Here is a 61,273-nt window from a genome sequence, read left to right as displayed (position 1 = left end):
AGGCCAAACATTTATTTTCACAAGCTACTAACTTGATTTCAAGGTTTTCAGGTGATTCATCAATAAGGATAACGCAAAGCGATGTCTCGGTGTTGCAAATGTACCTGAGTTATGACTTCACCTAAGGCATGGACGACGATGAGATAAACAGCCTCGGCCTCCTTGCATGGTGGAAACAACAAAGCACGAAGCATCCAACTTTGGCGGCAATGGCACGAGACATTCTTGGTATCTTAGTCTCCTCCGTTGCCTCCAAACAAGCTTTCAGCGCATCCGGGAGGGTTTTAGACAATAGAAGAACAAGTCTAAAACCCGAAACACTTGAAATGTACGTGTGTTTCAAAGATTGGTTGGATGCTGAAAATCGCTCACAAGACCGTTCTTACGACGACAACGACAACGATGAAGGAACCTCCGCTTTCGACCGTTCGGGTTCGGCTAGTTCCCAATCTATGCAACTAGCCGATGACCTTGAAGGCGAAGACGAAGACGAACAAGAAGAAGAAGAAGAATAGACAATTTTTGTATATTGTACGATTTTTATCATTATCAATATTATCATTTTATGATTTTTTATCATTATCCAATTTTTGTTTAATATCCTTGTACGATTTTTATCATTATTATCATTATACAATTTTTTCAAATAATAATAATATGAAGTATGCATTATTCACATCCAAAGTCCAATTTGCCTTTTTTCCCGTTAAGTTATAATTTGTTAATTAATATAACAAAAAAAATTATAATAATTAATAATAAAAAAATAAATATAATAAATTATAAACATTAAACTATAAAGTAATAGTGTAAACTAAATATAAATATGAATATTAAATAAAATAAATAATAAAACATAAATATTAAACTTAATTTATTTTAGAAAAATAATAATTTAAACTATAAAAAGTATAAAGTATAAACATTTAAAAAAAAAAAAAAACAAAGAAGGCTAGCCCGGCACGAGCCCGCTCGGCACGTGGGCTGTGCCGTGGGCTGGCCTGCGATTTTGGGTGGCACGACACGCTCCTTCAGGCCCGTGGCACGGGACGGCCCGGCACGCCGGAGACCATGGCCCGCCAGGCATGGCCCGACACGACATGTAGCCCACCTTTAGTCATTACTAGTGGGAAATTGAGTAGAGAAGAGTAATTTTTGAGCCACCCCCGGTGGTCCTAACTTGATTACACTAGGATCACTATAGAGCGAAGTTCGACCCCCTTATTCATTTTCAGATCAGACATCCATTTAGCCTCCTTCTCACGCAGCATGCTAGGGCTACGAGTTTGTTTCCATGGCGAGGCACGAAGCCATGGACCATATTGATACACAACCTCCTCCTCGTCTTTTGTACGTTTTTTTTTGTTGGCATTCTCAATCAGTGTGATCGAGCATCCCACAAAAAAAACAGAAATTCGCTAGTCGTTCATATTGGATATCAATCCATCGAGAAGAAGTTTGTCCAGTAGCAAGTCGCATCCCTCTTTGTAGCGGATTTAAGTTCTTTTTTAATAGTACAACCTTTAGGTTATTTTGTAATAATATAACCTTTGGGGGTTATCAATTTTAAACCAGACAAAAAACCTTTAACCCTTTAAACTAGTACTCAGGACACGTGTTGTTAGGTAATTGTTCTAAATATTAATTTGATTTTTATTTAAATGATTAACTTTAGATTAAAAAAAAAAAAAAGCCAACCACCTCTCAACCCCCGATAACCACCATAGCAGCCCGCCCATCCCCAGCGAACATATCCTACCCAACCCCCTGCGGCGGCCGACCAGCCTTTTACGGCCAGTAACCAGCCCTTCCCTTCCTCTGACACGAGAGCCTCACCGCGACGCGAAAACAATATGATGCAGAGTTCGTTGGGGACGATTTTCCGACGCATGGGAAGTGGAGGGGGCGCTTTTCGGGCAAAGAAAGGGGAGGGAGGTGGTTATCGGGGTCTGGGAAAGGGAAGGGGTGAGTTTCGTGGTGTTTCGGTGGGTTTTGTGGTGGCTGCGTGGATTAGGGTGGTTTTTGCGGTGGTTGGGAAGGAAAAGGGGTTAGGGTTTGGACTGGCTAGATGACGCGACGGGGGAAAGGGGAGGTCGGGGTTATTGGAAAGTGCATCGGCCGGCGGTGGGGAAGGTGGTCGCCGGCGTACCGTTGCCACCGAGTGGAGAGGAGGTGGCTGGGTGGTTGGAAATTTTTTTTTTTAAGAAAATTCTTTAGTATTAAAAATAAACAATTAATTAATTAAATTGGCAAAACCAATAAAACAATGTCGCGTGTCACGGTAACCTGTAAAAACAGGTTACTAACCGGTAATGTCTTGTTTAAAATTGACATCCCTCAAAGGTTATATTATTATAAAATAATCCAAAGGTGTATTATTAAAAAAGAATGGGCCAAGGGTTGTATTATATTTGGCAATTTTTCCTTAAGTTTTTATTGGATATGATTGGTTAAAATTGATAAACTTATCATAAAAATTACCCGTGGTACCTAAGGGTCCTACTGTCCTAGGATAGGAGTTATTGGTCTTGTTTGGTAAAGAGCTTTTTGGAAAGCTTTTAGTTTATTGAGAACTATTAGAGGTTTGACCATGTTAAAAAGCTAATTTGGGTGTTTGGTAAATAGCTTATTAGAAGAGCTTTTTGCAATTAGCTTATTGAAAAATTAGTTTTTTAAGTATTAAATACACTTAAACAACTAATAATAAATAGTTATTTACCAAACACTTTACATAATCAGCTATTTACAACTAGCTAGTCAAATAAACTAATATAACTAGCTAGTCAAACCATTTAACACAATCAGCTAAAAGCTAATTAACAAACAGGGCTATGCTGACGCAAGGTAATCAATCATATGAACTTATGTAGTATTGTACCAATAGCTTTTAAACAATTTAATTTAATTCAATCTCTAGTCTAATACCATTGAGATTCTCAGTCAACGTTTGATTTTATTGAGCATGGGTATATCAATGTGACTTTTAATCTCATTCTTATATATGCTTTTACAAAATCAAAAGACTTTAATCAAAGACGTCATTAATCATGATAGAGTTCAATGTTTTTTTTTTTCTTTTTTTTTTGGTTGGTTGTAAGGAAAAGGGGCCCTACCGGACCGAAACCTCTCATAGGTCCTCTTGGCCCGTGTTAATGGACTAGGCACTTTGAGAGGGGAGAAGGGTAAGGAATCCCTATCCCAAAGTGCATCTAGTGGGGTTTGAGCCCACAACCTTAAAGTTGTGAGATGCAAACCTTACCATTTAGATAAAAGAAGCCCTTGACCATGTACAAAGCTTTTACTACCTTTAGCCATGTTTGAAGAACCTTGCAGAAACTGTATGGAGTAATAGAATAATTTATTTTTTTTAAAAAGGAAAAATTTATGTGTGGATGGCAGAGACATGAATGGAAATGTTATTGAGCTACATCCATTTAAACATCAAGAACCTTTGACCTGAATTAATGTAATCAACAAAACTATATAGTATATATGTAACTGTCCAAGCTAACAAATTGTTAAGGCAACAACATCGTCTAAATTGACCAATTGGCCAAACTTTTTGAAACAAAACGTAATTGTAAAATTGTATTTATAAACACGATGCATTAACAAGCTATGCAAACTATAAATTAAATATTCTCCCTCCTACAAAAGTGTCATTTTGTTTCTCAAAGGACCATAATTTTTTCTCCATATATTGGAAAACTTGCTTCAATATAGTAAATGGAAAAAAATGTTTTTACACCTTTAAACAAATATAGCAAATAACTTCATAGTATGAGTTGAGGAATTTCTCTACGAATGAAGGGTTAAAATATCAAAATACATTGAAACAAAAAGTGCATTTGCAAACAATGGAAATGTATCGGAGTAGGATACACCAGTCAACATGAACAACATAAAGAAGCAAATCAAAAGTATACAACACCAAGCTGTAGAATAGATGGCTTCACATTGAATGTTCTCTGCCCCTAGTAAAATTAGAAAACATGTAAAAGTCTGAAAGCTTGTTTGAAATTGTTGAAGATATATTTATATATAGGCATCTTAGGATAGATAACATGCAACCTAACTAAGGCAAAAAGGAAAAGTTCTACCACACCAAGAAGGTTAAAAACCTTTTGTTACAAGTGAATGATAATCCCACTAGAAAGTATGCAAATGAAATTGATCTACATTTTATATAAGAACTCTTGTACATCACCAAGTAGCAAAACTAGAAACCAATTACATGTCATCATATCTAATACAAAGTTTATAGCCATACAAGCAGACAATTTGCATAATTGAAAGTGTACAAAAATTGTCATGTTGGATGAGATGGCCAAACCAAAATAATAGTGTGCTATGAAATGAAATGAGATTACATGAGGTTTCATTCCACTATAAGGTAATGGATACTTGTCCATCTTGAGAAAAAAAAGGTTTTCATCCATTAATTCCATCAATTATGAATGAACAATTATAAACAATCAAACATTGATTCATTGGTGTTCAGTAACAAACACAACTCCAATATAGTATAATAGAAGCACAAATACAATAGTATAATATAAACAACCCATGTAATGGTAACAATGACTTTGGAAAAAATCAACAGTGTCAATGAAGATGGGCTCCATACTCCTTAATACCCCTGTGATGCCAAGTTGGTCATATAAATAACCATCTTCGATAAGGCTGCAAAAGCTTACTATTAATGCAACACAACTTAAATATAGCAACATAGAAAAAACAGACTCATATGACTTTATATACCTATTGCCCTATTAGTAGGCTTGTTATCGTTCCAAACCAACTTATATAACCCCCAGTTACACCCCCGTATTCACTTCAATTTTGGAAAAAATTTCCAAAATTTATCCAAAAGCGTGGATTAAAAAAAAAACGGGTTGGAGTGCTTCCCATAGAGGTTGAGGACTCCCATGACATCTTGAAAGTCCATTTAGGTGGATGGAACTGTCCTTTTTGCCTTTAAACTGTAAGTTTACCCAATTACAAAATATAACTCCTTTCATTAACTCAAGGCCACCACGAAATTTTATATGAGTGACTAGTAGTCATATATGGTTTCAAATAAAATTATATTGTCCTATCCCGAGATTTTTGGATATCGGGTCACAAAACCTCTAACCCTTAAAATTTGGACATTTTTTTTACTTTTCCAAACTTGGAAACAAAAAATGTTGGGTATTTCCTATGTACCCCATAACACCTCAAGTGACCATTTGGGTGGTTGGAATCATATACTTTGCCTAAACGATCAATTTATTCATTTACATACACACCTTCTTTAATTAATTCAAGGTCGTCGTGGGCATTTATGTGACCAACTAATGATCACATATAATTTCAAACAATATTATATGACCTTGGGATGCATCCCCTACCATCTCGAGTCCAAACCTTCGAATTGGTCTCAAATCTCAATTTGTGTATTATAGCCTACATTTTTTTTTTTTTTTTTGAAATTTTTTACTTTTTAGGACTAGGAAAGAAAAGAAGTTGTGGTGCTTCTCATGGATCCCCAAAAGACACCTCGGGAGGCCATTTTGGTTACCGAAAATGTGCACTTTGTCTTTAGCTGTTTATATACACACATCCTTTCATTGGCTCAAGGTCGTCACGGGCCTATATGCAATCAAATAATGGCCCTTTACAATCATGAGATTTTCATATCCCAAAACCTTAATATGGTCTGATTTCATGTATGCCTTCAAATTTGGCTTCTAGATAACATTATACATTTGGGGTTCCAAGAGGCAAGAGGAGGCCTAGTTGGTGTCTGAAACCTTCTCATTCATGCCTTGTCCTTCCTACATTATAATCTCTTATGATCAATGTATAAAAAGGCTCAAGGCGCGCACGAAGGCGTTTCAGAGTTCCTTGCGCCTAAGGCGCACCTCAGAACGCCTCAGTGCGCCTCATTGAAGTGAGGCATGTTTGGGGGTAAAAAACCCCCTAACAATCAGACCACTGTTAACGCAACATGTGTCCCAATAGCCTGCTGACATGTGTCACCCTTAGAGAGGCCCAAAGGGAACCAACCCTTTCCTGACACGTGTCACCAAACCCTAGAAAGGGATTGAACTCCTTCTCTATAAATAGAGGAGCCATCCTCATTTGCAGGGGACACCCGACAATCCAACAAAAAACACAACTTACATTGAATACTCATTCAATGCACCCAAAAACCGAGCAATCTTCATTGCAGAACCCTCCTGACTCAGGAGGGGTAATCACTATCCGCATTATACTCTTCAAACACGTTCTAACTTGATCGTCGGAGGCGGAACTCCCACCCTTGGGAGTCTCCGTTGTTTTGCAGGTACAGGCGGTTGGAGGTCAGTCTCGGTGTTGTAACTCTCCCGCAGGACACATCAAAAAACCCCGAAACATTTGGCGCCGTCTGTGGGGAGAGTACCACTGAGATGACTTCACAGCAGTCTGTACCACCTCTTGATAGGAGGCGGCCTACGGTTGAGTTCAAAAAACTGAGTGTCTCCTCCCTGTCTTAAATGTCTGAGCCGACTAAAACGCCGCCCTACCCAGACAGCTTCTAGAATACCTCAAATGAGGCATTCACAATCAAGCCGAGGGGGTTAGTCAGACGGCCTGCCCGTCCCTTCTGGCCCTCAGAATTCATTCGGTACAATGTGCTTCAGCAAGCCATACATGCCGTGTGGACAGCCATGCATGCAGCCGGCACCTTTTCAGGGGTCAGGCGGCATCATGCCCTAGGCAGCCTCTCAATCAGTCGGCATGTTGACGCAGCAGGCTATATACAGGCGGTCAAGTACCTCAGACGTCGTGAGGCCGACTGTCTAGTAGAGGAGGCGTCATACAAAACCCTCCTGACTCAGGAGGCGTAATATGAACTGTGTCAAGTGTTATAAGCGTCATATGACCAACTCTCAAGGGTCAGCCGGCAAGCTTGTTAACTATACTTGTAATCATATCATTATTATGATTATCATATCATTATTATGATTATCGATTAATCATTATTATGATTATTTTAAAAAAAATTATTACAAGGGTCCGGCTGCTAGTTCCCACTATGTATATAAATATACAATGGTGGAGCCCTCATGTATATTTTTATACTCATTTCATGAGTAGTGCATGGCTACCATGCATTCCTTATTTTGTTACGTCAAGTATACACAAGCTGCAATTCATGGCTACCATGCATTCCTTATTTTGTTACGTCGAGTATACACAAGCTGCAATTTTGTTCGCAAGCAGCCTGTGAGTGTATGGTTGCTCACCTTCAGCAAGTAGCTCACGCACATAGCTAGGCAGCCAACCTTCTAGCTATTCCGTCTGCTCGCAAGGCGTCTGTGTGTGCATATATTGCATCACATTCACTCCGGCTGTGTGTGTGAAGAATAGGCTACGCACAGCTAACTCCAAGCACAAATACGCAAGCCAACCTAACAGGTGTAATTGATGTTTGTATGCAAACGATGAGCTATGTGCATAGCCGAATGTTCCTTAAAATTGCCTATGCAAGCGGCAATGTGCACATAGCCCCCTCTCTTGTGCGTTTTGCAACTGCTTGTGTATGCATATGTTGCATCATGTGCAAGCTAACACGTCATGCCCATTTATAATTAAATTCCGTAGTAATACCTCATGCGGCAATTTCAACCAGGCAGCCATTCCAACTATCCAGCCCTCATCTCCTCACACGCAAACGGCAAGCAAGCAGCATGCACAAGCGTCACCTGCCCTGTTTCAAGCAGCAAGCCGGCTGTGTATAATAATTTTTGCGAGGATAGCCAAGAAAACCCAGCCGGTATCACTACCGTCTGTGTCTTCGGAAGCTAGGCAAAGAAATTTGTGAGGGTAGATAAGAGAACCCAGCCGGTACCATTACCGTTCGAGTCTTCGCAATCAAACACTAAAGAAACCCAGGCTCATTGCCTGCAAAATTGCAGCCGTACTAGCCTCCACCTCCGGCAATGGATGAATACGGCTGTGGAGTATTGAACGATTAAACCCGGTTGTGTACAAACCAAAGCCACTTGGAGTGTCGAATTGATCAATCCGGTTGTAGGTATGCTCAAGCTAAGCCGGTTGGGAGTGTTTGAGCAAAATGACTCCTAGCAAGCTAAGCGCTTGGCCAAGCACTACCCACCCATCCGGAAATGCCACGCATGTCTTGCCTTCCTGTGAATGTTGTGACGTTAGTCACAACGCAACTCTCGTCTCCAGCCATGCATCCGTTTTGCTTGTTTCAAGAACACGCAAGTGGTCTTACACTGCCTGGCCAAGCATGCTTGCGAATGTCAGCCAATCTTCATCACGCGTGAGTTGGGCACCCAAGTACCCGGCTGATGTACCAGTCAGGCGGCACTTTGCTCAACGGCAGCCATGCGACTAGACTTCTCCGGCTGTGGATGCTTGAATCATGATGCTTCAATCCAAGGCTTACACAGACCAAGCTCCTAAACCGGCTGTGAAGGACTTGGCTATGACACATCCAACCAAGCACACAGTTGGGACCCCTTTGAGCCAACTTTGTTTTTATTCAAACTAGTTATAAGTAACCCCATCCGGCCTTTAGCCGTATGGGGGTGGTTTGATCAGCCTTTGCTTTCAAACATCCAACCTCTCGCATGCCTAACCAAGCACACGGCAGTGTTGCCACTTGTGTGTACACAGTTGCAAGTTAATTTGCACCCAAGTAAAACCGGCTGTGTATGCTTTGTACAAACAGCTTACAATCGACACCCAAGCAAAACCGGCTGTGGGTTTATGCGTAAACAAGCCGGCATTTGATTGAAATTAGCAAAATCATTGGAAAGCCCAAGTCCGACTGGCCGAAGCATTTGAGAGCAGGCGGCACCAGAGACAAATGCAGCTCAGCCGTTAAAACAGCCGGCCTAGCCTAGTCCCAGCCACGAAGCAGCACAATGCATTCGGCCTGAAAATGCTCTAAACAGCCGGTCGATATCTTGGTTTAGCTGTGAAACAAATCCAAACCTTTGACAGCCGACACTTACTAAGGACCAGCAAGGTCTACGAATACAGTCGGCTACTCTCCATTGAGTGTTTTACTGTCTTCAGAGGGGCATGCCGCCTGTACCTTTACAGTCGGCTACTCTCCATTCAGTATTTTACTCTTTCTTCAAAGGGGCATGCCACCTACACCTTTATGGTCGGCTATTCCCCATGTTTAATCTAAGAGGGGCATGCCAACTGACCAACAGTCGGCTACTCTCCATTGAGTGTTTTACTGTCTTCAGAGGGGCATGCCGCCTGTACCTTTACAGTCGGCTACTCTCCATTCAGTATTTTACTCTTTCTTCAAAGGGGCATGCCACCTATACCTTTATGGTCGGCTACTCCCCATGTTTAATCTAAGAGAGGCATGCCAACTGACCAACAGTCGGCTACTCTCCATTGAGTGTTTTACTGTCTTCAGAGGGGCATGCCGCCTGTACCTTTACAGTCGGCTACTCTCCATTCAGCATTTTACTCTTTCTTCAAAGGGGCATGCCGCCTGTACCTTTATGGTCGGCTACCCTCACATAATACAGTTCACCAAGAACTATCAAGAAACATGATCAGACCAGGCGTCAAGACAGCTGATCAAAATATAAAAATTCAATTCGACCTGTCCCAACATTATAGCAGGCGTCCGACGGCATCCATCCGGATGAAATTCGTCGCAGAGAGCAGCTCCCTATTGGGTGGAACATTGTTCTATAAACTAATTACACGGCACCTATACAACTGTCCCCAAGGGCAACCACGTAGCCATTTTTGAGACAAGGATAACTCTATCACTAACCAAACCAGTGGTAGCAGTTGACATCTGAGTCAGATGACCGCCTGTATTACTTGGGATAAATGCAGGGGGTACCTCTTGAGTTAATAGCCAACATTGGCGAATAAAGGGGAACAACCGGTACCCACCGCTTGATACCTCTATTACTCAATCACTCGGCGACTAGGACCGCCTGCCTAAAGGTAATCCAGTCTTTTAAACGGGACCAATACCGACTGAAAAAAATGGCCGACTGATCGCCCAGCTTGGAAACAGACAATCAGTCGTCCAGGGGCATAGACGGACCATCCGTACCTGTAAACAATCGGCCATGCAAAACAGTCGATATAGTATACAATTCAATATCAAATATTCAGAACCCCGGCCCCCTGGCCGGGTAAATACAAACAAACGGCACGCAGGCCGTGAAAGAAGACAAAAGCTTAAGAAGGGGGCAAGTCTTCAACATTAGCAGCGTCCGCCTGGTCAGCCTTCCTTTTGCTAGACTCGGCCTCAGCCGCATCCTTCTTCAATGCCTCGCCCCCAAGTGGCACGAGCGCCACTATCGGCTGCTCATCCCCATCCAAGGCCTTCTCCAGCGCCTCGTCCTCAGCAGCCGCCACTGTTTCCCTGGAAGACCCAGGAGAGCTTGCAACAGTCGTCCTCCGGGCCTTGGGGTCCGGCTGTTGCGAGGAAGAAGCCCTTGGAGTGCCCAAAAAACAAAAAAAAAAAAAAAAAAAAAAAAAACCGACTGTATATATACGGGCTTTGCTAAGCCTCCTGTATGTATGAAGCCCGAGCAATGAGCTTACCGATTGGGTGACACTTCTGTCACACCATGGAAACCGGCTGAGTATACAAAGGTCAATACAACCTTATGAGAAGTATGGGGCTAGAAGTTCTGCATTTGTAGGGTTTGAAGCATTGCCTCCTGTGAAGCTCCGCCTTCTGTATGCATTGCTTCCTGTGAAGCCCTGCCTCTTGTGTTACCTCCTGTATGGGTTGGCCACAAGTTTTCACCAAGCTGAACCAAGGTAGTCTGAGTCTCACTCTCCAGCCGCCTGTGGTTACACGTTAAAGCGACATTGTTATACTTCAATAAAGCCGTTTGTATACATGGGTCGAAGTTAAGCTACTCAAATCAAACCTCCTGGGCACACTTCAACAAACTCCCTTGATTTCAAACTGCTCTTAGTCGGTGAGCCGTGTGGGGTATCAGCTAGCAAAGCTTCAAGGAGTCGCCTAGATACTTCCACAACTTGTTTTATTATCAAATGTATGAAGTCTCGCCGCATGTATATGGGTCGATACAACCCCTTGAAATAGCATGGCTAAAGACTTAGAATGGGGATGTATGCCTTACCGCACCAAAACAAGCAGCATGAAGATGAAATCAAGCGGCTTGAGTAGTCAAGCAGGAGGCGCCTCAGCAAAGAGTCGCCTGTGTTCTCGGAGAATCAAATCCATCTCTTGGATCCTGCTGACCCAGGAGGCATTTCATGGCCGCCTGTCACCATTTGAAGAGCCTGGTATCACGAGTTAGCAGGAGGCGCTTCAATGCCGTCAAGCATGTTGGCATTCTCCACCGGAAGGTACCATTCTAACAGACTCAGTACGAGTATTGTGTACATCCTTACTTAGTTTTCAATACCGCATTTTACTTGGTTTTTCGAAAACATTTTATATTGGTTCAAGTCTCCCTTAAAGGAAGCATACCGATCGCAAGAGGTCTAAAAAAGTATGCTGAGCAGGCTTAAGTAGAACCACCGCCTGTGCAATGTGCAGGCGGCAAAATTTAAAACAAACCGTCTGCCCTAGCAGGCGTCCGACGACGCCCATACGGGTGAATTCGTCGAAGAGAACATCTCCCTTCCGGGTAGTACATTGTTCTAGCGATCAAGCGAAGGCCAATGGCCGGATGATCCTATTGAGGCCAATGGCCGGAATGATCAAGCAAAGGCCAAAGGCCGGATGATCTTATTAAAATAAAACAATCCGTCTGCTCTAGCAGGCGTCCGACGACGCCCATACGGGTGAATTCGTCGAAGAGAACATCTCCCTTCCGGGTAGTACATTGTTCTAGCGATCAAGCGAAGGCCAATGGCAGGATGATCCTATTGAGGCCAATGGCCGGAATGATCAAGCAAAGGCCAAAGGCCGGATGATCTTATTAAAATAAAACAATCCGTCTGCCCTAGCAGGCGTCCGACGACGCCCATACGGGTGAATTCGTCGAAGAGAACATCTCCCTTCCGGGTAGTACATTGTTCTAGCGATCAAGCGAAGGCCAATGGCCGGATGATCCTATTGAGGCCAATGGCCGGAGTCATGCCATAACCAGCGTTGCTCAAAGCATCCCAAACGGTTATGCACTTGAGCGATCAAGCGAAGGCCAATGGCCGGATGATCCTATTGAGGCCAATGGCCGGAGTCATGCCATAACCAGCGTTGCTTAAAGCATCCCAAACGGTTATGCACTTGAGCGATCAAGCGAAGGCCAATGGCCGGATGATCCTATTGAGGCCAACGGCCGGAATCGTGCCATAACCAGCGTTGCTTAAAGCATCCCAAACAGTTATGCACTTGAATGATCAAACGAAGGCTAAACAGCTGGATGATCAAAAATAAAAATTTGTCTGTAAAACTCAGGCCTCCGGCGACGCCCATTCGGGTGAATTCGTCGAAGAGAACATCTCCCTTCCGGGTGGTACATTGTTCTAGCGGTCATTACTCAAACAGCTTTAACCGGCTAACGTTAAAAATAACTCCCGGTTGTTTGAAATGATCCTTGTAACCAAGATATAACCGGTTCCTCACTGCAAAACAGTACAACCGGCACATCAAATCTTGGTCATGTCATAACCAGCGTTGCTCAAAGCATCCCAAAAGGTTATGCCCTCGTATGATCAAACAAGCGGCCAATGGCCTAATTGATCAAAATAAAGGCCAACGGTCATATAATATTGCTTGCAAAACTTCCGCGTGATGGCCGACAATCCGCCTAGGATGGGGCTATCAGCATAGTGAGGCTAAAGGTAAACTAGACAAATGCCGACCAAAGAGGCTCAGGCAGTCGCGTTTTCGAAAGAAGCAATCCCACTGCTAAGTAAGATTACTCCTTCCGAGGGGCTAATGTTTGGGGGTAAAAAACCCCCTAACAATCAGACCACTGTTAACGCAACATGTGTCCCAATAGCCTGCTGACATGTGTCACCCTTAGAGAGGCCCAAAGGGAACCAACCCTTTCCTGACACGTGTCACCAAACCCTAGAAAGGGATTGAACTCCTTCTCTATAAATAGAGGAGCCATCCTCATTTGCAGGGGACACCCGACAATCCAACAAAAAACACAACTTACATTGAATACTCATTCAATGCACCCAAAAACCGAGCAATCTTCATTGCAGAACCCTCCTGACTCAGGAGGGGTAATCACTATCCGCATTATACTCTTCAAACACGTTCTAACTTGATCGTCGGAGGCGGAACTCCCACCCTTGGGAGTCTCCGTTGTTTTGCAGGTACAGGCGGTTGGAGGTCAGTCTCGGTGTTGTAACTCTCCCGCAGGACACATCAAAAAACCCCGAAACAAGGCATGTATAATAAACAATTAAAAAAATTCAGAAAAAATCTTTGTGTGCCTAAAGATGCGCCTTAGTGTGCCTCTGCAAAATTGCCTTGCCTAGACCACTAAAAGCGCATGACCCCAAATGCAGTGCGCCTTAGGTGCACTTTTTCAAACACTACTTGTGATGCCTTAAGTGTCTTATGATGCCTACCTTTAGAAAAAAATACAATAAAGGGGTTTCTTATGATGCTTTAACTTGTGATGCTATGGATTGGCCTCTGTTGACTTGCCTTCATAAGCCTGTGCTTTGGCGGTGAGGCAAGCCAAGACACTAACCTTAATCGATAAAAATAGGTATTCTTATAAGAATGAGGTGTTTTTATGATTGTCCTTTGTTCACAAGTCTCGTGACATGCCTCATGAATACAACATAGTTGTGCCTTAGGTGGGAAGCCCCATCCAACACCACAAATTAAGTATTGTGCCTTGGAATTTCTCCATACTTAGTTATAGAGAAATTGGTGGAAAGAAGAGACGAATCGAAGTGACATAAAGTTGATCTTAGGTGGAACGTGACGTGACAACAAAGCCGCTATCCACATACAATACCTGATCACATATTTAATTAAGCTATAAGCAGTGACATAGGGCTGCAAATCTGTTAAATCCCAATATATCAAATAAGACCTCACATGACTATGTTATGTCTTATACTTATGGAATAAATCAAAAAAAATTCTCATCTTATGAATAGTACCAAAAATAAAAAAGTAACTAATAAAATTAGCCCAAAAGTATGGATTATATATCCTTCCGTTTAGGACATTTTTCAGCTTTTTCACAACTGGAAAGGAAACAAGTTGGGGTGCTTCCCATGTTTTGGGGTGCTTCTCATGGAACCCAAGACACACCGAGAAGCCACTGGGGGTTGAAACAATTTACTTTGCTTTTAAGCCATCAATAGAGTCGCTTACATATACACACCTATTTTTATTGTCAAGGCCACCACAGGCAGACCTTTATGTGATCGACTTATGGTCGTATATGGTTTCAAATACCATTATATGACCCTGTGATGTATCTCCTGTAACCCTAGATCTTTTGAAGTTGGGTCCTGCAACCTGGAATTTTTTTTATTTATCCACCAGAAAATAGACTAGAAAATAGCCAGAGTGTCTCCTATGGACCCCATGATACCTTGTGGATGACTTTCTATGACATGATGCACAAACCTTAAAAATATAATCTAGCAAGTAGTCATGCTAGGGATGCAATAGTTGAGATGGAACCAAATGAAAGTAAAGGTCAAACTCCATAGTTTTAAAAGTCAACTACAACCACCGTGCTTGGTATAGGGTTCAAAATAAAGGGGGAATTTGAGATTTAGCTTAAAAAGGGTAGAAAAAATTACCTTCATTCCTAAGTTCTTGACACTTTTTATTTTTTGCGTTTGTCCAAGTTTTTAACGCTTTCACTTCACTATGGCAAACCCATTATACTACCTTATATCACTTACTTCGTAATCTATACCTTTTTATTTACTCTTTTCTTAATTCATCTATATCTCTCTTTCTTACACCCACCCACCTTTTTACTCTCCTCCCTAATTTATCTATATCTCTCTTACACCCACCAACGCACAACTTTGACTATTAATATCTTTAACTGTCTATTAGTAACTTAATAAAAAAATTGACATTATAAAATAGACTAAGCAAAAATTACATAATAACATTTGTCCTTTATATAATAGTATAAAACCAAGTCATATTTAGCATATAAATAATGCAAAAGTCAAACTGATTCACTTAAATAGGTATAGAGGGAGTACTTTATTCACCTTTTTCTAACACCCACTAAAACACGCAAAATACATGTTGATCTTCATGATCAATTTAGTTTGTCAATCAAGGGGGTAAAATAGACATTTTCATCATTAAACCGGAGACAATATGGTAATATTGCATGCTGTGACTCATCCTCTTTGCCACTTGTGCAATTGACGTGTGATTGATGGAAATGGGGGACGTTACGGCACAATTTTCCCGTCATAGCACTTGCTTCTACATGTGCCATAAATGCACCCACCCAATTTAATGATTTTTTTCTTTTTTAAATTTATGTGTGTAAGGAAATGCCAAATTGGCAACTACCCTTGTAAAGTTGTAAATATTGAACATTTATAATTTTTCACAATTAATGTATTGAGAAGTATGGACAAAAAATGTGTTGAATATTAATTTCTTTTAAATTGTTTTAACTTCGGTATAATAACGGTTAATACCAACTATTTATAATACCACTTTGTATTAATACGTAATTAAATATTTTCACATTACACTGTACGGCATTAGTCATTGTTACTGCATTTCATTACAAAAAACAATTAGACCGTAAATAAATGAAAATTTAGTTAGAATACGAAATTTGTTATCATTAATCTCAGATTACAATACTTCATAATTTGATATTGGGTAATTGAGTATAAAATGTAGTTTATACCGGGGAAGCCCAATATTGCAATTTGTAAGTATGTGAAGCCCAATATAGCAATATGGCTCAAAATTCAGTAATGGTGAGGGCTAGAATGTCCAACTAATCGAACGAGTATTATCACACTTGATTATATACTCATTCGAATACTTCACACCAACATCTACTTCAACCATCCATACATTTCAATACTCCGTAGTAAGCAAATAAGATAATACTCCATATATGCGATGAAAAACAAAAAAAAAACAGTGCAATGATGCTAAAAAAAATTGAATTTCATAGTTTCTATTCGACTTACCCAACAATCCAATTGATCATATACCAAAATCAATCGCACTCAACCGTCGTTGCGAATTCACTTGCCATAAAAGATGAACATCATAAAAAATGGATGAAAAAGTATGGATTTTTGAATTTACTCATACAAGATGAACATCATATGTGGCTCTAAACAAGACAACAAGTTGACAATTGCAATTTGACGGTATTGCCTCATTCATAACGGAAGTTAGATGAGTCATGTGCTGAGTAATTGCCCACATTTACGCAAGTTGATATGTGGACATTTACTGTTCACCATATTTACATTTATGCCATGTTGATTGGTTTGCTATATTGATCATGAAGATCAATGGGGGCCGGCTCCACTAAACACATCAACCCTCTCCCCAATTGCCTTACTTTGTGTGCAATAGTAAAAAATTAAGAACTTTTGTAAACAAATGTAGTATATAACAATTATATGTTATGCATTATGGCAATAAAAAAAAAATCAAAGATAAATATGGATAATTGCCTATTAGAAATTGAATTTTGAAATCGGATTCACAAATTAACAAATAAATAAGGACAATTAAAACAAATTTGAATTGATTTATCATCTTGTTTGAAAAGAAAAATTTTTACCTTTGAGAAAATTGAAGTCTACATTTCAAAATTCTTAAGCAATTCCTGAAAGACATACATTGAAAAAATTACAAAAAAAAAAAAAAAAAAAAAAAAAAAGGTTTTTTTTTTTTACATAGTAACCCTTTAATATTGGGTTTTCTAAGATATGCCCCCTATTTTAGAACATTTCGCATTGTAACCCTGTAGTTGCTACACTGTCTTCATGGTAACATTGTCGTTAACGGGGTTACGGTTTTATTTTACCAACGTTGAAATTGATTTGTTGGTTTTGGTGAGAATATTCATCCTCTTATTTAAGTCGTTTAGAGGGAAACCAACAGTAAAAGAGAACATTGTGCTAATAGATACATCCTTCGGCAACTAACTACTACAAACCCCAAAATCAACCAGACAACCACAATTAAAAAAAAAGAAAACCATGGCTAACAATACCAACCTTTAGAAAAAGTGCCTCTTATAGCACCTAAACATATGGATGGGAAATCTAAGTATAACAACTGTAGCTAGGGGTGTGCACCGGTCCATAACTGGACCGAGACCGGAATGAACCTATTGGCAGGACCGGAGACCGGACCGGTATTAACCTTATTTATTTGTTTATTTCAAAAGTCAAATTGATTCACTTAAATAGGTATAGAGGGAGCACTTTATTCACCTTTTTCTAACACCCACTAAACACATCAACCCTCTCTCCAATTGCCTTACTTTGTGTAAACAAATGTAGTATATAACAATTATATGTTATGCATTATGGCAATAAAGAAAAAATCAAAGATAAATATGGATAATTGCCTATTAGAAATTGAATTTTGAAATCGGATTCACAAATTAACAAATAAATAAGGACAATTAAAATAAATTTGAAATAAACAAATTTAAATTAACCGGAAAACCAGTCCTGGTTCTGGTCTGGACCGGATAATTCTAGTCCGATTTTGACCCTGTTGGACCTTTTTTATTTAAAAAAAAAAATATATATATAGATCTCACATAAGCGCAGCTACCTTATATCCCAAAGTCTCCAAACAAAAAGCAAAGTTACAATTTCGCAGTTTCAAAAATATAAAATGAAATCAAATGCAGTATTTTAACATATACCAAAATGTTAATAAAATTTCTATAGGTATTTTTTTTCCATTTTTATTTCCCTTCTACCTTAAATTAAAATTAATAATAAAAAAAAAAATCACCTCCATTTCCATTGCCCAACCACCACCTGACCACCCTCATCCTTCAGCCATCCACCAACCAGACCCACCTATAACCTCCACCACACCAATTCCTATCTTCCTACCGCATCACCACACAATACTGCGGTAGTTGCAAAAATCGAACGAGCAACAGTGCCGCCAGCCAACAACAACCAAATTAATCCGACCGACGTCTTGTTCCGAGACTTCCGGCCGACTGAAGGCAACTGGTTCCGGTGGTGGTTAAAAAACCCCCAAATTAATCGAAGCAACAACTGAAGGCAACTGGTTCCGGTGGTGGTTTCAAAGGAACAACTGAAACCCGAACTTGACCTTAAGTAAACTGATGAACTTGGTATGCCACACCCAAAGTTCCAAACTTGTAGCAGCGAAAGCCGCAAAGCAGCTCATAAAACTCAACTCTCAATTGTCCAAACTTACCCGCTCAAATCGTCACCATGATTGTCTCTCTCTTTTCCTGCAAATCCATTCATCTGATTGCTTAACCCCAGACCATTATTCTCTCTCTTCCGCTCTCACTGCTTCTGCCAACATACCCAACTCCAGATTTGGAAACCAGCTTCATGCCCATGCCATTTTCACTGGACTTAAAGCTTTTCCCCATGTTTCAAACACTCTCCTTTCACTCTATGCCAAAACTGAGGATTTGGGTTCTGTTAAAACTGTCTTTTCTGAATTGGGTACCCCTGATAGTTACTCTTGGACTACTTTGTTATCGGCATATGCTAAGTTGGGTCAGGTTGATTATGCATGCCAACTGCTTGATGAAATGCCTCTGAGAAATGTTGCGCCTTGGAATGCTGTAATTACTGGTTGTTCTGAAAATGGGTATGATGATATTGCATTCGAAATGTTTAGGAGAATGCATATGCTGGGTGTGAGGCATGACAATTACACTTTTGCTTGCGTTCTTAGCTTGTGTTATGTTATCGAATTACACGGCTTTGGGAAGCAAGTGCATTCGTTGGTTTTTAAGAGTGGGTTTTTGGGGTGGAGCTCGGTGGTAAATTCTTTGCTTACAATGTATTTTAACTCTTGGAACTCCATTGATGCTTGTAAAGTTTTTGAAAATGCAGATGAGATGGTTCGTGATGTAATTACTTATAATGCAATGATCAATGGGTTAGCAAGTCTTAAGAGAAAGGAAGAGTCTTTGATAATATTCCAAGAAATGTTAGAGGCTCGGTTAAGACCAACTAAATTAACTTTTGTGAGCCTTATGGGCTCGGGTTTGGTTCTCGACATGTGCCTCCAACTACATGCTCAGGCTGTAAAGACAGGTTACGAACCTTGCACAGCCGTCAGCAATGCTGCCATGTTCATGTATGCTGAGCATGGGCTATTAGATTCTGTTAGAAAAATATTTGATAATTTAGAAGTGAAGGATGTTGTTTCCTGGAACACGATGATAGCTGGATATGCTCATAACAATGATATGCAATTAGCAATCTTAGCTTACATGGAGATGCAAAGGATCGGGTTTGTTCCAGATGAGTATACAATCGGAGCCCTCTTAGCTAGCTCAGGTAGCTTAGAAATTGTCCAGATGATCTATGCCCTTGTGCTAAAAAATGGGCTTAGTCTAACAAGTGAAGTTATTAACGCTTTGGTGTCTGCATGCTCTAAGCAAGGTGACATTGATATGGCCTATCAAATATTCTGCAGCATGCACTTCAAGAATCTGATTACCTGGAATGCAATTATTTCGGGGTTCTTGTTAAATGGATATCCTGTGCAGGCTCTTGAACTGTTTCTTCAGCTGCAGAAATTTAAAATCAGACCAGATGTATACACTCTAACTATTGTATTGAGCATCTGTTCCAGTGTTTCAGCCTTAAGTCATGGAAAGCAGGTCCATTGCTACATTCTAAGATGTCTATTTCTAAACGAGATCTCCTTAGGAAATGGCCTCATTACCATGTATGCAAAATGTGGGCTTCTGGATTGGTCTGTCAAGGTATTTAAATGCATGAGCACAAAGAACATTGTGAGTTGGAATGCCATCATATCTGCATTAGCACAATATGGCGAAGGGAAACAAGCTGTTTGGTACTTCACATTGAAGCCACCTTTACTGCTGTTTTGTCTGCCTGTTGCCGTACTGGTCTAATTAACGATGGCATTCGCATATTTAATGCAATGATCAATGATTATGGATTGGAACCTGGAGAAGATCACTTTTCTTGCCTTGTAGACCTTTTAGGGCGAGCTGGATACATTGATGAGATGGAGAGACTAATTGAGAGAAAGGATTACAAGGCTAATCCCAATATTTGGTGGACTCTGTTTAGTGCATGTGCAGTCTATGGCAACATGAGGCTTGGAAGGATTGTTGCTGGGTTACTTCTTCAAACTGAGAAAAACAACCCAGCAGTTTATGTATTGCTGTCAAATATTCATGCAAACGCTGGACAATGGGAAGATGCAGCTCAAGTTAGGGAATTGATGAAAAATGTTAGAGTTATAAAGCAACCTGGGTGCAGTTGGATCAAGCCACAACAATGTTAAAAAATCAATTTGACAAAAAGATACTGTTTTTGAGCTAAGCATTTAGAAAGCCCAAAGTCACCCTTCATATGAAATGAAGTACATGTAATTAATTACACTATCTTCTAACTTGGTTAGTGTCACCAGTTGCAAATCATTACAAAAACAAATCATACATAGATCAACCAAAATATTATTTTACCACAACAAGCACATAAATTTAAATTCCATCCATACTAATCATAATATAAATGTGCAAAACATTTTTGAATATAACAAATGCAACTCCAAAGCAATCATCAATCAAGCATAGCATCACAGATCTAACCAACTAAGAAAATAAAAGAATCAAATTATAATCTATATAGATTCGCCCTTGATTAATCATAACCATATAAAAATGCAACAATAAATAATAAATAAACATATTTTAGAGCAATTACAGATCCATAGAATAATAATAATATAAAAAAAATCAATTCCGCAAATAATGAAGAACCCAGTTTCCCAAATTGCTAATCACAACTAAAGAAATAGAAATTGCAAGAAATTATGGTGTCTGAGATTACCACATTAACCAAAAGAACAATTGAATAGTTTGAAGAAGTTGGGAATCCAGATCCACTTAAAAATTTCAGAATTTGCAAGTATTAATTTTTTGGGTATTTGATTTAGAATCTAGATTTTGAGTTTGGTATTTTAGAAAATGTGAAAAAAGTATGAGATAGTGAAGAAAGAGCTTTATAAAGAGGAGAGGGAGAGGGAGGAAAAGAGGGGAAAACAGAGTGATAGAGAGCGTTTATTGTATGGAGTGCATATCAGCGCATAGCACTTATTGACAAACAAAGTGTATAGGAGGGTAGAAACGTAATTTACCAGGCATTAGAAAACTTGAATATTCCACTTAACTGTGCTAGTGGTACATTTAATTCTCCGAAAATGTACCACTGAAATCACATTGGTACATTTAATCAAAGTGGTACGTACGTTTTGTACTTTGAATTGTACCGCTAGAAAACCAGTGCCATCCTATACACTTTCTAAGCACATAGATGTTATGCGCTAATACTTATTCTATTGTATGAAAGGTGGAAAGAGAAGAAGAGAGTGAAGATCTTATAATACGTTGTGGGGCGCAGAATAAGCTACTGTTAAGGCTGTTTATTTAACATTTGCACCTTTCGTTCTCACTCACTCCTCACACTCACTGCCCACTTGCTGCTGCTGCTTTCAAGTGCTGTGTGTTAAGTGTCGGCGTTGGTGGATTAGCCTAAACCCAAACCCAACTTGATTAAATAAATGTCATATAACTTTATAAATAAAGAACAAATTACAATCTAAGAGAGCTAACACAATAAAATTAAGTATAAATAAACACCTAGCTTTTATTCAAAAGAAGACGAGGAAAAAAAAAAAAAAAAAACCCTAGCTAAACACACAAACATCAAAAGAAAGACCTTATAAACTGTGGCTGAGCCGATACACCCAAACAAACCCACATACGGGGTATGCCACTGACCTGTAGAGGAAACCCGGAGTGTAGGAATAAACCAGAGAAGCCTTGCAACATACCAATTACCACAGACCCAAAATTGACAGAAAGTAACCACGAGACATTCACCTGACCAGCTGAACTTATAGATTATGGACCTAAGAGTAAAAACTAGAAAAGGGGCCTAAGACAGCTTGATTTGATCAACTCAGCCTTGGGATGCATCATCTTCAACTTCTTAGACAAATCTTTTATATTCGGTTTCTTGAACTCCCAAAGCAAGTTTGGATGTAAAATCACCTGGTCCGGCGAGGGGAGACAGCTAAGTATTGAGTAAATAACTTCTGCTTCACCCTTGCTTCTCCCGCAAAAGTTCAATAGTTCGATCACCTTGAGTTGGCTGTGAAGACACTCTGAGCTTCTTTTGGTCCAGCAACCCTTGTATTGACCAGCATCATATTCTCGAGAAATCTGGTTCAAATGAGATGAGAACTGTCACTAGTTTTCTATTACCCGAAAATGTGAGAAAAAACACTTGCTACATTAAGAGTTTCACCGGAAACCCTGCCAGCAGATAAATTGTCTGGATACATCATCAACATTGAACTGTCAACAATAAAAGTTCCTAAGGTAAATATGAATATGAAGTTCCAGTTCTTTCCACAATGCCCAACACTTGTGAGTTTGAACAGCTAAACGAGGCATGGTCAACTGAATGTTTATACGAGACATACCACTTCAAGGGTGGATGTGTTCAACAGGCAGCCTTACAGTTGAACACAAATGCATGAAGCAGAACATTAGTTAACAGATCTTATATTTTGCAGTGATATGAACATGATACTACATGTAATGTATAGGTTCTGCAATTTAATGTTCCAATTCACCTCATAGAAGGAAAAAGTGATAGTGAGGGAGATTGAGAAAGAAAATGAAACAATAAACTGTGTCCAAACAAAATTGCAGCAATGAACTACCAACCAATAAGATTGAGAATTCATCATGTACGAAGTATGAACATTAAGCGTTTACCCTACTATTATCCAAGGGATGCTAATGACAATTTTAATTTGGTTTCCTTCTAGTGAATTGATAAGTTGGATAAGTGATTGTCTAAACAGTTCATTCTGAGGTCGTGGGCTCAAATCCATAATATCCATTGTCCAACTTTCAGTATTCCGTATTTCCCTTTATATATACATTGAAAAAAGAGATATTTGTATTGTGACATGTCGTGAAAGGTAACAAGGGGCAACATGGTATATAGGCATCAGAGTCAACACCAATTAAAGTAGCATAGATATGTCAGTAAAATATAAATAGTTCAATTTATACAAACTCACCGAAAATGAAAGTCTTGTAAGCAGTGGACATTTCCTTGGTAACGCAGCAAAGAAGTTACAAATGTATTCTACACTGTTTATGCCCAAGTCCAACTCCAATACTCTTAGATTTTCTAAAATAGGTAGTTCAGGTACCACTTCATCACTCTGCAAATAGAAACAACATTGAGAAAGTGAAAATTCCAAACTTCCAAAGTCAAGAACCTAAAAGTTTCTCATTTAAACGCTCCCCTTTTTTTTTTTCTATGATTTTTAGAAATTCCAAGGGACACTAAAGTTTTCATTAATTAAAGTCATACGACACCTACAATCGACAATTAAAGACAAAGAGAACATTTTTAGCAAAATCAAACAAGAGTTAACCTAGGGCGGGCTAAGATCTTTAAATACATAGATATAACAATTCGACACATTCTCGATTCAATGTCTCATAAAACTTTAAACCAGCTTCCAATTCACATTCTAGCAAACAACAAAGGCAGCAATGATACTGTAAAACTTTTATCAAAAATCAATTTTCCTTTCATAATTTGTTGCATTAAGGGTAAAGAAAAGGTGAAAACAATCATATTTACAAGGGCTGAAGTAATTACATCAAACATTCCGCAAACAGAAGGTTACCATCCTAGTCAGTTTGAAACAAAAGAAACACATCACTATTACCAAGTACACCAAAGAACGAAAGGATTTTAGGGAAGAGAAATAGAATGACTCTTAAGATGGGTTTTCTTCCTGATGTTTATAATTATATACTAGATCATGGAGAGTTAAAATCAGTGGATGGGTTTGAAGTTCTTTGCCAGTTCCCCATTCCATATTTAGCATCACTATATAGGATGTTTCATCATTAAGTTGGAAAGTTTCTATAAGTCCATCACTAAGTTATTGTTAGATTAAGTGCAGAAGGCCATGATGTAGATTCTTCAAATCAAGGGATGGAAGGTATATGAATGATTTTATTCAGGTAAGCTTCATCACTACAAATTTCAAATCCAATGACTGTGCCTTAAACAAAGAATATTGAAAAGACCAAGATGAATTTAATGGGATTTGAAAAGCAGTCTTGTGATCAGCAATCTTCAGAAAAATATTGTTTTCGAAAAGCACTGTCTCAGTCATTGGGCTCAGACTTCAAAGGCTTAAGGATACAAGGTATTTTCAAAAGCGTCGTATAGCCAAGATAATAGAGAACATTACACTCATACTCAGTATGAAGGTACTCTCAACTCATTTTGAAATAGAAAAGGAGTAAGAGACCACTTCCAATCTCATCTGCCTCCCAGTTCCACATGACAATAATATCTGTGAAAAAATTTCCAAAAATATTTACCACGGGAGACTCATTCAATGAAACCATACATCACTAAACAATCTTTATGGAGCTGGGCACATTTCATGACACCGCCGAATAAATTTACCAACCAACCAACCAAAATGCACATTGTTAAGCAAGGCAACAACTTGAGGCAATTTGATTATCTTCTGTACCCACAGTTTTGATGGTAATAACAAAAACATAAAATGAAGAAATGCTTGTGCTTTAAAGTGAAGATGCATTACCATCAACAGTTTCAACACTAAATACCCATCCCAAATCACAAAATCTTTGTTTTCAGGTGTATCTTTAATATGTTTATTTTTGGGGTTTTACGCAGGTACCAACTTCTACTTCATTCAATTCTTTGTGTTACCTTTTACCATGCACTTTACCCTCATATCCCACCCATGTTCTCTTAATTTGATCCATCTATCTATCTCTTACACTCACCAACCTTCTTACGTTATCTCTCTTTTACTATTTTTTTCTTACAGCCAGTCACTTACAGTTACTAAGGAACAACAGTCTACAACAAGTAGGCGAAACAAAAAAAAAAAAAAAAAAACACGAAGAGAGTGCAAATATGTTCATCATTCCCTCACACTACTCCTTGTACCATATAAGCCACTAACCCAAAAGTAAGCCATTACAGTAGCCCATTGAAGAAGGTACCAAAATGAAGCTCAACAAAAAGAGCAGCAACAGAAGGAATAAAAAATCAACTACAGTAAACCAAAAGTCCAAAACACACAAAATGAAAATAAGTGAACACTAACCAGGTATTTTTCAGAGCTCCTTATTTCCAGGACAAGCGACTCCACATTTTGAATGTAGCTAGAGTATTTCCCAATGTTTTGGACAAAATAGGAAGCATAAAGACCACGAAGAGAAGTGTTAACTAGCCGTGGGGCTGTCTTGAAAGTTACAGGAATGTCGCGCCCATGATAAGTAAACGACACGATATTGATGGCATGAATCTGTATCCAATTAAGACAGTCACAGCGGATAATCTTCAAGCACTTGAGTTGGGGTAAGGGGCCAGGGACTTTCAGCCTTAGAAGGGAACCAGCATGCGCCACATGTAATTCTTCAAGTGCAGAACACTTGAGCAGAACATAATATATAACCTTACTTGTAACCTCTACATATTTCAAAGAGAGTACTGTCAGAGAAGAAAGATTTGATTTAAATTTGCGGAGCAAGGGCTTGGTGATGGAGAAATATCCATGCATTTGATGGCCTTTGAGTGAAAAATCCAGCTTAAGCCTTTTAGCTCTCTTTCCAAGAGCAAATTCCACCCACTTTTCTATATATTTTTCACTGATTGCTCCACATGATTTGACAAACACTTCAAATTCTTCAATAGTTGGACCTTGGTGCAAGCTCAAGACATGATTGACCAATTTTATAAACTCAGACATTTTGACTATATGTGGCCCATTGTCATCGAGTATTTTTGTACGGCTCTGTAAATATATGCGTAAACAATCCTCATAAATAGATGACTCCTCTGAATAATGAAAATTTAAGGTACCAGCTGTGTAAGTCCACATATTTTTCCACCTTCGAGATAAAAGACTAGTCCTTACTGCTTCCTTAAGCCTTAAACGAGACACAATCAAAACCAGTATATCATTTGGCAAATCACTGAGCCTGTCTGCGGACTTGCAGCACTTCCACTGGTACTGTTATTTTCAAACACATACCACATGAGTTCATCAAATATTATCTTCATAAATTTGAAAGTATACATGTAACAGACATTAGTAAGAAGTATCATAAAAAATTGTAAATCAAACTAGAACTAACCGAGCAATACTGCATTTGGCTGTCACACCTCTTCAATACTGGTGTTAAAGGGTTGCTCATATTCTTCCACTCTGAAATCTGGTAGACACCAGAAGTAGAAAAACAATTAGGCAAAAAAATAGTCCCCCAAAAATAAAAATCAAACATTAACCTTCAACCCCAAAACTATCAACCCTTAATCATAAAAATCAAAACTTTTAACAACTCATGCTCTCCGGATAAGCTGAAACAATTTGAATTATATAAATTTCAAATCTTAATCATTAAAATTACAGCTCTTTCCCAGAAAAACAACTTCAAACTTTAATCATAAAAAACAAAACTTTAACAACTCATGCTCTCCGGATTAGCTGAAACAATTTGAATAGTATAAATTTCAAAGCTTAATCATAAAAATTACAGCTCTTTCCCAGAGAAACAACAACTTCAAACTTTCATCATAAAATTACAGCTCTTGACCAGAGCCATGGCAGGAGGGAGTGAAGGTCATCCTAACATTCAAGGCAAATTTGATTCAATTATCAAATTAGGCACGAAAAATCACAGGATTATAGAGAAAAGAGGTCCAATTTCATAGTTTCATCCTAACATTAAAGGCAAATTAAATTCAATTATCAAATAAAAAAATCGCTCATCTTAGTAATTACACGATAATCGACTTTATAATAACACTAAATTGACAGTATTGACAACTAAATCAACGACAAACCCTAAATTGTTTGTGAAATTAAGATACGATAATAACAAAAGGAACATCACCTTACCTCAGAAGCTGCTTCGATGGAGGATAGATATAACAATGGAGAAACCGTGAGAGAGACTCGTAAAGGATTTTGAATTGTGATATTTGTGATGGATAATAATTACATTAAGTGTTCTGGAAAATAAGGGAAATTATACTTTAGACTCCAATATTACTCGTATGTGTTTTTTCTTACATAACCCCTACTTTTTTTTTTTTTTTTAAAGGACAGACTTTAGCAGGAATTTTATTCCAAATAATCTCCTACCTTTTTTTTTTTTTTTTTTTTTTTTTTTAACTGAAAATCTACTACCTAAGGTAATTTTATATTTTTCAAAAAAAAAAGGTAATTTTATATACTTTTATCGTTGTATAAACTAATATTTCCTCCTTTGTAGGATTAGACATATTAAGAAAGAAAAGGTGGTTGTAAATTATTGAAGAAGCTCTTTCAAAAAAAAAAAATTGAAGAGAAGGAGAGAGAAAGTATTGAGAATTAATGTCAAAAATACAAAAATGAAAAAAAAAAAAAAGATGACAAATCATCAAAAAGTACAACCTATAAATAGAAATAGGCTTGTAATTTTAGTTACCCAAAAAGATATATAGATTTCTAATAAAAGGAATGAGGGAGTAATGTTAATTAATTTTATTATTTTAAAACTAAAATGGTAATAAGAAAATAAGAAAATAAGAAGAAGAAGAAGATTGGTAACTTTTAATCTTCTTAAGTCTTTATTCCTTTTCCTAATACATACTCTTTTTTTTTTTTTTTTAATGTTATTTTACGTATTTTAATTTGATGTTTTATTCTGATTTACTGAATGGTGTGGGATGGTAAATGTTTTAAATTTCAAGTTTGTGTTTTCAATTGTAAAGGCATAAAATTTTAGGTTGGTTTCAATTTCAGAAATTAAACATAGAGTTTGTTTGGTGTTACCTATCTCCATTGTATTCGTTTTTAATTTGAGAATATGGAGTATAAGAAGAAAAAGAAGATGGGGAGAGGGTAAGGAGAGAGAGATATATTGACTAGATCCGCCGTAATCGAAAAGAGATAGTGAGATGATTAACTAATAAGATTGAATTGAAGAGGAAAAAGGTGAAATTACTAACAGTTAGATTTTTAATGTTTTGCAAGTTTAAGGTTATCTTAGAAAGCATACTTGTACAAGTGAGTAACTATCTTGTCAACGCTTTGGCTTCAACTACTTTTGCGATTAGTTGGATGAGTCAACTCAAGTCACCTTAATTAGGTCTTCTTTTTGCCTTATTTTTGCTGAATTGAAATTATATATATAACTCCGTATTAAATTATTTTTACTTTATTGAAATTATTTTTAAATAATTTTTTAAGGGATTTTCTAAATGATACCACTAAACTTTTGGAAAATCCAAATGGTACCCTTAATTTATATTTTGTCCAACTGGTACCATTAAAGTAATAATCTAATATCTACCATAAAATCATTGTTAATTAAAAGTTAATTAGGTGTTAATTGGAGTTAGAGTTTAGTTAGATTGTTAAATCAAAGGGTATACTCCATATGAGTAGTAAATATTTATTTAACTCATCCACCCACCATTCCACCAACATAAGAGCACTCCCAACAGTGAGTGAAAAACCCCTCACGAGTGAAAGTTAAGGTGTAAAAAAAAAAAAAACCGAACACTACATCAGTGAGAAGAATTGCTCTACGGTTGAGGAGATTGAAAAACGCACAAGACTTGAGGGGAAATGAGGATGAACAGTAACAAAGTGGGACCTACAAGCAACTGACGCCAGCCCCTTGAGTTTGCTGAGAAAGCAGCCAAAACGACGCGTTTTGTGCTTCCTGAGGCCAAAACGACGACGTTTTGGTTGCAATCTCAGCAAAAAAAAATTGAATTTGCTGGCAACTGACGCGCGTCAGGTCAGCCAATGGGAATGCGACACGCGTCAGTGTCAGTTAATTCAACCAATCAGAAATTTCCTCTTTTTCCCAACGGTAATATAATTTAAAACGGTAATAATGCCGTTATAAAAAAAAAAAAAAACAAAAATCACCAACGGCCATAAAATTTTATTCTCTATAAATAGACATGCATTTTGATATTTTTTGATATACTTTCAAAAACCCAAAAAATCTCCTATATTGTAAATGTTATATTCAGAAATTTTAACCGTAATTAATTGAATAAATAAAAAATTACAAAAAAAATAAAAAATTACAAAAATAAATAAAAAATTATTAATAATTATTACAGTATAATTAAAACGTAATTATAAAAATAAAATATTACATATTTTTAATTGTATTGGAAAGTTACATATGTAGTATAAACATTATTTAAAAAAAAAAGAGAAACAAAAAGGTGATGTGTATTATGGTGGGGTATAGTAAATAGGGGAGGATAAAGTGATGAGAAGTTTTTTTTAGCATTGATATAGTAAAAAAAACCTCTCATGAGAGGAATTGGATGGGAAGAGTGAGAAAGTGAATAGAGAGAGATTGAGAGGTTTGTTTCTCCTCACACTGCTGATAGTGGTCTAAAAGAGTAAGCTCATTGTTATTACACGCTCCCCTATGTTCATCTTCTTCTTTTTTCATTCTGACATCAAAAATAAATTAGCTCACTTCTTCCTAATTGCAATGAACATGAGTACTATGAATCTCGTCATCTATGCCGATAATTAAAAAGTATTACTAGTTTGCAAAACATCGTCGGCCACCAACTCGGGTTCTAGGAGCTTTAATTTGACATTGTAAGTCAAATAGTACTCTGAATGTAATTGCAAATTTTGTTGGTTAAGAAAATTGTGACTTTTTTTTTTTTTTTTTTTTACTTCATGTTTATTTGGCTTATGAATCAAATTGAGACAAAATTGATAATTAAAACTCAGTCATTCACTATCTGCGATCTTTGTTTAATTTTAACTTTTCAAGTACTCTAGTTTTCAGCCTTTCATTTTAAGTTTTAGTTTCCTATCAAGTATGGTGGGTAGCATGATTGCTTAATTTCCCCTCACTTGCATTATGTCTGCTTCTTTTGGACTCCATTATTGGATTTTCCTTGGTGAGTTTTCCTGTAATATAATGTTCGGTTTCTTGGTTAAAAAAGAATCAAAAACTCAGTCATTCTAAGTTTCAAAGTAAATAATTCAATCCAATTGGATAAATTAATTACAAAGAAAAACACACATCTAAAACGAAAACATAGTCAATGATCTATATAACTGAAAAAGAAAGCCCTACTACTTGAATAAACAACCAAAATAATAAAATCTTGTCAGTGATGTTCTGTTCACAAAAAATGGCCATATCACTGTAATTTATGAAAGGCTCATAGGCTGACTTCCAGTTTGAGTCAAAACAACTTGGCTTTGCTTAGCTTTCTTGGATTGATTGTTGGACTGTTTCCTGGAGTGTACCTCAGCAGTGTTGTCTTTTTTTTGTTGGACCTCCTTTACATGTTCTTATGTTGTGCCCAAAATGACCACAATTCTTGCACCTTATAGTTTTAGCCCTCTTTCCTTTTGGTTGTTCGCCTTCTTCTCTTCTTCTGTTTCTACTAGGCCTTCCCAGTTCCCACCCCTCTCTTTAGTGGTGGTGGTAAAATTTCAGGCAAGTCTTCGAAGTCAGGACATTGTGTAGGAACATATTAGATGCGATAGCGGAATTTCAAGAACATTTCCTAAACATCTAAAATAGGATCTCATGCATATAAATAATACGAATCACATAAAGTACTTAGATATACCTTTGATGCGTGTACTCCTCGTTAGCCTTAGATTGTCCTCCTTCGGAGATCCAGAACCTCAATTGTGATTCCTCTACTTGGTCCACAAAACCCGAGATGAATCCCACGTATGCTAGTACGGAAGAAGGAGGAAGAAACTTTTCACTCTTCTCACTTTTAGGGATGCAGTTATATGAGAAAAATTATACGTTGTTTTTGCTCTCTCTGTAATTGTATATCTCATAAACAATTACAAGATTATTAGGTCCTACATATGGAAGTTATTAGGTTACAAGATTAGCAAGCCCAACTCACTAATGACTCCTCACATAACCGCCCACTTAACCTTTATTGGGCTTGGTGTGCCTTTTCCATCTCGTGCTTTTATGTGTGACTTTATAGGATCCGATTATATTTAGCAGCAAGCCCATTAAATAATAGGCCTGCAAATCGTAGTTGGTTTCTAGTAAAACATTACGATTCCTAAAATAACCGAATTAATAATCTCCTTAATTAATCCTATATTATATTTAGTAATTGTTGTACTTGATCGAGGACACTCCTTCACATTGTTGATGATCAGTTATTGCAGCAATGTTATAGCCATAGGTTGCTTTGTATCTTTGCACTGAGTACCAAGGGCTTACGTATTTGTGAGGGTCAAGCCTACACTGTATCATTGCCCTAATAGCATGTCTGCATGGGATTCCTGTCAACTGCCATGCTCCACAAGCACACTTTTTGTGATTCAAACTCAGTGGAAACTGTGAATTATCTTCACATACCCTAGGAGCAAAGCATATGATTTATCATGTCCCCCAAAAATAGTCTTGATCACATGTGCTTTCAAGTTGTACAGTGAGGATTACTTCATGTACATGCCATATGTGTTATGCAAATGTTCATTCAAATCTTTCCCTTTGCAGTCGGGGTTCTCTCGCCCACTTCACGTTGCAAATGGGGTTATAAGTTTGTAATCCCCTGCAAGTGTGGAAATTTGGCCAAATCTTCTTGATTGCCCATGTTCTTCCATCAACCAACCTACTTGCATGCACCCTCCAACCACAACATTCCGTTGCATAAGTAGCAGTGTACCTCTTATTGTCAGCCCATAACACTGTGAGTGCAAATCCTTCTTGCACACAGTAGTCTTTCAAAGTGTCTTTGAAGTGACTTTTTTCAGTAAATATCATCCATTCTCTCAACTCTATTTTCCCAAATTCCTTCTCTTCATTAAGTTCACCATTTTTGTACAGTCTTGCCAAGTAGGTGTCATCATCCACAAAATCATACCATTGATCAAGCTCCCATGCGTCATGTACAACTAGCATGGTAATATCACCACCCTTCTCATCTGCTGCTATAGGTTCGTCTTCTTCAAAAACACCATTACTATCACTCTCACTCTCATCTGCTTCTATAGGTTCGTCTTCTTCAACTGGCATGGTAATATCACCACCCTTCTCATCTGCTGCTATAGGTTCATCTTCTTCAAAAACACCATCATTTTCTAACCCTCTTTTGCAGAGGATGTGCATTTGACTATTGGTCTTCCGATGGGTGCAAAAGTAGTGAAAGAAGCTGAAAATGATCATGAATCAGAAGAGTTTAGTGAGTTACTAAGTAAGTGGAGGAATATATAGGGTTTGAAGGTTGGCAGTCTTGCTACAAGCCAAATGTGTGATAAGATTCTTAATTAATCTCGGATATGAAGATGATTTTAAAAGGAACTTTGTGGTTTTTGTTGTTTCTAGTTGTTTGAATGGTCATAAAGGTGCAAAGTGCAACTATAAGATATTGTTTTCTTTAATGAAAACAAGTGAGATAAGTGAGTTCAATTGGTGCCAATACACAATCCAAAGCTTAGTAGATGTTGTCTTGTGTTGGAGAGAGATCCCAGGTGCTAATTTTAAGGGCTTTGTGCTATTTCTATTTCTCATGGTAATTACTTTGCACATACTCTTCTAGCTTGTGTATCTATGCGTTTTAGCTAGTGTATCTGTAAATTTAAGTTGGTGTATATGTAAGTTTTAGCTACTGTATCTGAAAGTTGTAGTTGGTGTATCTGCAAGTATTATTATTAATCTCATCATTAAACCTATTATTACATTTGTTTTTGTATTTATTCTCCTATGGTATTGTTCTTTATTTTTGTTTTGATTTGTACATTCCATTTTTTGTTGAACAGTTATTCTACTTTGATAGAGTAGAATTTATTGGAGGAAAAGTGGATAGGAAGGTTCCTGTTATTTCATGCTGGAATTCATCTACAATAGGACAAAGAATTACAGATGAGTTAAATGCAGGAAGGGTTGGATTAGGCAGGATTTTGCCTTCCTTGAGTGATATTAGAAAAAAGAAGAATAAAAGGAAAGAAGCAAGCAATGTATTTGAAGCTGATTTATCCCTTTCGTCAAAAGAGGTATGCACTTGTTATAGTTTCTTATTTATTTATTTTTTCACAATGAACATATCAATTCATTTTCCATGATCTATAACTTTTAAACCTTTGAAATTTCAGGATTTTACTAAGAAGGTTTGTTCTATTACCAACCAAATAGCAAAGAATTTTGTTGAGTTAGGAGAAGTGATCGCAAAGGGTGACAAGGATTTTCCGGGCATTGATAACATAAAGAAGATACAAAGAGTTGCCACAGAGGCATTTACTAAAGTTTCTCAGATATAAGCAGATGTTAGTGATTTTGATGCTTTTCTTGGACAACCAGGAGTTCTCGAAGAAATTGATCGTATTGAGAAGTCTTATGAAAAGACTAACAAGACTTCTTAGAAATAGGCTTGTGAGAAAACATGTCCACCGAGGCAAGAGAATGACCTTCCACCATTTAGCCTAGGTATTGATCTCACACCACATGTGGACGTGCCACCCAACATTAATGTAGTGGTTAAGAATCAACGAGGTGGGAAGACAGAAAGCAAAAAAAAAATGTTTCGACTTATCAAATTGAAAGCACAAATGAATATAAAGCTGAAAGAGATCGCCATCAAAGGAAGCCAAAGGACCTTCCTTCGTATCATAGGTCTCCTTATTATGATCGTTACATTGATGTGCTAAAAAAGATGACTAAGGTTGAAAAGATGTTGTGCAATTATGTTTTGGATACCGGAGATTCGAAGTAAGATAGCATTCTTTCTTTTGCATTTAATTTGTTAATATATACACAAATTTTCTAATTTCTTTTTTTTTTTTCCTTTGTTGGATGTAGTGAGGTCTTTTATCATAATGGAGATTTTCATGTCGAACGTCATCATGTTTCATCACTTTTGGAAGGTGTGGTGACAAAGAATGTTATTGATATCTGGGCATTGATTTTGAATCAAAAGGATTTAGGTCGTGGGTTCATATTACCAAAGAGATTTTTATGTAGTGCCACAACTTGTGTAAGTATACACGTTGTACATATAAATTATTACTAAAAGTGGAATATTTAATGAACTCAGATATCTAAATGACTTCATCATAAGTTGATGTGACTCAAAATCTTCTGGAAAAAAAGCAAATAGTGAAGAGTAGCATTTAATTTTAAATTTAGATTGGCCAACATGCTCAAATGCTCCAATTTATCCTGATACTTCAGATATCGATCATGTAAGTAATGATTTCTAATCAATATATTATTTTATTGTAAATGCAAGTTTATTATTCCAAATTTAGGTGTTTGCACAAATTTTAGTTGGTGTATCTACAAGCTTTTGCTAATGTATATGCAAGGTTTTGCTAATGTATCTACAAGCTTTTGCTAATGTATCTACAAGCTTTTGCTAATGTATCTACAAGTTTAGTGTATCTGCAAATTTTATCTAGTGTATCTGCAAATTTTATCTAATATAAGCTCACATATAAGATGATATAAGGCTTTTAAAAATAGATAATGTAAAGTGAATATGTTGGCATTTATTCATGATAGATTTAAAGTAAAGGTTTGATGCAAGCAAGGTGCATAAACAAGCAAGAGTAGTTTAACATATATAAGGTGAGCATGAAAGGGAATCAAGCGATTGAAAATACCACGAGCAGCATGTACAATTATATTTTCAAAGTGAGATGTTTGTCATTGTGGGGAATTAGGTGCTTCAAAGAAACAAAAGGGCAGCCGCAACAGCCTCAGCAGAGTAGTAGCAGCTGCAGCCTTGCCAGAGCAGCTGCAACCTTTCGAGGCCAGGGCAACAGTAGCTGCAACCTTGCCAGGCCGCCTGTAGCAGCAGCCTCGGCAGGGCAGCAATAGCTGCAACCTTGCCAGGCCAATCGTAGCAGCAGCCTTAGTAGGGCAGCAGTAGTTGCACCCTTTACTAGACCAACTGCAACAGCAGCCTCGACAGGGCAGAGCAGAAGTAGCAATAGCTCTAGCACAGCAGATAGTGAAGCAGCAAAGGCTGCACGGTTGGGTGCAACAGGCTCGGCAGAGCTGAGCTGATTTAGTCATACTCGGTGGAAGAACTCCATGAGCGGAGCTGCAGCTATGTTTCAATCACAAACAAATATATACTTTGTTTGGGTCCAATTCAGTCCACCTAATTGGGCCAGTCCAAATGATTCAATTACAAAGCCCAAAGCAAGGTTCAACTCTCCAAACCATGCTAAGGTCAATCAAGCCCAGTCAACATGGCAAGCCCATTTGACCTCAGGGCCCAGTCCACCTCTTTTGAGCCAATGTATAAAAGCTATCAATTGTCCAACTTATCATAAAATTCACAATCAGCCTCAAGCACTAAATTCTCTTGCATAGCTTACCATCGCTCACACTAAACTGACTTTAGCATCGGAGGAGCCTTCCTCGGCAACCACCCCCGAGGCTAGTTTACGTGTGTTTTGCTGTGCAGGAAATCCTCGGCTCCTTCGTTCCTTGGACCGAGCTCAGTCTTCTCCCTTGAAAAGGGCTTGCCGAAGGTCCTATTGTTTCCATCCGGAACAATTTGGCGCCGTCTGTGGGGAAGGTACAAAAGTTAAGCCAAAATCCAACCAACCTTAGCAAACAAACATGACTAAGAGCGGGAAAAGCACCAAGAGTGCTAAGAAAAACGATCCTTCCTCTTCGAGGAGAGACCTAGTCACGGTGAGGGTGAATCAACCGATTCCACCATCATCTGGATCTTCTTCTTCTTCTTCAAAGGCTCCTTCTTCCCCGGGAGGGGTGGCCCCTGAGAAGAATCCATCTCAGCATACTCGCCAGGCAACTAGCTCGTCTCGACCGAGTCATGCCCATGTAACGAGTCCTCCACCAAGTTTACGCTCTTGGTCTCAGCCGAAATCAACCCCTCAAACGGGGCCCTCTACGGAGGAAGTGGCGAGAGCCGTTGCGGTCTGCATGGAATTCTTGAAGGCCCAAGGAGATAGCCTACCCTTAACACCCCAAGATCCTCCCCCTCTTCAGCCGAGAAACCTGAGAAGGAGGATTGGCCAAGAGGAAGGTGGACAAGTTCTATCCTTCAAGGAGCTTGGGGACAAGTGGGAGGAGGACACCTGGAGAACCGAGCGGGAGAGGAAAAAGAACTCTTAGTTCTTTGGAGATTCCAAAACCCGGGACTCTAGGAGTTTCAAAAGCAGCAACTCCGCTTCTGCATGGAGAGAGCCTGCTCGCTTAAACGTTCATGAAGGTTTAGGCTCAAGGGAGGTGAACGTGTACAGTCGCCTCACCTTCCCCGAGGGTACCGAGCCCTACCCTGAGTCATCTCAACCAAGGACGAAAACCACTTCCACCTCTCTAAGAGAGAAATGAGGTCCTTTCGGCTAGACACAAGGGGAAGGCCGTAATGGTCCCTACAAGCTCGCCCTTCCAAAGTTGGATATTGGAAGAGCATGTGCCAACGGTGAAAATCCCGGCGCACATAACTAACGATGGTACTTCAGACCCGAAGGATCACATTGCCTCTTACGAGGGGCACATGTATCTTAACCCCAGGTTCGAAGCTACCTGGTGTAAGTATTTTCCAACTACTCTCAAAGGTGCTGCACAAGCGTGGATCACCAAGGGAGTAAAAGAAGGCTCAATAATCGGTTGGAAAGACCTTTCCAACAAATTCAAGAGCAAGTTTTCTACGGCAAATCGCCGAGAGAAGTCAATTGTAGAATTCATGAGTCTGCAGCAAGGGGAGGATGAAAGCCTCCGCGACTAGTTGACTCGCTTCAGCAACGAGTCATCCAGAATCACAAGTCTAGATCAGGGCCTTGCCATATTTGCACTACGGAATGGCTTACAATCCGGGGCTTGGAGGAAGCTCTGGACGCCTCGGATAAATTCATCCGAGCCGAAGAATGGAACAAAGAAAAATCCCGGGGCTGGGAAAGCTAAGGGACAAATGTCCGAAGGCCAAGGGCCGAGGAAAGGGAAGGCGAAAGTCTCAGAACCGTCCTCGGCACCCGAGCAGAAGAACGACAAGACTCCCTACACAGAGAGATACGACTCCTACACTCCTATCGCTCTTCCACGTGCAAAAATATTTAGCACGACCAAAGACGAGGGGAGGTTCAAGAAGCCAAGGACACTTCCACCGTGGCATCAACAAAAGGGGAAGGATCGATGGTGCGAGTTCCATGAATCCACTGGACATCGTACCGAGGACTGCCTCCAGCCGAAGGATCAGATCGAATATTTGGTCCAAAAAGGTTACTTGAAAAAGTACGTCGCGGACCGTTGCGAGGAAAAGAGAGCCGAGAAAGATTCTCGGCAAGATCTGGATTTTCTCCGGAAGAAAGACAAGTCATAAGGTAAAGAAACACTTGATATCCTTCTCATTTCCGGAGGAACTTCTCGGAATGCGCTAAAGCGACACTTGAGGGGTTTGACCCACCAAGTGAATCATGCTGACATCCGGGCACCACAGTCTCCAGTGTCGAAAATCTTGTTCATAGCCGAAGACTGCTAGGGGGTGGTATACCCCCACGATGACCCGTTAGTAATCATAACGGGCATTGCAAACCACAACGTCTGGCGAACCCTCGTCGACGGTGGTAGCGGGGCGAATATCCTTTTTCGAGGAGCATTCGACCAGCTGAAGTTGGAGAGTAAGCACCTAACCCTAGTACCTTTCCCGGTGTCTGGATTCAACGGCTCTTCATCATATCCGGATGGGAAGATTCTTCTTCCTGTCACCATCGGCAAAGGCCGAGCAGCACGGAACATCGTGGCCGAATTCTTGGTCGTAGGTGTCCTATCTGTGTACAACATGATCATGGGGAGACCCCTCATTCACGACATCCAAGGAGTTGTCTCAACGTACCACCAATTAATGATCTATGTTTCGGACGAGGGACTCTCCGAAAAAATTCAGGGCAGCGAAAAGGAAGCCCGAAGATGCAACCACCTCAAGCCATCCAAAAGTCGTCGCGGCGACCGGGATGATGAGGAGGAAAAAGAGAAGGACCAATGCACAAAAAGGCCTAAGGGCTTAAGTGCTTCGGCCCAGGGAACCCCAGCAAAGAAAACATCTTTGGGGAAAGAAAAGGCTGATTCACCATCCGAGCAGAAAGACTCGGAGCATCAGCCAAAGTCTGGGAAGCCTGCTGATATTGACAGCAGGCCGAAATTTGAAGAGTCCAGCGCCAAAGCCATGGAGCTGGACGATCAGACCAAATCAATAAAGTTGGTCGAAGGGGGCACGAAAAAGTGTGTCAGCATCGGACTAGGACTTGATCCAAATGTTCGTGTTGAAATTATCCAACTCCTTCGGGACAACAAAGACGTGTTCGCTTTCTCGGCGGCAGACATGCCCGGAATTGATCCGAACCTCATTTCTCACAAGCTTAATGTCGACCCAACATGTCGACCAATTATGCAAAAGAAGCGGAATTACTCCGCCCAAAAGAACCAAGACATCGCAGCTGAAGTAAAAAAACTTTTGGATGCAAGTTTCATTGAACCTTGTCAATATCCGGAATGGTTGGCCAATGTGGTGATGGTTCAGAAGGCAAATGGCACCTGGAGAATGTGCGTTGACTTCACGCATCTAAACAGGGCCTGTTCAAAGGACTTTTATCCCTTGTCAAGGATCGATCAATTAGTCGACTCGACAAGTGGGCATGCCCTACTTAGTTTTATGGACGCATTCTCGGGGTATCATTAGATCTTCATGCATCCCGACGACCGAGCAAAAACAGCATTTGTTACAAGTGTCGGGGTGTAGAATTACAAAATGATGCCCTTCGGATTGAAAAATGCGGGGGCAACTTATCAAAGGCTGGTTGATTAGGTGTTCGCCGAGCAAAAAGGCCGTAATATGGAGGTCTATGTTGATGACTCTATTGTCAAAAGCAAGGTAGATAAAGACCATGTTACTGACCGAAACCTTTGCCAGCTTGAGAAAACATCAAATGAAGCTGAATCCGAAGAAGTGTGTATTCGGCGTGAAGTCAGGCAAGTTCCTTGGCTTCATGGTCAGCAAAAGGGGATTGATGCCAATCTCGCTAAAGTTCAAGCAGCTCTGGATCTTCCCGAGCTGAAAACAAAAAGGGATGTTCAGCGTCTCACTGGCAGAATGGCTGCCCTTTCTAGGTTCATTTGTAGAGCCTCGAACAAGGGGTTGCCTTTCTTCAAAGCGCTCAAACTCCCTAAGTCAAAAGAGCTCATCTGGGAAGACGAGCAAAAAGAAGCCTTTCAGCAACTCCGTGAGCATTTGGCTCACCTCCCAACACTGGCAAGACCAGCTGAAGGAGAATCCTTGTACTTATATGTGGCGGTTAGCCCAGCCACTGTAAGCGCGGTGTTGCTAAAGGAAGAAGAAAAAATTCAGCAGCCAATCTATTTTGTCAGCCATACTCTAACAGATGCCGAGACACGCTACCCCCTACTTGAAAAAGTTGCATACGCAGTAGTGGTAGCCGCTCTGAAGTTGAGGCCCTACTTTGATTCTCATCAAATAGTGGTCCCAACTGATCAGCCACTGGAAAAATTCCTCGGTAAGGTAGAGAAATCTGGAAAAATTCAAGGCTTCAAACAACGAAGCTGAAGATGAAGCAGCGATTGCTGGTCTAGAGATGTGCATATCATTGGAAGCCGAGCACGTCTGTTTAAAGACAGACTCTCAGCTTGTCGCAAATCAGATCCAAGGTGAATATGAGGCCAAAGAGCCCTCAATGATAACTTACCTTGGAAAGATCAAAACTGTTGTTGCGAAGCTGAGAACTTTTGAAATTGAGCTGATCCCAAGGGGTCAGAATACTCAAGCCGACGCACTCTCCAAACTTGCAAGTTCATCTCTAATTGAGCTGAACCGATCTGTATATGTGGAAGTGTGCCGAGAAAGAAGTGTTGACCAAGAACCTAAGGTTTGCTGTGTCACACACGAGCCGAGCTGGATGGATCCCATCCTAGCTTACAAGTTTCGGGGAGAAATTTCCGAGGACAGGAGCTTAACCTCTAAGATGAAAAGAATTAGCTCAAGATTCATCATCTTCAGAGGGGAGCTTCTGAAAAAATCTTTCTCAGCCCCACTATTGAAATGCATGGGTCTAACAGATGCTGACTATATCCTTTGGGAGATTCATTTCGGCATCTGCGGAAACCATATAAGGGAAAGAACCTTAGCACACAAAGCGCTAAGGGCTGGGTACTATTGGTCAACCATGATCACGGATGCTAAGGAGCTGGTCAGAAAATGCGAGAAATGTCAAAAATTTGTACCAGTCATCTATCAGTCATCCCGAGATCTTCAGCCAATCCTGAATCCACTTCCATTTGCTCAATGGGGACTGGACATTTTGGGACCATTTCCCGATGCTCCATACCAAAAAAGATGGCTTATAGTCGGCATAAACTATTTCAGCAAATGGATCAATGCCGAAGCAGCCTCGAACATTACAGTTGTCAGGAAGTTCATCTGGCAAAACATTATCACCCACTTCGGAATTCCGAAGGTTTTTGTCTTCGATCATGGGAGACAATTTGATAACCTTTCGCTAAAGCGGTACACAGATCAGTTCGGCATTAAATTGGCATATTTTGCGGTTTGTCATCCGATCCTCAAAGTAATGGTCAAGCCGAAGCTCCAAATAAACAGATACTCAGCGCTCTCAAGAGGAGGGTTGAAGATCAAAAGTCCAAGTGGATAGAGGAACTTCCACGAACTCTTTGGTCACTTCGGACAACTAAAAAAGAGGCGACGGGGCATTCACCTTTTGAATTGGTGTATGGATCCGAAGCCGTCCTTCTAGTGGAAATTGGCTTAAAAAGTCTCCGAGTAAATCTCTTCTCAGCCGAAGAAAATGAGCAACTCATGAAAGAGTCTCTTGACTTCTTAGATGAGATCCGAGATTCAGCTCGGGACAAAATGGCTGCATACAAGCAGAGGATCATCAAATATTATAATCGAAGAGTCCATGAAAGACTTCTCAAAATTGGGGATCTTATTCTTCGAAATGCTGCCGTCGTGCAAAAAGGCCGCATCCATGGGAAAATCTCAGCTACTTTGGAGGGACCTTATGAAATATACGATGAGCTTCAGCCAGGAACATACCGACTTCGGCAGTTGGATGGGACTAAGCTGAAAAATCACTAGAATGCTGATGTACTTTAGAAATACCATGTGTAAAGCCCTTCGGGGAAGAACGGTATATGTAAGTACATCTTTATCATTAATGAAAGGCCTTAGAGCCACCATTCATTCAATTTCAGCAAGTTTCTACTTTTTCTGTCTTCACTGGTTTTTGAAAATTCAAGGTTTTCGTTCGGTGTTGTCCGAAGTATTGCCTAATGAGGCCTTGTACTTCGGCAAGCTGTAAAACCTGCCAAGACGAGGATAAAAAAATAAACCCCCGAAGTATTTCCTAATGAGGCCTTGTACTTTGGATGAATCTGTTCCTCTAGGCAAAGAGGCCATAGGCGCATCCGAAACATTGCCTAAAAATTAGGAACTAATAAAGCCCCGAAGTATTGCCTAATGTAGCATTGTAATTCGGATGAATCAGTTCCGGGTGGTGGTTTTGAACGACCTACAAGTGAGAAAAACAGATCAGCCGAGGAAAAGGATCGGACTTAGAAAAAATTGAGCAAAGTAACTTGAGAAAAAGCAAGCTTGATGAAAAGGAAGCTAAAAGGCTAAATAAAAAAGTTTAAGTATGGTTACCTGCATCAGGCTTGTAGTTCTCGGCAAAGGTGTCTGGCACCCTTGCAAAAGGTTCGGACGCTCCAACAATTGCCCGCAGAGACCAGACCCTAGCCCTTTCCAGCTCTGAAAGGCTGGATAGATCACCGAAAAACTCAACAGCTGAGCTTCGATGAGACATCATGTTGTTCCTCACAGCCAAAAGGGGGGCAGACTCAAACCCCATATCTGCAGATTGGAAGGTCCGAAAGGAATTCCCCGCAAAAGTTGACGGCACGTCAAAGCTCTGGGGATCATCAACCTTCTCTTCGGCCTCCTTACAATCATTAGGCCTCCTATCGAGGATCAGGACATTGTCATCCTCGGCATGCAAAATTAAGGCATCAGCCTCTTTCTGGATTTCTTCGGCAAATGGTTCAGCCGAATGCCGAGGAGAATGTGATGTGATGGGGGGAGTCTTTTGGTGAACCTCTTCCTCTCGGTTCTCAGGGGGAGTTTTCTCTTTGGCCTCCTCGGTCTGGCCCTCGTCCAGCCGAGGTCCTTTAGCAGGAGGCTCAGCAGCCGGGAACTGTCCCGGATTCACTACAGCTCTCCTCCTTCTTGTTCTGGCCATTTCTTCGTCCGAAGAAGGTGAAGGTACTTTATCAGGCTCTCTCTTGTCTCCTTCTTCTTCGTCAGACTGCAGTAGAAGAGACAGGGGGGCAAAGAGCGATATCAGTATCTCAAAAAAAAAAAAAAAAAAAACTCTAAGCCGAAGCTTAGTACTTAGAAAAATTTTCACAAGTTGAAGATACTAAGTAGAAGGAGCAAGGCAGCCGAAGCTTAGTATTTAGAAAAATTTGGAAAAATTTCACAAGTTGAAAAAATTCAAATGAAAATCTAAGTAGAAAGAGCAAAGCATGGAGAAAAAGGAAAGCAGAAAAAAATGCTAAGACTCACCGAGGTTCTCAGCAGCTCCTCGTCTTCAGCACTTAGCAAGTTTGGTCTGGCTCTGGGAGTCTACGGCTCAGCGCTTTGATCAGAACTCCTAGCAAAGGCACCAGCCTTTACACTTGCAGCAGCAGCAACTGCCTGTTCTTCAGGGCCATATAAGAAAAATGGGTCCTTCTTCAAGAACCAGGACTTCTGCTTGGAATACTCGGGCGGCTTGACAATCTCAAGCGTTGAAGGGCGCAGTGCAGGAGCCCTAGCCGAGGGAGGAATTATGGTTGGGGCATTCCTCGTCACACGTCGAGCAGCGTTGATCCCAAGCCTGTTGTATGTTTGTTGTATGTTAAGCCGCAATTGCCTTCGTGCAGCTTTGAAAAACCAAAGTAAAAAGAAAAAGGGTTATTCTGCATGAAAAGAAAAGCAAATAAAAAAGAGAGAAAAAAGACAAGTAAAGGCCTTCGGCCCCAACCGAGCTTCTCACCATTCTGGAATTTTCGGCTGAGGCCGACAACAGCTAATATCTTCTCTTTGAAGATATAATGGTAGCAGGGAAGCCAGGTCTCCGGCACAAACGTTGTTCAACCTGTTCCCCCTACATTCTTCTTTTTGCCAAAGAGAGTCAGCAACTCTTTCTCTTCGGATGTGAAATCATCGGGACCGATGGCTGACATTCTCGGATCCGGCATTCTTAAATGCCTCGGACCCCCATAGTAGCTCGGATGGTCCTCCTCGGCAGGAGCCTGAACCCATATCCATTGACCCCTCCAATCCTTGTCCGAGGTGTCATTCGGCCAAGTCGTCAAGTGACCTTTCTAGGTCTCAATTCTCCACCATCCAGGGCCATGGTGCTTGTCAGATTGCTGATTTGGCATCAGCTTATGCAATTTTCTGAAGACATGAACACTCGTCTCAAATCCATAGAAGAGACTGACCCATAAAAACGTCATAACTCTTCGGATGAAGCTGGCACAAGGAAATAATATACCCGTTCAGCACCTGGACTATAAATGGATGTGGAGGGAATTTGAGCCCAAATTGGAGTTGCCTGGTGTACACGCTGAGGTAACCGGGTGGGGGCCTATGGATTCTATCTCCGGCTACGGGCATTTGACACCAATAACCGTCTTCCTCCATGATGCCGTAGAACACCTCTATTTGTTCTCCAAAGGGCATTCCCATTGATCCACCCATCATAGGGAGTAGCGTTCACTAGCCCATAATTATATTCTCGGGCGGATTCTGCCATTCCTCGGCTCCATCAGGTAGGCGCCGAGGCCCAAGCGCTGAGCCGCTTGGTTGTCTCTTCCCAACCTTGGTAGGGCACAGAAGCCAGTGGTATCGCAGCAATGGGGGGCTCGTCAGAGGGCACCCTATCCTCTCTCCTCAGAAACGAGGTGATGTTGCTGAGAGGGGGCATTCGCCCAAGAGGCTGGTGGCGCCGAGCACCCAGCTCAGTCACCTCCTCCTCTTCTTCCTCAGCATTTACTAGTCTCTTTCCTAGGTCTCGGTCTCGAACCATTTTTGCGAAAATTGGAAAATCGGGAAAAAAGGGAAAGTTCTTAAAACTAGAGAAATCTGAACAAGTTTTGGGAAAAATTATCTTTGTTAGACTCGAAATCTGCCAATCTTTAAGCTCGAAGCAACGGATTCTAGTCTCAAGCTTAAGGGCAAAAGAAAATGCGGTTTGCAGTAGGTGTTAGCGAATTCAGGGGGTTCGTGTTTGCGAAAAATGATTAAAGGAAAGTGAAGAGGGCGTTTTATATAAGCTCGCCGGAATCAAGAATTCCAAGAGTTTAAAACTGCCAAAAACCCCACTAATTCCACTTAAACACAACCGTTGAGCACATTCCCAAGTTAACAACCCACTAAACCTTCTATCTTCCCTAATTATTCTCCTTAATGGCGGTTAAACATCATTAACTGTCCAGATTCCAAAAATTCAAATTGCAATCATTTGTCTCCCTCCATTTTGCAAGTCAAAACCCGACCCGTCATACTTCCAAATCGGGTCTGGGGGGCAAGTTGTTTGGGTCCAATTCAGTCCACCTAATTGGGCCAGTCCAAATGATTCGATTACAAAGCCCAAAGCAAGGTTCAACTCTCCAATGCATGCTAAGGTCAATTAAGTCCAGTCAACATGGCAAGCCCATTTGACCTCAGGGCCCAGTCCACCTCTTTTGAGCCAAGGTATAAAAGTTATCAATTGTCCAACTTATCATAAAATTCACAATCAGCCTCAAACACTAAATTCTCTTGCATAGCTTACCATCGCTCACACTGAACTGACTTTAGCATCGGAGGGGCCCTCCTCGGCAACCACCTTACGTGTGTTTTGCTGTGCAGGAAATCCTCGGCTCCTTCGTTCCTTGGACCGAACTCAGTCTTCTCCCTTGAAAAGGGCATGCCGAAGGTCCTATTGATTTCATCTGGAACATACTTGAATTTGAATGATGATTTTCATATCAAATACATTAGGGTATATGTGTATAAATTTTAAGTTGTTGCATTCAATGATTCACTTCTTCTTTTATTGATTCAGGCATTTTTTCCTGTTATCCATCGTGGAGGTTATGTAGTTCTCTGTTTTAATTTCAAGTATTCTAAGGTTGACGTGATTGACCAAAGGATTTTGACTGGAAAAGTCAATGAAATTTATGGCGGCTATCTATCGATTTTGGTAAGATTTTTGGGAACTTACGGATATTTTTGGCTATCCCGATAATAGTTGTGCCCGCTGAATATTAAAGATGGTTTTTTTTTTGGGATTTTTTGTTCTAAGAAATCATCTTTTACAATTTTTTGTGTGTTTTATCTGCTTGGTTGTTGATTAATTTTTTCCAATAAAGAATGAGGAACAGTTTACCATATTTATTCTTCACTCGAGAACTCTCTGTTCTCTATTCTTTTTCCTAAACATTGTTTACTTCTTTCAGGTTTCTGGCACCGATAAATTCTTGACAAATGTTAAATGATGAAAAATTTTATATTTTGTAGGCTTCATTCCTTTCAGAATTTTTGAAAGAAAGAAAGGATCCAAGAGCTAATTTGGTAGCTAACTTCGAGCCAAGAGTAATAAGAATGGTATGGAAATCAAATGAGCTTGATGTTCTAGATAGTGGTGTCATTACAATGAGACACATGGAAACTTACATGGGACATGGAAATTCTTGGGATACAATTCTTAAAAAACCTAATGTAAGACGTTCAGTTAATGAATATTGATTGATTCCTTTTTCAGTGCAAGCTTGATTTAATGTATTGTATGTGTTTGCAGAACCATATTCTAAAAACTTTGAGAGCAAAATATTGTTGTGAGATTTTGAAGAACGAGCACAACATGGTCAAAGAAGATGTGTTAAAGAAAGCCAAGTTGGCGAATTGAATATATAGTTGATTTTTAGTGTGGAAAGTGAAATGCTTGGTGTATGTATCTACAATTGTATTGTGATGTACTTACTATGGTTTTGTAATGTATAAACTTAGGATTGGCAATTGAATGGTGATTTTGACGTGGTTTAGAGGCCTCCTCCCACTCTTTACATTTTGATTAGTTACATTTCTTCTATTATTGTAAAAGATTGATAAAGATTGTAATAGAAGTCTAGTAAACTTGTTTTTCTTCCTCGAGCTTAGTCCTTGGCCAAGTTTATTGTACTGTAGTTGAATAGATATGCAGGTAAATTAATCATAGAGACGATGGCTGTAATATAGAGTCTTTATACATGTTGCTTAAGCCTGTTTTGACATTATGTAGAAGAAAGTTGGATACACGCATTTAAATTTGGACATAATTCTTGAAATCCTGAAGTGTAGCACCAACATTACCATAGCATCCTACTTGTTCTTTATATATCCGAAATGACTTAACTGGACCTACATTTACTCTTGCATTGTTAGCTATGAAGTTTTTGTGCAAGATTGTCATTTTTCTTGAACTTTTCAAGTACTGAGAAGACACAGGACTAGCAAGAGAATGATTGTGGCCTTCATGAAAAGCCTAACACCTTATACAATCCATCTTGAGAATAGTATTTCAGAATGCACTTTGCTTTGCAACCCGTTCTTGTGATCTTTGTTCTACGGCGACAAGTGTTACTTTTCTTATCTTGATCAACCTGATTATTCTTGTTTCTAAACCTCTTTAAAACCTGCCTTATTACAGAGACCGTGCTTTAAAGAGACAATGCCACCCGAGATTGTGGTCGTTGAAGATTTCCGTACAACAAAGTGACCATCTTGTAGAGTTTGAAAACTCTTTCCCAAACATGGTTTTGCCTTTTCAAGGCAACAAGGAAACCACTCCTTAGTTTTACCTGGAGTTAGATGTGTTTCAGGTCTAGGAGAACGCGGTAGTAGTTGTGGTGATGTTACCATTGTGGATCCTTCTGTCATGATATTTAGAGAGATAATCACACTATAATTTCCTGCTACAATATCAGAATGATGTATCTATAAGTTTGAGATGACGTATCTCTATGTAATAGTCGTAAGTATCACTAAACATCATATCCAACTAGGTAAACAAAGAGTTCAAATTTACATACTACTTAAAATATCCCAATTTCAAGGTTTATAGCCTCTTCCAATATCTAGCTAACTTGCATAAATGCATGTTAAGCCAGAACTAACATAGTAAAAATAATGAGGAACATCAAATAACACTTTTCATTTCTTGTTAAAATGTTACAATGATGTATCTAAAAGTTTTATATGGTGTATCCCTATGATATTGTCGATGTATCTCTATATGTTAGCTAAAGTATCTATAGGGTTTAGTTTTTCTTTTTTTTTTCTTTTTTTTTTTTAAGAGGTAATGAAAGGAAATCATACAAGGTGATAATACCTTGCGGAAAATCAGTAAAATACACTTGTTCAAACCCATCACCTACAGATTGTCTAGCCATTAAGTGTGCAACACCATTGCCCGTTCTCCTAATATGAGAACATGATAACTGCTCAGATAACTGCTCAAATTCCTCTCCCAAACAGCAGATATCATCAATGACCAAATCAGTAGGCTTCCTACTCACCTTTCGAAGACAAATGGACTTCACTATATTGACAGCATCACATTGAAGCTCCACTTTCTGGCAGCCCAAATTCTTTGCTAGCAACACCCCCATTCTCGCAGCAAGTGCCTCAGCCAACACCACCAAATTAATCCCCTCACACCTTCGCACCATAGCAGCAACAATAACTCCCCTGCAGTCACGTATCACAGCCCCTAAACCAGCCACTCCCTCACGCATCAGTGTAGCATCAGTGTTAATTCTGAAGCAACCAGAGACAGGAAGACACCACACATCAGTAGAAGACACCTCAGCTCTCCTTACGCCTCCCAAGACAACCCCAGCATATTTCTGAAAATCTTCAACCAAACGCACAAAACCCATAACACCCACCTCACAGTTACTCCATGGCTTATTAAAGACATGAGAGTTACGAAGTGACCACGCAGCCCAAGCAAGAGCTGAAAACAGCAGTAACTCTTCTTTGTTAACTTTCCTCTGTATCCATAAAAATCTATCAAAGAAAGAGCTAGAGGGAGCATCAATCAGAGAGCTAGCGAACGGTTTAGTTAATGTATCTCAATGTTGAACAAATCCCAAATTAGTACTACACTGCTGTACCTACTTTGAACACTTGATGTATCTACCAGTTTCAGAAGGTGTATATGTAGGACCAAAATCATGAACCATAAAACAAAGACTACAGTGCTGTACCTACTTTGAACACTTAATGTATTTACCAGTTTCATTTCTTGGAAGGTTCACATTATTGTAGATTCCAGAAAGAATACTGGTAGATTGTGAGCAATCACATATAAGCAAGGCAAACAATGAAACATCTATTGAATATAAACTTGATCTTCCAAGGAAGATCAATACAATAGCATCAACTATACAAGATCACCAGTAATCTATTGTTAAACAGATATTGGTTTAGCACTACATCACCATATACTTCGTTATACCTAAAGAAAAAAGGTCAAAACAGCAATACATGCTTTCTTCTGCAAAACAAAGAAATACTAGTATATACTAGAAAAGTTTGGAATTCCACCCCGCCAGACGCTCGCCTCGTACCTCATCAACACTGGTATCTCTTCTCCTAATTTTTGTTTGCAGAACCAGTTGAGTCAGTTCCCCTATCGAGTATAGAGCTCTCCATAACCTGTGGAAGGAACAGAGTATAGTACTTGACAATTATCATCATTTAACACAACCTAAAGATTCAAAAGCAATTAAGTTAACCGCAGCATCTCCCTCAACAAATCCAATATTTTTTGCTGATTCAAATTGCTTTTTCAAGTTTGTCAAACTGCAGGGAACTTTTCATGCCAGATACACAATTAGATACCATCTTTTTTAAATTAAGAATTGATTTATTTTGATAATCAGAAATTATACAAATAATCACTTACCATTACGGTTCTTCGTCTGAAGGGGCTTCCCACACAAAAGGTTTGCCCTCACCTTTTGATTCATTCTCTGCATCACTCTCTTCACTCTCTTCACTCTCTTCTTCACTCTCTGCAGCATTCACTGTATCACTCTCTTCACTCTCTGCAGCATTCACTGTATCACTAACAAATTTGTAAAACAAACCATCAGCCCTTGCTTGATCCAATATATCTCTTCTCACACCTTCATCTTTTCCTGCTAGCAATATCATACGTCCAGTCCATTCCATGCCTTCCACCAGCAGCTTACCAACCAAGTAATCTCCAAAATGCCTCACTTCTAGTTCTTCTACTCCTTCTATTCCCTCTCTTGGTACAGCAAGCAGTAAGTAAGGGAAAGAGTACTCTAGAAGAGCACTACCAACTTCCTTAAACATTTTAAGTGATTCCACATCGCGTGCTTGTTTCAAAAGTAAACGCTTGACACTTTCAGCATTCTTGTTCAGGTACTTGTATTTGATCTTCATTGCAGCAATATTGGTAAGGTTCCTCCTTACATTCTGCTCTCTAATTGACAAATAAAAGTGATGGTAATGATAAAGATCACCGATGAATTGTAATCTATATTCAAGAGGAAAATCAAGATCCCTCACAGCATCGATTCTTTCGGCCAACTCCTTAGCAACACATGTACAGCTTGAACTCCGTTTTCTAGCCATTTCCACTAACTTACCATGAAGAATTTCGGGCATGGAAAGGACAGGGTGCAACTCTTCAAGATCAACCATGTTTTCCCTTCAAATAATATCTAAAATCAGCCAAAAAACCAAATCTCATACACCCTACATACTACCCCTGTTTTTCACAAGTTTACTACTACCATAGATCTATGATAGATTAGGGTCTGGGTTTGTCAACCCCTTCCAAATCATACACAAACAATTCAAATCACAACATCCAGACAATAACCCAACAATTTCATAAACAACAATATCAAAATTAGCAAAAAAATATCAGTAGATCATACTCATCATTCTCGTCAAAACCCTAAACCCTAACAAACCCACAAAAAATAAATTACAATTTTCGCAAAAACAAAACACGAATATATGAGAATCGGAAGTACCTTGCGATTTTACTCAGAATCGGGTCGAAATTCCTTGCAATTATGAAGAAACGCCTTCGTCTTCCTTAACCAAACTGGAGAACGCTTCTTGAAGGACTAGAATAGGGAAGAAGTTTTAAGAGCGCCAATATTTTTTTACTGGAGATAATAAAAGAATAGGGGAGGAAGTTCAATCAGGAAAAAAAAAAAAAAAGCGACCTCCCTATGCCACGCAGCCACGTCTGTCATTCAACCAAAGATTAACTCACCTTGGGTTAGTTGTTATAAATTATCACCAGAAACTTAATGTTAGGTCCTTAAAGGTGAAAAAAAAAAGTCACACGTCCTTAACGGTGAAAAATGTAAATGTTAGGTCCTTGTATTATGCTCAACTCTACAAAACCAACATAATCCCTCATATTCATCCTTCAAACAACCCTTCCTAAAACACAGCCTATAGTCCCTTGTACTCATCCTTCAAACAACATTTATATGAACAAAACTACACACAAATCGAACAAATAACCATACAACCATCATTCAAAAAGTATAAACAAGAAAAGAGAAAGAATCTCACAGAAACCCTAGCATAAAAAATACTACAGAAAACCTTCAAAATTCTTGTCTATGTTTACATTTCCATGTCAATCATATCAACGATACTCATACAAAACGCACATAATCCCTCATATTGATCCTTCAAACTGTCCTTCCTAAAACACAGCCCCATAGTCCCTCATATTCATCCTTCAAACAACATTTATATGAACAATATTACACACAAAATCGCACAAATAACAACACAAAAAAAGAGAAAGAATCTCGCAAAAACCCTAGCATGCAAATTAAAACCAGCAAATTCAAATACATAACACATTCAACTCACATAGAAATTTCAAGATATAAAAAAACAACAACAACAAAGCCAGGGTTTAGAGTGACAATGGAAGGGAGGAAGGATAGGAGGCAACAAAGCCAAACACGACAGATACGTCAGTTGCCTTTGCACATGCCCTTTGCCAGTTTCGCTGCCCCATTTCCAATTTCCTTCAATTACCTTCCTTAGTGCCTCTTTTCCTAATGCCATGCCCTTTCTTTCTTATTATTTGTCTAGATTTCGCCATTATTCCCTTCTCCTCTCATCTGACTCTCCCTATTAAACAACCTCGATTACTTCCTTCCCTCTTTCGGCCATTTATTTTGACCATCTCTTTCCTTCTTATCCTCCACCTTCGATTTGTTTTAATTCATTACATACATTTCAATGCAAGAAAATCACACACAATATTGAACAAATAACAACACAAGAAAAGAGAAAGAATCTCGCAAAAACCCTAGCATGCAAATTAAAACCAGCAATTTCAAAAACATAAAACATTCAATTCACATAGAAATTTCAAGATATCACACACAATATTGAACGAATAACAACACAAGAAAAAAGAAAAAATCTCGCAAAAACCCTAGCATGCAAATTAAAACCAGCAATTTCAAAAACATAACACATTCAATTGACATAGAAATTTCAAGATAAACAACAACAACAACAACAACAACAACAACAGCAACAACAACAGCAAACCCCAATATAACAAAAAAAAATTAAGAATTACGAGGTATTAATTGATTGAATAATACACAAAAATTTAGAACATAAGTCGAAAACAAAATCAATAAAAATCAAAATAAAGAAAGAAGGCCAAATAGAGGAAGAAAGAGAGAAAGAAAGAACATAAACTTACGTCAAATTCGAGTTTTCCGAAGATCGAAATGAAATGCGGCAGCGAAGAGAGTTCGCCGGAGAATTATCGGAGAAACGCGATCGGAAAGAGGAGAGAGAAAGAATCAACTGAAGCTAACGTCGCCTTCGAGTTTCCGACGATTGAAGCGAAGAAAGTTCGACGGAGAGTTATCGGCGATGACCCGGAAAGAGGAGAGAGAAAGAGTGGAAGAACGGAAAGTATGGGGAAGTGAAGTGAGAGAAAATGAGATTAATTTTTTTTAAGAGACGCCTTATTATATTATTATTATTATATTACTATTTGAATATCAAATTTTCAATTTTTTTTTTTTTTTTTAGAAAATTTTTTCAATGTTATTAGTAATTTAGTATTGTTGTTTCCTCAAAAAATTACTCCTACTGTGGTTGTAAATTTCTTTAAAAACAAATTGATTTTTCAAAAGATATAAGGTTTTTGGGTTTTGTTAAAGAAGATGATGTGATTTAATATAAAAAAAATAAAAAATAAAAAATAAAAAAAATATTAGCTATAGTAATTTAAGCTTTGGTAGTTTGAGATATTGTAAATTTTTGAATATTTTGTAGTTTAACTTTGCGGGGAAAAAAAATTGCTACTCTTTGTCACACGTCACTAATGGAGAATAAGTGGACAAGGAAAAGGAAAAGCAAGGAGGTGAGCTTGATTCAGGCCTTTCGGAATACGCTTCAATTGAAAAAGGGGGTGAGATTAATTCAGGCCGGCAGGGAAAGGGGTGGGGTTGGTCAGGCTGATGGGAAAAGGGATGGGGATGGTCAGGCCAGCGTGGAGACGCGTGGGGATGTCTCCGACTGGCGGGGAAGGGGGTGGGCATGGAGGGACTGGTTCAAGCAGGTCGGGGAAGGTGATATTTTTTTTATTTAAATTAAAAAATAATTTAATTTACATTATTAATTTTTAAAAAAAATACGGAGTATGACCAATTAGAAGGTGACACGTCGAATATGTAAGATGCGATTATTAGTTTCCATTTTTCCTTATTAAAGAATAATGGTTTTAATTGGAAAGAAAAAAAAGCAAAATAATTTTTTTGAAGTAAAAACTAAAATATTTTTGGGTTTTTTTGAAGTAAAAAGTAAAAAAAAAAAAGCAAAACAAAACGTTTACCACTTAGAAAATTAAAAAGTTGGAATTCACCGAAGAGAATTTCCCAATTTTTTTTTTAATATTTGAGGTCATATTTTCTTCCTCTTATTTTTGCTAAATTAAAATTAATTAAATTAAATCGTTATTACTAAATCTCTAATATATTTGTTCTTAAAATTTGTTGATTTTTTTTTTTTTTTTTAAAATACTGATTTTTACAAGTTAAAAATTTTTTTTTTTTTTTGAGGGAAATGAGTTAGTAAGCTTATTATTGCAAATCAAGCTCTGCCAAAGTTAAGAGACTTTGGGGGAAAGAATTCATACATACAAGTTCCGCACTACCTTTGGTATCCCATCTCGCTACTAAATGGGCTACCGAGTTGCCTATTCGTTTAACATGAGAGATAATAAAAGCATCAAAATCATTAGCTAGAAAAGTAATATCATCATAGAGAAACCAAAGAGGAGAGTAACCCTTTGCATGACATTCCACTTTGCTGACCACATTAGCAGCATCTCCCTCCAACCAGATTTTCTTGAAGGCAAACCTGCGAACCAAATTCATACCAAACCTCACTGCAGCTGCTTCAGCCATCTCCACATCCCACTCCCCTTCATACCTTTGAACTGCAGCTAGTAAGATCTTACCCCTGTCATCCCTCGCAACCACCCCAAGACTAACATATACACCCTGAACAATGTGAGCATCCACATTGAGTTTAACAAGTCCATATAGGGGGGCCGGGGCAGGTCCAAGAAGATGCCGAGATAAAGTTTGGGCTTGAGGATTTATTGAACACTTTTTTAGTGTAAATGCCATAGTCAAGAACAAGCCTAGAGAAACCGGTTGCAACATAAACCGGAGTGAGTGTCACATTCTCACGAACTAGTTTATTTCTGCAGTTCCAAATAGCCCACGCAAGTGCAAGGAATTGGCAAAATTGATGCTTCTCAATTTTCTGTGCAATCCATAACAATCTCGTTGAAAAAGACAAAGATGGTGCATCCTCAATAAGCTGAGAATAATCGATATGTTCCCACACCTCCTTTGCAATATTACAGTCAAACAACACATGCATAATAAATTCCACAGCAGCACCACAACAATTGCATACCTCATCATTAGCGATATGACGACGATGTAGCTCTTGTTTCACGGCCATACTCCCCTTGCACGCTTGCCATGTGAAATGACTAAGCTTAGGTGGACCGCCTAGATTCCAAACCAGCGTACAAGCCTCCTTTTTATTCTCAGATAAAGTGTTAGCAACCCCCTCAACATGACCCAATCTACCGAGCCAATAGCTCGACTTCACCGTGTAATCTGTTGGAAGATTTAGAGTGTTGATGGTTGCGCGCTCGCGAACCATGAGTAGCGCCCGCGCTGGGTAAGCGCGGCCGCGCTGAGGTCGCGCCTAAACCGCGGACCTCACTGGAATCTGAAGGTTTGGAAGGAGAAAGTTGGCGCGCCCGCGCTTGGGTCGCGCCTAAATCGCGACCCTCTCTGACTTTCTGTATGAAAATTCGCAGGTTTTGGGAGGAGCGCCCTCTCCTAATATAGGAGCGCCCGCTCCTCCTGGTTGGCGCGCCCGCGCTCGGGTCGCGCCTAAACCGCGCCCTCTTCTGCCTTCCTGTGAAATTTCGCATGTTTTGGGAGGAGCGCCCGCTCCACCTGTTGGCGCGCCCGCGCCTCCTGGTGGAGCGCCCGCGCCTGTTAGTTTTCGCGAAATTCTGACGGTTAAGTCTTTAATAAAAGGCTTGTTTTTCAGATTCGAGGGACAGAGTATTATTCTTCTTCTCTCCCAAAGTATTCTTCATAATTCCTCACAAACTTCTTGCAAACTTTTGTGAGAAATCTCTTCCAATTAATCCTTCTTAGTGTTTTGATCATCTTTCATCGATTCTTAGTGCAAAGAACGTTGGGCTGACTTTTGTATCTCAAAGAGTATTTCCGGATCAAACCCAAGCACCATTGTGGGGGAAATTAAACTCTTTAGGAATGTATTCATACGCCTAAGTCAGTGTATCAAGGATTGAGACTCAAGTGGTCACCGATTTCTCATGTTCATGTTGATTGTTTATGATTGGAGTAGAGGCAAGTACATTATCTTTCACAACTAGTGTTTTTCATTGTATTTTCTGTAATTCTTTGATAATTTGGTGTTTGGTTGTAATACATTGAATTGTATTTGGATTTTTGTATAATTCATTATCAATTATACATAGTTAGGTTTTGTTCCCACAATTGTTAAAGTAGCTCTTGTTCTAGAATTACTTGAAAACCTAACATAATCCCCATTCTTCGAAAGCCACCAAAATAGCTTATCTTCCGGCATCGCATAAGAAATAGGCATTTGGAGAATGAGGTTACAGTCCTGCACAGAAAAAAGAGATTGTAATAAATCCCCTCTCCACTCTCCACATTCCTCATTGATCAGCTCTGAGACTCTCAACTCCAGATCGAAGTTCATATCATGTACAGGTACAACAGTAAGGGGTTTACCAGGGAGCCAAGCATCTAGCCATACTCGAATATTTTCCCCATTCCCCACACGCCATTTGAGCCCTTCAAGCAAGAGTGATTTCGAGCCCCAAAGACTTCTCCATGAATAGCTAGGGTCATATCCGCGATATGCTTCAAGAACCGAGCCATTCTTAAAATATTTTGCCTTAGGGATAGCGTGTGTAAGAGTGTTTGGTCTTGTGTGGAGTCTCCAAATTATGTTTCGCCGATAGAACCCAATTAAAGACCTTTAAGTCTCTATAACCCATACCCCTTAGATATTTCGGCAAACATAAAGAATCCCAAGTATGACAATGCATCTTCCTAGATGATTCCGTCGAACCCCGCCAAAACCGAGCTAACATAGAGTGAATTTCATCGATTAAACCCTCCGGAATTTTAAAAATGCTCATCGTGTATGTCGTGATTACTTGAGTTACCGCTTTGATCATTAATTACCTCTTTCCCGGGCTTCGATAATAGCTTCTCCTTCCAACCTTGTAACTTTCTCCATATTCTCTCCTTTAATAATGCAAAAATCACTTTCTTGGATCTTCCGTTGATCGTAGGAAGGCCTAAATATTTTTCATGCCGTTCAACCTCGTGCACTCCCAAAATGTTCACAATTTCCTGTCTCCGTTCTTCAATAACACTCTTGCTGAAGATTACATCGGTTTTATCAAGATTAACAATTTGCCAGGATGCTCACTCATACTTGCTGATAATTTCAGCTATCTGTGAACATTTTCTAACCGTAGCCTTAGCAAACAGAATGCTATCATCTGCAAAAAAAAATGTGAAATTCGGGGGGCTCCATTGCAAATTTTCATCCCATGAATCTGCTTTTCGTTCGCCGCCTTCGTAATCAAAGTAGAAAAAGCATCTGCAACAATGAGAAATAAATAGGTAGAGATCGGGTCACCTTGCCTCAACCCTCTAGAAGGAATAACCGAATCAGAAATCCTTCCATTGATTTTGAAGGCAAAGGATACACTCGATAAACAGTCCATGACCCTATAGACCCAATCATCACCAAACCCCATCTTATACATCACCCGTTTAAGAAAGATCCATTCCACTTTATTATATGCCTTCCGCATATCCAATTTTAAAGCAACCGAACCATTTATGCTATCACCATTTTTTTTCATTGCATGGAATATTTCGAAAGCTACTAAGGCATTATCCGTAATCGACCGTTTAGGGACAAAAGCACTCTGATTTACTGAAATAATGCTATCCAAGAACGGTTTCAATTTATTTGCCATAGTCTTCAAAATAACTTTATATAAGACATTACAACAACTTATTGGTCTAAATTCCGTCATACGTTTTGGATTGTCATATTTCGGAATTAGCACAGCACAAGTCTTATTTACCACATTCAGAAAATTGCATAGAAAATCAAGGAAATGGGTCACAAATTGATTGGGAGAACGAACATAGCAAACCCTAGGCAAGGACTATGGGACCCTGTTCGAGGGACTTTTCGTTTACATACGTATATGTCTTGAATTAAAACTTATTATTACTGAATCTTTGTTGTATCGATTTTAACTTAATAGTAATTTTTTTTATTAAAACTTATTTTATTGAATATTAAATTTCTTAAGGTGAAAATAACACAATCTTACATCCTGTTATATTAATAAAGACGGTTAATTTACCTACAATTATGTGTCAATGAAAGTATAACACTTAAAAACGGAGAGATTAATTATTATTTTTTTTATTTAAAATTTTTTCAGTAAATAATAACTCCACTATAAATACAAAAAATTGCTCCCCTTCAAAAAAAAAAAAAAATACAAAAATTACTCCACTTAGTATCAAAAATAGGTCATTCTCATACTACCTTCGTTACAATAGATGCAATCTTCAATACTCGTAGTTCAAAGTGGTAATATGATTCAAAACTTAGTTTATCATTATTATCTAGTATTGTCAAAACGGTTTGACAGTTCGGTTTCGGTTCAGTTTGAAATCGGGTCGGTTTGAAATCGGTTCAAATGTCTTACGGGTCGGTTTCAGTTCGGTTTAAATAATTATCGGTTCGATTCGGTTTCGGTTTATTCTTGAACGGTTTAAATTCGGTTCGGGTAGTAAACGGTTCGGTGCAAACGGGTTGCGGTTTGTTAACGGTTCGGTGTAAACGGTTTTTATCTCGATTTAAATTCGGTTCGTGTTGTAAACGGTTCGCGTTGTAAACGGTCCGGGTAATAAACGGTTCGGTGCAGACGGGTTGCGGTTTGTTAATGGTTTTTATCCCGGTTAGAAACAGTTCGGTTCTTTTTTAGTTCAGTTTTATTTTAGTTCGATTTATAACTGGTTCGGTTTGTTAACGAGTTTGGTTCTTCTACGATTTAACATTATTTGGATCAGTTTTATTTTAGGTTTACTAAATTACGGTTCGGGTCTGTTTTTGATTTTAAAAAATCAGATTTTTATCGAGTCGTTCAAAATACTCCTAGTAGGAAGTGGTTTGTAAACGGTTCGAATTATAAGCGATTCGGTTCATAAACGGTTCGGTTTATAAGCGGTTTGGTTTATAATCAGTTCGGTTTATAAACGGTTCGGTGCAAACGGGTTGCAGTTTGTTAACGGTTCGGAGTAAACGATTTTTATGCCAGTTTAAACGGTTTCGGGTTAGAAACGGTTCGGTTTAGATTTGGTTCAGTTCTTAAACGGTTTAACGTTTACTCGGATCGGTTCAGTTTCGGTTTTACTAACATGCGGTTCGGGTTGGTTTTCGGTTTCATAAAATCGGTTTTTAATCGGTTCGGTTCTCATTCGGATCGGTTGAAACGGTTCGGTTTTACCAGTTCGGTTCGGTTTTTGACAGTGCTATTATTATCACAATCTTAGTTTTGTACTCGTATATTATACTAAGTGAAAATAAGTTTGATTGTTTGTCATATTTAGCAAGGTATAAGCATAAGAATCTATTATATAAGAGGAAGAGGATTGTTGAAACATTTCATGTAATAAATGCATGTGCTTATAAGTATTTCATATGTTTTATAGTAAATGATTTTTACTCCGTATGATTTTATACTCCCCTCCCATAGAGGAACTTTTCCCAATATTTTAGAGCACTACGTATGATTATGATATTCTTACAAAAAATAGAGCGCCACGTAAGATTATAATTTTTAAAAAATTAACTTGAATAAAGTTAATCCTAAGAAAAATATAATAATAAAAAACCAATCCTTATAAATTAACTTTAAAAATAAAAGATTATCTTTTCTTATTATAAATTTATCTAAATATTTAACAATAAAAAAAGAATCTTACAACTTATTTTATAATGAAAAATTCAAATGAAAAACAAATCAACAGAATTATAAATAATATATATATATATATATAGGTGAGGGCTCTCGTGAGAACCCATGCTGTATGTGAGAACCTTCTATTATATGAGAATAGATCTTAGCCGTTGATTAGATTCAATCCAACAGCCCAAAACGCACTTTAGTAATGGCAAAATTGTAATTTCATGCACTGATTTACCCCCTTCTCTTGTTCCTTTTTCATCAGTTTGTTTCTCTCTCTAAAAGAACGTTCTCTCTCTCTCTCTAAATTCGCTCTACATCTTCAAATTCTACTTGAATTTCATAAAATTTCCACTTGAATTTTGAAGTATGGTTGATTATTGTTGTCTTAATTACCTAGTTTCCGATTTTCGGCTTGATTATTCAAGTATTGTCAGTGTGTTATTGCTCGATTTTCGCTTGAAAGCCTAGAAATCTTAAATCGCCAAATGGATTTTTCTAAAGATCATAATGAAGAATCGAAATATGTTGTTCTTTCATATGAAAGAAAAAAAGTAAGTTTTTATTACATACGAATTCGTTGGATGCATTTTACTTTTTTCAAGAATTTTGTGTTGTCAAAAAAAGAAATTGCTTTTTTCAAGAATTTTATGTTCGTAATCGTGTTTTTGTTTAATTGCTCAATCTAGGTTATACATTCGTTTATTTGCTTCATCTCCGTTTAATTTTCACTAATTAGTCCTTAATTATGCTCAATATCAATTTAATTTTCGTTAATTGTATTTTACTTATCTATTTGCGCTGCTCTTTTCTGTTTTGCTCATTTTATTTTCGTTTGCTCATATTATTTTCGTTTGCTTATGTCTAAATCATTAGAACTAATTAGGATATGTCTTGTTAATAAAAACATATACTGTATATTATGGTATGGTCTCATTCATAAATTAAAGTTGCTACTCATTCAAAAATTGATTATATAATGAGCAAATAGAAACTAAATGAGCAAATTCATTATGCTCATTTGATTTCGGACTATATTATCTTTGTTTTTATTATCATTGCTTTGTTTGAATTAATGGTTATATTATTATTTTTGTTTTGTTTATTCTTTATGCTAAGTTTTGCTCATTTCATTTCTATTTGCTCAAACTTTTGTGTGCTCATTTTATTTTTACTGTATTACTTTGCATATTTAGGCTTGCTCATTATGCTTATTATTTTAATTTCAGTTTAGTTTTCTCATTTTAATTTCATTTTGCTCATTTGAATTTACTTTGCTCATTTTATGCCAGTTTGCTCAATTACAAGTGGCTATATAAGTACATAACATATAGGTAAACTGATTAATCAGTTTTTCCGACTTTGTATATTTGATTATTTGTCTCTGAGAGTGAACCTGTTAAACAAAGGAACGACATGTTTTGTACAATAGTTGAAAACCAATTAAGCAGAACCTCCCTCCCAAATTGTTTGCTCATTTGATAAATGAACAATGAAATGTTTGTTCATTTGACAAATGAGTAAAGAATTGTTTGCTCATTTGATAAATGAACAAAGAAATGTTTGCTCATTTGACAAATGAGTAAAGAATTGTTTGCTCATTTGATAAATGAGCAAAAAATTGTTGCTAATTCTTCTTCTTCCCGTAGCACTAATTACTTCCTCTCTCTAAGATTCTCTTAGCTATCTCTCTCTCTCTTTCTCTCCCCCCATTTTAATATGAGCAGCTAAAACACCAATCTTTTTTTTTTTTATTATTTTTTTTTATCAAATCGGCAAAATTCATTAACAAATTGTTGTAAGTTTATCAATTTCATCATCAAATTCTTTGGTGTTATTCGATTTTTTTTCATTTTATACAATATGATGTTCAATTTTACTTTTTTTCATTTTTTTCAATTTTTTTTTTCTGGCTCATTTTATTTTTACTATATTACTTTGTGTTTTTAGGTTTTGCTTGTTTCAATTCACTTTGCTCATTTTACGTATCTTCGGTTGAAATTATTAAATTTATAACATTAATTAAGTTCAAATGATTTTACAAAGAATACAAAATAAGAACATTCAATAGGAAATTTCATTATGCTTATTTATGTTATGCTCATTTTAATTCTATTTGCCTATTTTAATTTTGTTTGTTTATTTTATTTTTACTATATTACTTTGCATATTTAGGTTTGCTCATTTTATTTTTGTTTGCTCATTTTACATATCTTCGATTGAAATTATCAAATTAGTTCGAAAAATTTGACAAAAAAT

The 61,273-nt window shown here is 38.6% G+C and overlaps 2 protein-coding genes and 1 pseudogene across 4 annotated transcripts; 1 reads left to right on the top strand and 2 right to left on the bottom strand.

Moving 5' to 3' along the window:
• Positions 1-17,661: 17,661 nt before the first annotated feature.
• LOC110688095 lies at positions 17,662-21,504 on the top strand (annotated as a pseudogene).
• Positions 21,505-21,732: 228 nt separating this feature from the next.
• Positions 21,733-27,271, bottom strand: LOC110688096 (putative F-box/LRR-repeat protein At5g54820). Its single transcript, XM_021864776.1, has 5 exons — positions 27,179-27,271; positions 26,415-26,492; positions 25,382-26,290; positions 23,288-23,434; positions 21,733-22,415 (listed from the first exon to the last, which is right to left on the bottom strand). Exons 2-5 carry the CDS (start codon positions 26,472-26,474, stop codon positions 22,116-22,118), a joined length of 1,416 nt encoding a protein of 471 aa, XP_021720468.1. The 5' UTR covers positions 26,475-26,492; positions 27,179-27,271; the 3' UTR covers positions 21,733-22,115.
• A 21,414-nt stretch (positions 27,272-48,685) lies between these two features.
• Positions 48,686-52,909, bottom strand: LOC110688094. Of its 3 annotated transcripts, none has more exons than XM_021864773.1 (4): positions 52,112-52,909; positions 50,391-50,611; positions 49,286-50,059; positions 48,686-49,035 (listed from the first exon to the last, which is right to left on the bottom strand). In XM_021864773.1, exon 3 carries the CDS (start codon positions 50,050-50,052, stop codon positions 49,288-49,290), a length of 765 nt encoding a protein of 254 aa, XP_021720465.1. In that variant the 5' UTR covers positions 50,053-50,059; positions 50,391-50,611; positions 52,112-52,909; the 3' UTR covers positions 48,686-49,035; positions 49,286-49,287. The 3 variants fall into 3 exon arrangements, with proteins under 3 accessions (XP_021720465.1, XP_021720466.1, XP_021720467.1); XM_021864774.1 differs by having other exon boundaries at positions 50,391-50,528; XM_021864775.1 differs by having other exon boundaries at positions 50,391-50,486.
• Positions 52,910-61,273: the final 8,364 nt, after the last annotated feature.

The sequence above is a fragment of the Chenopodium quinoa genome, unplaced genomic scaffold (assembly GCF_001683475.1).
Source record: "Chenopodium quinoa cultivar QQ74 unplaced genomic scaffold, ASM168347v1, whole genome shotgun sequence".
NCBI lineage: Eukaryota > Viridiplantae > Streptophyta > Magnoliopsida > Caryophyllales > Amaranthaceae > Chenopodium > Chenopodium quinoa.
The sequence above is the reverse complement of the archived record's forward strand: the minus strand, read 5'-3'. Positions and strand labels throughout refer to the sequence as shown.

Bases quoted from the DNA above. Each gene is read 5' to 3' on its own strand.
- LOC110688096 (XM_021864776.1), bottom strand. From the start codon at position 26,474: ATGAGCAACCCTTTAACACCAGTATTGAAGAGGTGTGACAGCCAAATG. The intron at 26,291-26,414 runs GTTAGTTCTAGT...TGAAAATAACAG, and splicing joins GCCAAATGCAGTATTGCTCG to TACCAGTGGAAGTGCTGCAA. The intron at 22,416-23,287 runs GTGAGTTTGTAT...CATTTGAACCAG, and splicing joins TTACAAGACTTTCATTTTCG to ATTTCTCGAGAATATGATGC.
- LOC110688094 (XM_021864773.1), bottom strand. From the start codon at position 50,052: ATGGTTGATCTTGAAGAGTTGCACCCTGTCCTTTCCATGCCCGAAATT.